This window comes from Cyclopterus lumpus, chromosome 15 (genome assembly GCF_009769545.1).
Source record: "Cyclopterus lumpus isolate fCycLum1 chromosome 15, fCycLum1.pri, whole genome shotgun sequence".
Taxonomy (NCBI): domain Eukaryota; kingdom Metazoa; phylum Chordata; class Actinopteri; order Perciformes; family Cyclopteridae; genus Cyclopterus; species Cyclopterus lumpus.
The window spans coordinates 23,131,439-23,196,208 of NC_046980.1; the positions used below are offsets into that span (position 1 = coordinate 23,131,439).

The 64,770-nt window shown below is 41.7% G+C and overlaps 3 protein-coding genes and 1 long non-coding RNA gene across 12 annotated transcripts in view; 2 read left to right on the forward strand and 2 right to left on the reverse strand.

The window, feature by feature from the left end:
* Window positions 1-3,749, reverse strand: part of LOC117744071 (cytosolic phospholipase A2 zeta-like) — a 29,498-nt gene extending 25,749 nt beyond the window's left edge. For 3 of the 8 annotated variants that reach the window (XM_034552164.1, XM_034552172.1, XM_034552171.1), the window contains exon 1: window positions 234-964. In XM_034552164.1, the coding sequence (XP_034408055.1) occupies window positions 234-362 (129 nt within the window). In that variant the 5' untranslated portion in view covers window positions 363-964. Of the gene's footprint in view, window positions 1-233; window positions 965-1,845 lie in introns of those variants that run through there. The other 5 variants (XM_034552167.1, XM_034552166.1, XM_034552165.1 and 2 more) reach the window with 5 other exon arrangements.
* Window positions 3,750-16,652: 12,903 nt separating this feature from the next.
* Window positions 16,653-22,014, forward strand: vax1 (ventral anterior homeobox 1). The gene is made up of 3 exons (XM_034551232.1): window positions 16,653-16,866; window positions 18,336-18,523; window positions 21,472-22,014. Exons 1-3 carry the CDS (start codon window positions 16,653-16,655, stop codon window positions 22,012-22,014), a joined length of 945 nt encoding a protein of 314 aa, XP_034407123.1.
* A 3,368-nt stretch (window positions 22,015-25,382) lies between these two features.
* On the reverse strand, window positions 25,383-31,345 carry LOC117743744. Of its 2 annotated transcripts, none has more exons than XR_004611122.1 (3): window positions 31,242-31,345; window positions 29,959-30,098; window positions 25,383-29,519 (listed from the first exon to the last, which is right to left on the reverse strand). It is a non-coding gene; the product is annotated as an uncharacterized LOC117743744 (long non-coding RNA). The 2 variants fall into 2 exon arrangements; XR_004611123.1 differs by having other exon boundaries at window positions 25,383-28,973; window positions 29,355-29,519; window positions 29,959-31,302.
* On the forward strand, window positions 31,277-59,351 carry atp6v1ba (ATPase, H+ transporting, lysosomal, V1 subunit B, member a). The gene is made up of 14 exons (XM_034551534.1): window positions 31,277-31,514; window positions 43,668-43,723; window positions 43,971-44,069; window positions 45,965-46,058; window positions 46,629-46,706; window positions 47,317-47,456; window positions 50,765-50,866; window positions 52,028-52,125; window positions 52,321-52,444; window positions 54,261-54,411; window positions 54,963-55,045; window positions 56,223-56,327; window positions 56,453-56,582; window positions 58,315-59,351. The coding sequence occupies exons 1-14, from the start codon at window positions 31,406-31,408 to the stop codon at window positions 58,455-58,457; spliced, it is 1,512 nt and encodes a 503-aa protein (XP_034407425.1). The 5' UTR covers window positions 31,277-31,405; the 3' UTR covers window positions 58,458-59,351.
* The last annotated feature ends 5,419 nt before the right edge of the window (window positions 59,352-64,770 follow it).

The window sequence follows — 64,770 nt, forward strand, 5'->3', positions numbered from 1 at the left end:
TTATTCCCTTTATCTCATAATGCTAACAAATGCACAATTGTTACAATAACCAAAATAGTCACAGTAAAAAATACTTCTGTGGCTAAATTAATATATTGCCTTGAAATGATACAGAAACATATAGTAGAAATTAAAAGAAAAATACAATAACAGCACCACAAACTAATTGTTAAATATTAAGCAAACAATACAACCTTACAGGAGTATCATGATGATTTTTATGTTGTACTCACCACTGCCATTATGAAAGTCAGACAGTTTCCCAGAGTGTTGCAAGAAAGCAGCTGTACTGGAGTCTCGATAAGTAGGCTACTATCTGGACGAAAGACAGAAGTTACAACATCCTGAGCAGAACCTTTCATGCATTCAGAATACTTTCTTTATATTCAGTTAGAAATGGCATCTACACTGGATCCTCTTCTGGTTGGCTGAAAGTCTCTCTCTCCTCTTGTGTGTAGCTCCATTTTTGTCCAATAGTCTGAGGAAGAAAACGCTTTCCACATTCCAACAAGTCCAAACAAGCCAGACTGGTGTATGCAGCCTGTTAGATAAGCCCCTCACACAGGGCTAGCTATTTTACCAGCTCTCTGTTTAAAGCGTCCGGATCTCCGTTGATTGTAGGAGATCTGTTTAAGCTGGTGTTGAGGAAACTCGCCTGGCTGTCACACGGCCGTCCGTCCTGACGTCTACCCCGCTTCCTCTGACTTCTCCCCTCTTGGCCAAGAGGAGCTATCAGTCGTGTCAATTAATCGTAGCGTTCCTCTAATGGACCTTGGCTCTTGATAAGTTGCCAGGATGGGTTTAAATAGCTAAGAATAAGGGTCTGTTTAGTGGACTTAGTTTAATGTTTACAACTTAAACATGTACTCATAAAGAATTAGAAAAAGAGGAACTTCTTCTATTTCCCTCTTGGTGCAACCCGTCCCTTCCTGAGCTGAGCGTGTGTGGAAACCTCTTACCGGTTTCCTTCTGATCAATCAAAATCATCAGTACATATTATTCCTTGGTTATTAAATATCACAATATCACAATACCCAATGCAAAAATCAAACTTCTCGGTTATACTCATTTGTTCTCATACTTTGCGTTCCTTGATGGGATCTTATAGTCCAGTACCCTATGCCTTTCGTTCTGGGAAGCTTCTCTTGGATCTCAACTCCACTTAACATAGGAACACTATCCAAACCTTTTGTTTTTACCAAATACCTACTTGTTGAGACACAATGGTGCAATTCTTAATGTTTGCCATTATTCAAGTTTCATTTCAGTTCCTCATAAGACTTTGGCTAAAAGACTGCAAATCACTTAATGCACCACCAGCAGGCCAGTGCAGGCTGCTAATTACTGTAAGTTGGAACACCTGCAAATGGAAAGTCTCTCAGCAAATCTCTCAGGAAACATTTCAGCAGAGACGGAGAAGGCAAGCAAGGATCCAACTTATGGTCCAACCAAAGAAGCCACTGGTACTATAACAAGAGTTTTGTTGTGATGTGCTTTCTTCTTTGAATTCATTTGTTGGATTGAAATTGTTTAAAGTTTATTTGTTTTGTGTTTTGAAGGTTTTCAACCAACCAGTCAATAAACAAATAAGGACAAAATAAATATTGAGCTGTGTTGGAAAGAGTTGTCCCGTGCGTCCTTTGGGGTTCATGTACCAGGCCATTTCAAGTTGGGCAAGAGTTGAAGAAAACACGTAGGAACTTGACACTCATCAGGTACTGACATACCAGGCCATGTCCTACAGCAAAGTATAGTGCATTATTATGTTGCTGTTTACCTACACTGCAGGACATAACCACAATCACCAAACACATATTTACCTTTACCTACCTAACAGACACTTACTTGGGGGTGACTGTGACTCGGTGGTAGAGCAGGGTCGTCCTTCAATCAAAGGATTGGCAGTTCGAGCCCTAGCTCTGCTAGTCCATATCGATGTATCCTTGGGCAGGAAATTTAACCCCAATTCCCCCCAGGCTGTTCCTGCAGTGTATGAATGAGTATAAATGATTAGTTTGTCCTGGGCAGACGGCACCTAGCATTGTATGAATGGGTGTGAATGGGTGAATGATGATATGGAGTGTTCTGAAGACTAGAAAAGGGAAGTACAGTGTAGGAGCGCAGGGATTAACAAAGTCGACAAGCGTCTCTATCTGGCTGCACACCTTCTGTGGACGTTTATTCACACACACACACACACATATTTCTCTCGAAACACTGACATCCCTTCACCTTTAACCCCCAAATGCCATTGCGTTACCATGGTTACATTACTGCTCTTAAAGGGACACTGTCACTCATATCCTAAGTCATCATAGTAATATGATTACTTCCCACTACACCACTAGTCCTGCTGAATTATGTCAAGCAGAGTCCACTACAACAGTCCATTTACCTACAGAACAGACACTTACCTTTGCCTACAGAACAGACACTTACCTTTACCTACAGAACAGACACTTACCTTTACCTTCAGAACTGACACTTACCTTTACCTACAGAATAGACACTTACCTTTACCTACAGAACAGACACTTACTTTTACCTACAGAACAGACACTTACCTTTACCTTCAGAACTGACACTTACCTTTACCTACAGAATAGACACTTACCTTTACCTACAGAACAGACACTTACCTTTACCTACAGAACAGACACTTACCTTTACCTTCAGAACTGACACTTACCTTTACCTACAGAATAGACACTTACCTTTACCTACAGAACAGACACTTACTTTTACCTACAGACACTTGCCTTTACCTACAGAATAGACACGTACCTTTACCTACAGAACTGACACTTACCTTTACCTACAGAACAGACACTTACCTTTACCTACAGAACAGACACTTACCTTTACCTACAGAACTGACACTTACCTTTACCTACAGACACTTACCTTTACCTACAGAATAGACACTTACCTTTACCTACAGAACTGACACTTACTTGTACCTACATAATAGACACTTACCTTTACCTACAGAACTGACACTTACTTTTACCTACAGACACTTACCTTTACCTACAGAACTGACACTTACTTTTACCTACAGACACTTACCTTTACCTACAGAATAGACACTTACCTTTACCTACAGAACTGACACTTACTTGTACCTACATAATAGACACTTACCTTTACCTACAGAACTGCCACTTACTTTTACCTACAGACACTTACCTTTACCTACAGAACTGACACTTACTTTTACCTACAGACACTTACCTTTACCTACAGAACAGACACTTACCTTTACCTACAGACACTTACCTTTACCTACAGAACAGACACTTACCTTTACCTACAGACACGTACCTTTACCTACAGAACAGACACTTACCTTTACCTACAGAACTGACACTTACCTTTACCTACAGAACAGACACTTACCTTTACCTACAGAACTGACACTTACCTTTACCTACAGAACTGACACTTACTTTTACCTACAGACACTTACCTTTACCTACAGAACAGACACTTACCTTTACCTTCAGAACTGACACTTACCTTTACCTACAGAACTGACACTTACTTTTACCTACAGACACTTACCTTTACCTACAGAACTGACACTTACTTTTACCTACAGACACTTACCTTTACCTACAGAACATACACTTACCTTTACCTACAGACACTTACCTTTACCTACAGAACTGACACTTACCTTTACCTACAGACACTTACCTTTACCTACAGAACTGACACTTACCTTTACCTACAGAACTGACACTTACCTTTACACAATGAGTTGTCCCGTGCGTCCTTTGGGGTTTATGTACCAGGCCATTTCAAGTTGGGCAAGAGTTGAAGAAAATTACAAATACCTTTTGTATTTGTAATTTTCTATTCCTCTTTTATGTTCATTGCTTATATGGCATTGTCTCCTTTGCCTCATGTATGTTCTGAAATATTTACTTGTATAGACGTTATGTTTTGCCTTTCTTCTATGTAGAGCACTTTGTAAACCCTGTTTTTAAAGGTGCTATATAGTTATTATTTACCTACCTAACACATACTTACCTTTTCCTACCTAATACATCTTACCGTTACCTACCTAACACATACCTACTGTGATGGATAACATGTTTTAAATCTCCCCCTGAAGATTAGTTCCAAGAACGCCAGACGTAGACAGACACAGCGGGAAGCTCAGACCAAATAACGATAAGAGAGTGACGGGGGGGAGAGATGTCAGCAAGAACCTCCACGTTTCTTAGAGGAACCGGCTTGAACTGGGGCAGGAATTAAACTGAGGGACGAGAAATGATACGTAATGAGGGAATGGACGGGGGATGCACCTGCTTTGAGTGCGATGTTATAATATGTCAATGTGTTTGTTCGGGAGTTGGGAAAGACGGATGTGGAGCGAGGTTGTTGTCTTTAATACCAAACTCTCTGTGTTCTGTGGGTGTCTGATGACTGAGGTCCAGTGTGTGAGTATCCTGTGGCGTCTTACCGGCAGTCAGATAGGAGAGAGAAACAAGTTTATACAGCATCAGGTCAAGAGATTAGTCAGCATCGACCAAGGAGGAAGAAATCCACTTTGAATGAGAAACCACATGCAAGTCTGCCTGTTTTCTTAGGTTATTGAGATGTGAAGTGCCAAACACCATATGAATGACTTTGACACCAATGTTTACCCAGTAATTTTGGGGAGGATTAATATGTTTCATGTAGTAGTTGTATTAATTAATTTCTTTATATTGTTTTATACTGTTGATGTAATTTTGTTGAAAGATTTCATTAACAATATATCTGATAAAGTTAATCTGGTTTTGATCAATTTTCCATATTATATACAAGTTGATAAGGTTACAAAGTTACACGTTTTTTTATTTGTCATTGTACAGCAAGGTTATGCAACGAAATGCAGATTGTTGTCCCATTTAGCTATACAAGAAAAACACCAAAAACATACATGTGGAGGTTGACTTCAGAACTCTCAGCCAGAGGGAAGTAGCTGTTGTGTGTCTGTTGTGTGTCCACCACAGGTCTTGGTAATCAACACTCGAGTGGAGGAGGTGTGGCTGTCAATCCAAACCGCCTGAGGGCTGTTTGTGAGAAAGGCCTCGTTGAGCCGGCGGTAATCCCTGCATGGAGAAAGCTTGATGAAGACCTCACGCCCAGAGTGCTCAGTATTAAGAACGGGTGGAATAGAGTCCAGGAAACCACAATAGTACTTTACAAAGTTTGCATTACAACTTCAGAGGTAAAAAACAGATATGCACCACTAACGTTACCAAACTGAATGTTCACGCTTCCTGATTCTTTCTACGAAATACACAAACAGCATTGATGACAATGGACAACTTTGTTGAAGAAACCAGTGGAAATTGTAATTCATGAAACTGCCAGTCAAAGATGTTCTACAGCAGTGGTTCCCAAAGTGGGGGTCGCGACCCCTAGGTGGGGAGCGATGGTACTACAGGGGGGTCGCGGCTTCCATCACCAACCCACACACACAGACGCACACATACACCGGTAAAACAATATAAAATAACCGACGTGACATGCGCTGTGTTCCAACCACGCCACCAGAGCGGCTCATGTCACAGACCGACTGTGGCAAAACCAGCGAGAGAGAGAGAGAGAGAGAGAGACACACACACACACACACACACACACACACACACACACACACACACACAGCGACAGAGATAAAGATAAAGATAAGAGAAGGAAGTATGTACAAAGATGGACAGATTTGTGACTGGTCTAAAGCGCAAATCCGATGGAACTTCTGTTACAGCCGCAACAGGCGACGCGACCACCTCGACAACGCCTCAAACTAAGGTAAAGGCAAGGAAATATAGCGAGGCATATCTGTCTCTGGGCTTCACAAGCACTGTTGTCGGTCAGGATGAGAGACCCCAGTGGGTTTTGTGTCTTAAAATACTGGCGGCAGAGAGCATGAAGCCCACTAAATTAAAAAGACACCTGAAAACCCACCACCCCGAACATATTAACAAGCACCTTGAGTTTTCTATTTTTTTTCCCAGTTAAACAAACTGAAGAATAAACTGTGAAGTGATATGTACTTATTTTAGAACTTATTTATACAGTTCATGCATTATAATGCAATTCATTAAAAACCAAGAAAAATTTGGGGTTGGGTTGCGGGGGGGTGGGGGGGGGGGGGTCGTCCAATGTTCCTATATCATCAAAGGGGATCTTGACAGAAAAAGTTTGGTAACCACTGCATATGAACTTATGGGGAAATAACTTGTAGTCTCTGTAAAAAGTCAGTCAGAAAGCTGCAGCTCGAGTCCTCACTAAGACCAGGAAAGTGGATCACATCACTCCAGTTCTGAGGTCTTTGCACTGACTTCCTGTCCAACAAAGAACTGGTTTCTAAAGCACCGAATGGTTTAGGGTCTAAATACATGTGTGATCTGCTGCTACCTTATGAACCATCCCGACCCCTCAGGTGGTCTGGGACGGGTCTACTTCCTGGTCCAAGAGTCAGAACTAAACATGGAGAAGCAGCGTTCAGGTCTTCTGCTCCACATATCTGGAACAAAGTCCCTGAAAGCTGCAGGTCTACTGAGACCCTCAGAGACCCTCAGAGACCATCAGCTCCTTTAAATCCAGCTTGAAGACTTTTCTGTTTGCTGCCTTTAATTGAACAGATTCAAGGATATCAACCAATCTCACTACTGTATTTTATTTCTTTAACTGCAACTTTTATTCTATTTTTTTTAGCTTTCTAATGTTTTACTGACTTTCTAATGTGTAAATCAATGTTCTCAATTGTTTTTAAATGGTCTTTTCTTTGGCGTTATGTTTTAATGGTTTTAAGTGAAACTCTACAAATAAACTTGCCTTGTGATGTAAATGAAAAATAGAGTTCACCCTCTAAAGTGATCATAGTTAATCGTGGTAAACTTGACAAGTTGTTTGATGTTTATAGTCTGTAAGTGACAGTTAAAGTTAAAGTTAAAGACAGGATGTGTTTTTATAAACCTCAAAACAAGAACTGTGTAATACAAAAGCACCCGGTAGAACGATGCAAAGGAAAATTAGGGTATGCAAATTAAAACTTATATTCCTGCAAGTACATTGTAAAATAGAACTTTTCATTTTTTTCCTGACAGTGTGCAGAAATTCAACTTTTTCTGTAGCCTAGACCTAACAACTAATATTGCGCCTGTTGTTCCACATCCATCCTGACCAGTACAACACATCAGCCTGTGACTAGCCTGGTGAGTGTTACCTTCAGAGGCCACATGATGGCCTCAGAGGCTCAATAGTTGAACATCTCACTGACGAATGTGAAACAACTGTCTGGCGATCTGATTCTGTGTCCCACAACCTTCTATTTATTGGGGCTTGGCCTATATGCACATCTATGACTGACAATGTTTCCCAACATCATAATTTATAGTGGGAAATTGGCCTTTTGATTATGGACTAACAAATTAATCGAACCTGTTTGCTCATCCATTGCAAATATGGAAAAGTAGATGAATTAACAAAGTCCCAGGTTTTGGTTCCCGGTGAGTAAATATTATAACGTGTTAATGTTGTGATCAGGAAGACAAGGTAGTGTCCAAGTGTCTGAGACGCCTTGTTGACACATCGGAGGTCTGTCCGGATCAGGGCCGTAACCAAACTCATAACGCATTTTATATTATTTAGTTTCCGGAGTATTTGTGGATTTTAACGACCTCAGGAGGTCTGATTCAGAGGGTTTTCTTGAAATAGATTATTAACTTAAATAAATATATAATGTGATGATAACATAAAATGTAATAGTTACATGGAAAAGGTTGATTAAAAAAAAATATGGAATTGTGACAGAGCGCAAAGATGTGTACACAGAGAGAGCGGTGGTTAGGGTTAGTTAAGCCAGATAACCAAAAGATAACTTGTGCTATGTTGAACTTGTTTCAATACTGATTCAATATAAAGTCCCCAAAAGCCCACAACTGTGTGTGTGTGTGTGCTTCATCAGCAGTACCTAATGGCTCTCCTGAAGCAGGACTCTAAACCTAACTGTGAAGTGAACTCTGCCTCGTTAAATGAAATCCTATCATGTGGACGTGAACGTAATATGTACATCTGTACATACGGAGACAACTGAATGTGCTGCATCTCTTCTTGTGTGCTGCCATATTGTCAAAGTTTAGATGTTCATTATGCTTTGCTTTCTTTAGCTATGAACGACATATACTGCAGATACGGTGAATTTAAATTTAAAATTTGAACCTATTGTTTGGGAATTAGGGCTACAATTTGATATAATAATGTATTCATTAAAAAAAAAGAAACTTTAGCCTATAAAATATCATTGGTGACCTGCTGTCTGACCAATAATTCCAAACCCCAAAAATATTCTGTTTTCAGTGAATCAGCTTCCTGTTAGAGAGGTTACATTACCTGTCCATCAACGAATGGATTAATTGACACATCTTCTTGGTTGTTTTCTTCAACTTTCAAAGCACAATGTATGAGTAAACTGTATATGCGGAATATTTACTGGCCTTTATTAAACATGAATTTAAACCAGTTATATCTAACGGGCCTTAGGCCTTGGACAATCTCCTCATCTGCAAAAAAACTGATTTCCCGTCTTAAATACTAAAAGTTGATGAAGCGCCAAGGACGTCTTTTAAGTGACTTCAAAAGGATGTTTTGATTAGTCACGTTTATACCGAGTCCCTTTTCTTTTCTTCAGGATGTATGAGAATGTGTGAACACGTTTTGGTAAATGATGTATAAAAGTATAAAAGTGATGTATATTTTAGTTGTAACTGCCTGTGAATGCTTACGCCTGTTCTTCAAGTGTGACTCCTTTCTTCTCTCTCTGAGACTGTTACTCGGCTTCGACCTGAGAAACCTGACATACAAATTGTTCGGAATGATAAAAAACCATCAAGCCAAACACTGTGCGTTTGGAAAAACAATACAAAAACAGCAGAATAATGGGCTAATTTCTTCTCATAGCTCATTTGCTCATCTTGGTATTCATTGGCGCTTCGCGACTGCTCTGTTTTGTTTCACCGCGTCTTGCTGCACGTCGTTATCGACCCTCCTTCTTCAAGACGCCTCTGATCCGGGTCCTGGTCCACCAGTCTGCTCCATCTTTTCTCTCATCGTGTGTGTGTGTGTGTGTGTGTGTGTGTGTGTGTGTGTGTGTGTGTGTGTGTGTGTGTGCAACGTTCTCTTACATTTCTCCGACACTTTCGTGACATTTTCTTAACCATCCAAATCTGAGCCCATTTGATTGGAAGCGAGTGGCTGATTGTTAATTCTTAGCATCAAAGAGCAGCATTATGATGTTTTATAGTGTGAATTGAGATCAATGGGCCAACAATATTTATGTATCAATCCAATCACAATAATTAAACATGTAATCTAAATTTGATTATATGACATTCATTAATTTTTTTTAATGTTCCTCAAAATTTAAAACGTATGTTTCCTTCCGTTCGATAAATTATTTATGGCCTGTAAATTTGCCACTTTGAGAACAATTTGTGATTTATAGCTACATAAAAAGTGACGTGACGTCTGCAACCACAGGAGGTCCTCAGCTCCTGGGCAACCGTGGCTGCTCAACCTTTTTAGGTTCAGGCCTTTGAAAAGATATTAATGGATTTGGTTGATTTGGTGTTAATACTGTGCTGATAGCTGATCACTGGAAGCAATAAGTAATGACCTCTTGTTGTAAACACATTTCATTTGACAGTAGTGGCTCATATTATAATTTTAAGAAACATAAAAAGACACATCAGCGGTTCCTTTTTTCCCAGCGTGCAGTTAGTATGTCTAATAGTCAAGACGGTCTTATTTCTAACACCATTACAATAATATATTACAACCTCAGACGAGGACTAGGACCTGAAAAATTCACTATTTCCTCCTGTTTGAGTAACATTAAAAACCACAGAAAAATGAAAGAATATATTCATAACAGGTTTTTATCAATTAATGCCAGAAGGAACACACAGGCTGAGAGTTGTTGACAATACACAAATAAATACCACCTATCTTATTTTTTAATGCACATGTCTTTCTCAGGGCCTCCGTACTCAGAGTACTCACATTAACAGGTAAGTACAGGTCATTTTGCCCATTTTGTTCTGTATGTTGTACCATTTTGTGAGGTTGTGGAACTAGATGGAAAGAGAGCGCCCATATGTAGGTCCTCACCTGTTAAACAGCTGTATGCAACTTAATGGCTTCAGCTCCCAGCAGGAATGATCTGCTGTAATTCTTTACCCCCAATACAGTGAAGATGAGGTTAAACAGTGAGCAGCGCTGCTTCGCAGTCAAGCCCGCCGTGTTTCCAAACACTCCCAAAAGATTTGCTCTGATAAAGAAGAAAAAAGAAAAAAATCCATCTGCGTGCTGACAAATGGTGGGCTGAGTGGCCAGAGAGGAGAAGAAAAACATGATTTATTTTCAAAGCTTTTATGATGCTTTCCATTGTCCCCCTCACGTTTTAGTCTCGATGCACACTATGACTGCCAATGGGGATGTAACTGTTGCAGAGACAACAAAGGAACTGCTCAAATGACACCGGCGACAATTACTCCAGCAAGGCGCTGTCTGCGGGACAAAAGAGTGTCATCTAAAACTACTCACGGAGAAAGTACAGAAAAAAACCGATTACTGCGAAGGCTTTGTTGCAGGTTTCAGGCCGTCCGGTATGTCACACATATATACGTAATATTGTATTGCCAACAGCAAAGGATTATTTTCTGTCTTTAAAATGTAAAATGACCATAAATACAAATGACCTCTGAGCTACATTCTCCACATTCAATATACATCCAGAGTCTATTTTCCATAGACTATTATATATATCGCAATAACAGAAGACATTCGGCTTTGATGAAATCCAGAGATCCCGTTTAAACGCCCCAAACTAAAACTCTTTTCGTAACAAAGTTAAAGCTGGAGAACATTTAGCAGCTTTCAGAGAGCTGGATGATGTCCTCCAGAAGCGTTTTCACACACGTCAAACAAAGGGAACGAGGACAACGCGGAGGGAAGTGGGTCAGGTCATGGAAATAATATCAGGCTTTGGGTACACACACAATACTTGTTCCCAGGATGCATTCCTTGTTGGTTTTGGTCTTTCCTTGGGATTTACTCACAAATTAATAAATGGATAAAAAAACAGCTTAAACAATTAAGGCCTGTCACATGCACATCTTTTGATCTTGTTCAACATAGACGTATTAATACATGTCCAAACTCTCCTGCTGTCATTAAGGAAGTGAAACAGCCCTCTCCTCGTCTGCAGCGCATTAGCTGAGCAGATTATCTGGAAGCCCTCAGTGTCCATTAACAATAGAGTTGTCACTGGCCTGAGAACATACGCTTCTCACACCAGAAACCAACACACGTAGCAATTAATCCCAATTATTAGCTCAGTTGTCAGAACTGCTCAGACTTAATAATGTGTGAACTTTCAACAGCTGTGATGAAGGTTAATTGGCAGTAAAGTTTGTTTTCACAACACCGTCAGTAACTACAAGCGCACCATATTCATAAGGCACCAAGGATTTCAAACGCAAAGGGAAGAAAGCAGGATACAAATTCCTCGCTCGCGGTGAAAACCATCAGTTCTTTTTAGCTCAGCTGCCAGTGAGGCCCTCAGCTCTTTATCTACAGGGTTCAAGAACAGCTTGCTCTCTTACTGTGGAACATAATCAGCACATTTGTAAACGTAAAGCAGGGCTTTGAATGTAACCATTCATCTTGAGTTACCATGTTGTCGTTCACACATCAAGGCTCTCCAAGGCCTGCGCTCGACTCAGCAGCCCACCTCGTATAAGAGAACCTAAAAGGCTTTGCCACAAAGTGCCAAGTAGCTCTGGGTCCTAATAACGGGACCACAAAGAGCCAACTTATGGAAGCCATTAATAGCGTGTTAGGGCATTTCTCCAGCTTGCTTTGACTGTGTTAACTGATTGTGTTTATGTGAGCCACGGTCGTAGCAGAAGAGAAGGCATTTTAAATAAACATGCCGACATCTCAGCAGGTCCTGTAAAAAAAGAAAAAAGTAACCATTTCCTCCCTTGAAATAACTTGAGATTTCACCTCATTCCGTTCGGCTGGCTTTAACAGTTTAAGGGTGTGATTTGTTGTCCGGGGACACATTTTTTTTTTTTTTCTAACCACACATTAAATGTGTTCAGACAACAACTCGAATTTCCGCTGTTGAAATAATGAAAACTGGTCGGAACGCGGTCACATTACAGCACAGCACATCGTTCAGCATTGTGTGGAGTGTCAGTGAAGGCGTGTTGTGTTAAAATGATGCCAGTAATAGTGATGATAATGCTGGTGATTGTACCACTGTGTGTGTGTGTGTGTGTGTGTGTGTGTGTTTGTTTGTTTGTGTGGGAGGACACTTGCCTTCCACTATAAATACACATGAAGGAATATATATTCATAGATTCACCTTTTGCATTTCTTCTCAGTCTTTGTGGTGTGATTGAAGGCCAGTTGAAGACACCCTTTTGTCCAATCGTATTGGATGAAATGCAAAGCTGTACATCAGCCGTGTCATATGAGGTATAATTTTGTAATCACACGATGGACGGTTCTTTGCAGCGCCAATGTTCTAAACTATTATAATAAAAATGCTCGGACGAGTCGTAATTATCTTTTTTTAAGTGGATGCAACAACATCTGAAGCAATACTTTGGACTCCAGTCTGCAGCATGAAAGGTTGTTTGGTTGGGGAATAAAGAAATGCTATACAGTCAGTGGTTCATGTTTTCATTTATTGTGAACTGATTTTTGTTATGACTGCTATGCTGTAATTGGTGATGGGAATATAATTCGCAACAGAAAGTAATGAACATGCAGTTGGGGTGATAGGTCTTCATTAAAAAAAGAAACATTTCATATTACTGACCATGGTTTACTATACTTGATAATCTAGTAATGTGTTGCATGAAAAGTGTTAAACACTCCTGGTAAAGTAGCTCAGTTAAAAATGGCTACAGGTATGTTTAATTAAATAACTTGAATCTAAAATATTACTTCTGAAGTTCCCCAAGGCACTGTCTTAGACACATGCTTGTATTTTATGTATCCCGTTTAGAGCGAGAAAAGCCTCTTTTCTCTTCTTTCAATGTAGAAATACTCGAATGCTCCTGCAGCATCTACGCTCCCTCTTCAGGAGCCGCCATTGTTGTTGAGTCGCCTCTCTCTGTTGTCTCACACACACCTAAGCCACGCCCCTGCCCCCAGATTTTTATTTCATTCATTGAGAGCATGTACATTATTTTAAACCAAACATTCCATAGACATTTGCAATAATAAAACTTCATTATACACTGCTTACATATAGTTCCATACATTATTTACTGTGTGAACGTATTGAGGAGAGATATATAAAACAAATATAAATACAATTCTCATTTTACAAAACTGTATCATCCTCATATAGGGAGTTTCTGATGGGGGTCTCGACTCCTCTGGTTGTATAGAAGTCTATGCTTCATGTGTTAAAGCTGCATTCTCTCTCCTGACCACCAGGGGGCGACTCCTCTGGTTGTATAGAAGTCTATGCTTCATGTGTTAAAGCTGCATTCTCTCTCCTGACCACCAGGGGGCGACTCCTCTAGTTGTATAGAAGTCTATGCTTCATGTGTTAAAGCTGCATTTGGGGTTAGCGAGGTAACTTCAGGGTTAACTCTGGGTTTTCAGTTTCATGATGGCTTCAGGATCCATCCCTCGTCACCGGGATAGATCACCATGGTTACTTATGCTGAACACATAACCTGCTCCGGAGCATGTTGGTTATGTTGGAGAGGAGAGATCAAATTGTATGAAAGTACCGCCTACTGACCAATCACAGCTCAGCTCTTGAATCGTTAGATAATATAATATGGAGTAGTTAAAGTCATAATCCAGACTCCAGACTAGCAATAGCAAATGATCATAAATTAATGTAGCTTTTTGAGCCGTGAGTTGCAGTTGGGTTGTTGGAGTCACAGACCGGATGCAGTCTTACTTTGCTCCGGTTATTTTTTTTTTATTTGCTGCGGGTGATTATAAGTTATGGAAGGAAACTTTCTTACTGCTTTGAATTATGTTTCATACTGCCGGAGTTGCAGCTGAAAGAATAAGAATACATCGAATAAGCACATTAACTTAATGGAATACACACACATAATTACAGTCAGTTCTATCTGAATGAAGCAGTGATATTGTAAATCTTTAAATTGACGCATTTACACAGTCTATGATTTTTTTTGCCAGCTGTCCTTCCTGACTTTTTTAATTTGAGACTGAATTATGTGTCTAACTTATCCGTATTTCTCCGATATTATAGTTTTCTCTTAGATTGTCTGGTTATGAGTTACCGAGTTGATGAACTGCATCGTCGGGACCACGATTGTTGGGGTCCGTTGAACCAGATAGCCTTAAGATACCCGGGTATGGCGCAGCACAGGCCCCTGGTCTATGTTTTCTGAAGTCTCTGACCAAAGACCGCTCGTAAACACAAGGAACACGCTCACTCTTCCCAGGTGTGAAGGTGAAGCTGTGGGCTTCACTCCAGTCCAAAGACATCACTGGCAAACACTCCTCTCCCATCAGAGCCCTCAAGCCTGCTCAGCAGAATGGCTGCTCAGGGTGGTTTCCCCCAGGAAAGCTGCATCTGTACAGAATCACACGGCTGAAGCCTGGAATAGAACGTCGGTGCTTGTTTCCGGTGTTTCATGTACTTTTCACATTTGCCTTGGCACAATGCGTCAGTGTGTATCATATTTAGGAATGTGCTCTTCAAATTTTTTTTTATCAATTGAAATTCCATACCGTAATTTAGCAATGTGTGTGTACAGTACACTACAGTACACACACAGTATTCCTCACACATTGCAGTATTGAGTGTGTTATATTTTTGGGCATGTGGAAACCAAGCACATCAGTCTTTTCTCCTCTTCAGTCATTGTGTGGAGCTGAGAGGCCAAGACGCAGTGTCCTCAATTGATTTCCCAGGCTGAGGCTCTGCACCACAGCTTGAGAAGCCCAGGTCCCCTTTAGTCGCTCCCTTCTTTGCCTCCTTTTTACCTTTCTCAGACAATGGCTCCTGCCCCTCTTCAAGCAGCAGCCCCCCAAACACTCAGTGAATAAAGTTAGTCCAACATGTGGCCCTTAAACCCACCCCGAGACTGCTGCCGGGCAGCCACACTCGCAGAATTGTTTGTTAATAGTCCAATTAGATAATTGCCATCTTTCACTCCTTTTCCTCCCTGTTTCCCATAAAGGCATGAATGGCACTCAGGGAGGGGGGCAGATTTAAGAGGGCTTCTGGCCAGCTAAGGTGACAAGAAGGGCCAGAGAATGCTCCTTGCACTAGGCCACGGGTTTGAATTGAATCATTGTGGCCTAATCAATGGTCTTATTGGATTACTGGCCACTGCTGTGTTCAGAGATATTGTTGCATTGACAATGAAAATAGCTCAGAGTTGGTGGTTGGGTGGGTGTGTAGTGGGCTGGAAGGCGAGTGGTAGAGAGGAAGGGGCCATTCCAGAGGTATGCGTGTGTGAGAGTGTAGGCAGCCTAAACACTAATGACAAGCTTTGTTCCCCTCTTTTTGTCGTTTTTTTTCTTCAAATGTGCAGGTTAAGAATATGAGAGGTGAAGGTGGCTTCTGGGTTGCAATCATTTGAATACTGAAGGATGTGGCGTTGGCGGCCGGGACCATCGCCGGGTTGCTCTGCGTAGCTCTCTGAATAAACACAGGAAACGTGTGTTTCGCCATCCCCCGTGAAGTAGAGCCCGGCGGTTTCACGGTGCTCAAACTGGCTGGTTCCTCATTGCCTTGAGGATTCGTTCGGTATCCTTTTCACCCGTCTCTCTCCCGGTGCCTCTCGCCCTACAATCGCATAGTGGCGAGGTCCGCACATTGCAGAATTCCGTTGATTGGTGAGAGAGTCAAAAGGAGAAAAAAAGCAGGATCAAAGTTCGCTGGCATGCTGCGGCAATCAGGTGCGCTGTGAAAAGTCGGGGGGGGGGGGGAATTGTCTGGCTGTGGTCTGCGGACGGAAGGACGAAGAACCCCGGGAATTTTTTTTAGGTCTCGAAGAGTCGTACCTCTGTGATTGTGTGCGTTCATGTGGGGTTCACGGAGGCACGGTCGCGAGGCAAGACCAATCATTTGGCTTGATTCTCTGGGCTGAGAGCAGGCAAACCGAAGGGGACGGGATGAGCAAACCCCTCTATCAAGACCTGATCCATTCCCCCAAACAATTCAGTGTATTCATGAGGTTACGCAAATGTGGAGGCAACAAAATTACCGTAATCAATTGAAACAGCGAGTGAGCATCCATGGCTCTGATTATCTGGAGATCATCTATCAGCCTGATGTCTATGTAACGAGGAGAGGGGGGCATTGAATTACTGTTGAGTTCCACTGAGAAGTCCATGATCATTGGGCAAGGGAGTTTGGTCAGTGATAATAGGGCTCCTCGGTCGGCGGACGGAAGGATTTCACCACACATTAGATAGCTGACTCTGCTGAAAGGTGCTGTTTTGAAACTAAACCCCACACCGTCCAGACGATCGGCGGCACCGCGCTCTCTGTAATCTCCTTGTTTTTAAACCTGACAAAGGGAAGAAAAAAAGAGGCGGACGAGCCACAGGTCCAGGAGGATAAACTGAGCATGGAGGTCAGGTACAACCAAGAGACGGAAGGGATGGGGCTGAGGAATGGACTAAAGAAGGGGAAAGATGACAAGGACTCCCAGGGTAGCTTGTCCAAAAGCTTCCTCAAGGAGCAGCCGGACTCCTTTTCCCCCTCTGGGACCGTGGACAACTGCGAGAAGACCAGGGGGAGCACGGCAGACCCAGACTACTGTCGGAGAATACTAGTCCGAGGTAAGGCTCGTGGGCTTTCTCTTTTTTCTTGCAGCGTCGTACTTCCGAGATCTTACAGTTCTCGTACATAATCTTGAGGGAACATTGTCTAAACTGCAGTTAGTTAACGTGCATTTTACATTCGAGAGTAGCTTTAAGAACAGAGCTGAGGTGAAGCTTTAGTAATATTAGAGCAGTTGTAGATAAATGAAGAGAAAGTTCACAATTTGTAGGATTTCACTTAACGAGTTAATTGCAATAATATCCCATCAAACAAAAAATCTCTTAAAATATATATATATAATTACAGGATTATAGAAATGTTAGAGAACTTATTAATTTGTCATGAAATAGAGCTAATTGCTATTAAATATATGCATCTTAAATTCTAGATCAACTTCAATAATTTTGTCTCTGGACTTTTTTTTAATACACTATGACGGGCAACATTTTGGGAGGAATTTCATACCTAAATAATACCTAATGTTAAATTATAAAGAGAAATGTTTAATGTTAATTATCAAATTGAACAATTCACTGGGTTCATTTAAATTCCACTCTCAGGCTGATAAATATTAAGATTACAAATATGAAAACACAGAGAAAAGAGAGTTTGTTTTTACAGATATTTAAAGTCAACAAATGATATCGTAAAATGGTGTGTGTGAGTGTCAGTTGCCCAGAGAGTGATTCGTGTAATGTCCTTCATGCAGTGTTGGCCCAACACAGAGAGTATGAACACAAACTATGAACAAACAATGGATTAGTTACGCAAGATGTCAAGAGAAAGCCTCACTCCAGGAAATATAGAGAAACATTCTCCATTAAAATATTCTATTGGACATCACCCCATTAATATTTGTTTTTAATAATATTAATTAATGCGTTGCATCATTATATGGAATTGTAGTCAGTTTAATAAAATATGTAATAAATAAGCATTGTTTTTGGCCTACACCCATTGTTGTAATCTGTCTTTGTGGAACACGACATGTGTCAACTGAAATGGAATCACAACATTTTTCTGTTATTCACATTAGAAATATTACTACTTATTATGTGCACACATTTGTAAACATGTTGTAATTACATAAATGTAACTTTTCAAAGTAATCTCATCTTTTCATAGCAAATAACAGACATTTTGAGTAAGATTTAATTCGGACTGATAGTCCCCCAAAATAATTACAAACTATTCAATGTAATGCATTTTTCTAAAGCACATAATCTTACATTTACTCCACATACACTGATATGAAGCACACACGTTACACACTTTATCCTGCCTTCAAATTAGTAAATAAAATCTGAATTTGACTCGGTATTATATATTCTCATAACCTTCACTACTGTGCTATGATCATAATAATAATAATAATAATAATAATAATGAATAATGTAAAAAGCTAGGGATATATTTCTTATGTATCTGTTGTAACTGTTCTTTGCCCTCAGTGTTTGTTGATTCAAAGTTAATGTAATTGTTCCAGATGCTAAAGGCTCCATCCGAGAGATCATCCTGCCGAAGGGCTTGGATCTGGACCGGCCCAAGAGGACCCGCACCTCCTTCACCGCAGAGCAGCTGTACCGGCTAGAGATGGAGTTCCAGAGGTGCCAGTATGTGGTCGGGAGGGAACGGACAGAACTGGCCCGTCAGCTCAACCTGTCTGAGACTCAGGTATGTCTGCATTGTTCTGGTCCCATACGAGGTTTATAATGTGCATCTACTCAAGCTGGACAATCTAACGTGCAGAGGACGTAACGGGTGCTTTTATTGTAACTGAAATAGCAATAATATATAGTGTGGGTTTCATGTAATTTCCTTTTTGTGTCAGCAAATACAGCCATCTTTAAGGACCACTTGCACAAGAGGAAGATAAAATTACCCATATAATACAATTCATTTCCAATTCATTTGTGAGCCTCGGCAAATAAATAATCAAGTCTATTTCTGACAAAACAGTTTCAATATTTTAAAGACGCAATCAATTTTGCGACTCGCAACACGAGGTGTACTCGCATGCATGACCACAGTTTGAGAAATGGAAAAGCGCCTGTTTTATGTTGTAAACAAGTCTTTAAATGGCACCGATAATCATCATAAAGCTGTCGTTGTTGTCCAGTGTCGCTCTTCACGCAGCTCGGAGCTTCCAGCTCAGTTTTGAATAAAGGGGTGACCCTTTGTTGGATTGTCTCTTTAAGGATCCCCCTCAGAAATATGCTTCTGTTTCAAGTGAGTGAGTTGGCCTTCTTCATAAATCTAATGCAGTGTCAACATTGCTTATGGAGTGTGTTTTCCATTATTACCTGAAGCTGCTGTAATGAAAGCTGCCATTAGAAGAGGAGCGCAGGCTCGTGAGGTCGGCCGAGGGTCACGCGCTGTGGGGGAACAGCAATCTGCAGCCTGTGTTTGACCCCAGTTGACCGGTCACATGTGGGACCCGGACGGTTTCTTCAAAGCTTTGGTGTGTTTGCAGCTCCGGTCTCACAGTTGTGATTTTTATTAACGTGCAAAGCGACCAACGGGCTACCTCGGCCGTTGGTGCTAATGCGTCGGGGCTTTCAGGAGGTCGCCCTAGAGTGGAGGTCTGCGAGAGGTCAACCTTTTTTTTTTGACAGAATGCCATCATAACCGACTACTTGAATCTGTTTGTTGAAGTGCGACACACTCGCAGTTCTCTTTATCAACAGACATTTTACAAGTTTTTCTATGCTTTTCGTTTTTTTTTAACATTTGAAATATTTTCTTTTTTTTTTTTAATTGCTGCTTTTTTTTTTTTTTTCCCCGACAATGAAATACAAGTTACTAAAAGTGTCTGAAGATGTTATTTCGCTCACACAAAAGGTGACAGAGACAATAGCCTTTACTCCCGACTCAGGCAGGACAAAGGCAGTGGCTGATGAAATGCCTTTTAATGACAACATGGGGAAATTAACATTTCGTTCCCCGGTACTCGCGGCTTCTTACATTAAGGAACAATTAAAGAACAGCCATTTGCTGTGTGCACATCCATCATCTTTGTTAGAGCTCCACCGGATCTCTTTGCACTGAGAGTGCAACCTCCAAAATGAACAAGGTGTTCCTTCTGAGCCGGCAAACAGAAGTTATTGGACGGCTTCTCGACGTGAAATGGCTGTTAACAGCTGGTGAAGAAAAATCAAATGTGATTGGACGAGCAGGAGGATTGAGATGGTGGATTGCTGCTTGTTCCATATACAAGCAGGTGGGATTACAGTAGACTCACAGGTACAAATCATAGAAAACTCAATAACGATGACCCGAGTCATGTGGGTGACCTGATTATTAAATTATCACTCGAAGCGCATTCTTTTTCATCCTTAGGTATGGCAATATATACATGTGAGTGTTTCTCCATTAACGGCTGAATATGTAATGGACATACTTCCCACACAAACTCAAAATAGTGTAAAACATTTGCAACATTTCTGAAACCAATTGAGGAGATGAACTTTGCAATCAGAAATAATCAATTCAATGTTATCAGACGATATCAGCCTTTTCTTAGATTGTCATCAAAGAATTTTACAATTTCTCCTTTTCAGTCTGAGATTGTATATAATTCTCCGTGTTCAGGGCGAGGAAATCCCACGGTGCTAATTAAAGAAGGTACACGGTGGCCATTTTGAATTGGGAGGTTGGAAAGAAAAGAACTTGAGAGGAATGTGTTGTCCGTGCCTTCAACACGTGTAGTGTGGAACAGCTACTGGAAACACGTGAAGGGTGCAACTGGATGAGATTTCTAATGGATTGATTAGTCTATCAAAAAAAAAACTCTACTAAGATATTCAATTTACTATAATCCAAAACAGAAAAAAAAATAATCCTCACAAGTTTATGCTTCAGCTTAATAAAAAATAAATATATATAATTAATATAATATAGCACACTTTTTTTTTTTCAACATGATGACGACCAGACGACCACAAAAAAAAAAATAAAAAAAAATAATTGTAATGTTTTTTTCTATGTAGGGTTCAAAGACAATATGACACACGGGAGTTGACTGTTGAGTTCAGGAACCTTTGGAAGTGTCGACGTCTCTCAGTGTTTGACATATAAAAGGCCTCGGAGCCGGTCTTCATTGAATAGCCTGCTGCCTGCTCAGTAAACCTTCTGCTCCACGACTCCACTGAGTCACGGAAGCGTTCGATCAATGGCGACCTGGTGAGGGAGCGTCCCTACATACAGCTGCGGTGCATGAGTGAGTGATAGTGCACGTTAACGAGGAGGGGATGGACAGGTGCTTTGCTACCTTTTGATGTGTGAACACTAGCAATGGGTAGAAGCAATGGAGTTAATCTGTGGAGACAGTCGTATAGCTCGTGGTGCACTTATCTCCATTTGCTGAGATTATCAGATGTATTATGATCACTGGTGCTTTTGTTTTGGACCCTTTTTTTCGGGCATCTTTATTGGCCAGTCGACAGTGAATGGGGAGAGAGACGGGGGTATGGCGTGCAACAAAGGTTACGTATCATGCGCTGCAACAACCGATTACCTATCAGCGAATATTAATTCTTGCTATTTTCTGATTGCTATTTTATAAATATATCTCTCTCTCTCTCTCTCTAAAGGCCCTTTCTCTCATTTGTGTTGCTCTCCAGGTGAAGGTCTGGTTCCAGAACCGGCGCACTAAGCAGAAGAAGGACCAGGGGAAGGACTCTGAGCTGCGTTCAGTGGTTTCAGAAACAGCAGCGACCTGCAGTGTCCTCAGACTACTGGAGCAGGGACGGCTGCTGACGCCTCCGGGCCTGCCGGGCCTGCCGGGCCTCCTGTCCCACTGTGGCAGTGGCACGCTGGGCTCCACCCTGCGCCCTCCCTCCATGGCCATGGCCAGCAATGGCAGCAGCAGCAGCGGCGGCAGCACCGGCACGGCGGGGGGCAGCCCTCCACTACCCGCCGTCACCAGCTCAGGGACAGTGGCGGGCCTGCAGAGCTCACCGGCGGCTCACGGCCTCTTCGGCTTCCCCATGCCCTCCTTACTCAGCGGCGTCGCCACCCGCATCTCCTCCAACCCTCTGTCCATGGCCGGCTCGCTGGCCGGCAACCTGCAGGAACTTTCCGCCCGCTACTTGAGCTCCTCAGCTTTTGAGCCTTACACGCGGACCAATGGCAAAGAATCCATGGACAAGAAAATTGTGGAATGACGCTTTGTTTTCACGTAAATGGATTCCTGGTTGTTTTCCCGGCTCCTGTTGTCTTCGTTTGGTTTCGCTCATTCTCTTTTCATCTGTCCGTGTCATGTTCCGTAGCAGTTCACGTATTCCAGTTGCACATCTGGCGCCTCGTACAAGGAAGTAAACGAAAGACAGGCTCGTCTAACAAAGGCGGAGGAAAGATTTTGCACACGATGTTCATATCGGACTTTGTTACAGAGACTTCGAAAGACTCTGTCACTTAATGAGATTAATGAGGGATCTTTCAGGTTTCTGTTCAATCAAGTTTAGTCCGTTCTGTGAATCCCAAATTACAATATACACAACACCAAGGGGCCCGGAGAACATGGTTGCTTCTTACCACCTGGAACGTAATGTATAGCAAGGAGTACAGGGTAGTGACAGAGAGGGCAACGTGATGGTACCTTCCTGAATTGTGTTTTATTATTCGATGGTGTCGGGTAGATGTAGAGAAAGAAAGCGAGCTGTCAAACACCTGAACGGCGGTTTGGGAGATCCAATTAGCAAATCAAAAATAATGTACATTTAAAAATGCAGCATTATGAATGAACAAGCAAGGCCAATTTCCCAACACAGAATTGGGGGAGATAAAAAAAAAAAAAATGCTACTCTGTCTGAAGGTCACTGCAAGGCCGCCGCTAGCACCAAACCCAATGCATCTGAATGCAATTTGCTTACACGGATGCCTCGAGACAATTCAGTGTACAAAAAGATCTTTTGTATATCTGTTTGTATTGAGTTTGGACCAAACCAAAACATAATCCAGAGAAGGTGTTGTCATACAGTACAGTTGTTCAATTGTTCAGTGTTGTTTTCTCTATGGTTTGGTGAGGACTTGACACAAGTCTTCACTTTGTGGCATCTTCGTCTTCGAGGTGCAGTACCTGACTCTTTTTTTGGTCTGTGATTTTAATACCACTGTGAGTTCTCAGAGTATTTGGTGTACAATTTCTATTCCATGTACGAGCTAAGCAAAGGAATGAGTTATTGAAGAAAATCTTTTCAGCATTAGTAAGCGGCTTGCTTTGTTGAACACTACAAGGTAACCGTTTCTCAACCATCGAGACGATACAATAACCTTTTCCTCCCTGTGTGAACATGTCAAAGACTCATGCATATGGAGACTAGATGGAATTATTGTAGTATGAAAGTACCGGAATTTCAAAATTGTTATTTTATTGTAAATTATTCACTTGTGTATCTAATAGATTATTAGTATATCTGGAAAATAATGAATGAATGAATGTATTAGCCGGTTGAGGAATCAATCAAAAGCTCTTTGGTGCTGTTGTTGTGAAATATCTTGAAATTTGTGAAACGTGTGGTACAAATGTGCATATATATGATGTATGGCTACAGACAAAGACAAGTGTGTTTTTCATTTTTCTTTCATTGTTGCTGTGAATCAAGTTATGATAAATGTCATGACTGTTATACCTCACACACCACTTGCCTCATGTGTATGCTCACGACGGTTTCCACAATATTTGGTACTTCCGATGTCATCGGCACTAATCTTTGACCGGATCTTTGGAGTGGAACGATAACAGAACTTCTGGTTACAAGTCACACTCGTAATTACGCCGTTGTTACAAATATGAATGAGAGGTTACAGGAGCACTAGCAGTCATGACACCGTCTCATTTTTAATAGATTCAGTAATATTGTCATTATCGTGGGCTTGATAACATTTCAGAAGACTGTGAAAAAGACGACGTCTTCAAATGTCTTGCTTTGGCCAAAACCCAAAATATATCAAATTTACAAAGAAACAGAAAAGCAGCAAACCCCCACATTGAATATGTATTTGTTGCTACAAATAACCTAAATGATGAATCAACGATCAAAATAGTTCCCAATCCTTTTGTTGATCAAATAATGAATTAATGGGTTATTTGCCTGTGTGCTCCACATTTGCCTGAAATGGGTTCGCCACTTTGTGACTAATGGAGGATAAATATGATGTATGAGAATGAAAAGGTATAATTCCAATGGGAACGGGAACACCCACTTACACTTTTGAAAAATATTAATTTTGCCTCCCCATATTTACATAGTTTGGGTTTAATTTACCAACTCAAATCTCTCTGTTGTTATCCCGATGACCTAAATGAGGATGTGCTCGTCTGGCTTGCCTTCAATAATTACTGTGAGCTCACAACAAGAAGCTGTGTGACCTTTCAGGCTGCTCAGTTCGGTGGAGCCCCGTCAGCGACATTCAGGACTTCAAAGCTCCTTAATGTTGCTTATTTCTAGGGTGAAAAGAAATCATATAATGCTCATTTTCATTTAGAGTTAATAACACGTCATTTTTTACGAAAAAAAACCCAATTTCGTCTTAATGTGTCATTTAATTAGATCGATATGAATGTATTTAAAATGCAATAAAACGGCATTAATAAATCAAAAGTAGCTTTTCCAGAGCGTCCAACCATCTCGTGGTTTTATTCACGTTCGCTGATGACGACTGAGAGATGGAGGGAAGAAACAGATATGTTTCTGTCAATGAAACTAAAGCACGGTTTGCAAGGTGAACGTTCATGTTGTCATCCAGCGGCCGTTTGCTGAGCACACTTATTCACGGCTTTGGACTGAGCTGAACCGGAGAGCGGCGCCGGGTGAGTCTTTACTGGTTCCACCAGGACCACCACACCATGAAAAGACCCAGGTCGTTTCTACGACGCATAAAAGACTTCTGAAAGCAGCTCACTACAAAAACTGAGTCGAGTAATTTAACCATTCAAGTAGTGCATCGGTGAAGGTGTACCCTCGTGAATTATGGTGTGGAAGAACTAAAGTTAAGCATGAATTTCAGCTACTTCACATATTACAATGTACATACATATCAATATTCGTATATTAATACGTTTACACTTTTTATATCTCTAACAACTCTCAGAGAATGGTACTTAATTTTCAGATCAAGGTTTTTAACATAAAATATCATCAGTTAGATGCATACTAGACCTGTAGTAGATCTACACTTTCAGGGAATACTTTAGTATGTTCACTGCAGTAGAAGTTGTAAAGGTACAGTGCAACTTGTACTCAAGTAAACGATCTCAGTACTTTGTCCACCGATGGAAAAAACTAGACTTCAATTTTGGAACAGTTTAAGCTTTTCTATAAAGTTCAGACAACTTTTTCTTCCGTTTCAAGTTCAGCTGCCCTGCTTCTGGCACAGAGCAACACAGAAAACTGAGGCTCTTTTGTGAGCAGCCCCAAAGGAACCAATCCTCCCCACTGTGTCTTGGGAATCTCCCCGGAGGAAAAAGAAAGGTCACATTTACGCCTCCCACCCCCCTCCACCCCCCACCCCCCTCCCTCCCATTCTCTCTCTTCACCCCAAATCCAATTAGAAGGAAGGTCACGGAGGTTTTTGTAAGTGGGGGGTTTCGGGGGACTGTGTGTGTATGCATGCGCGGGCAGGGCTGTTGTAGCTGCGGACCACCAACACATTTCCACCCGTCACATGGTCCGGCCTTTAAGCTCAGGTCTTAGGAGGTGAAAGAAAGGCTACATCCTGTCCTTGCTTTCCGTTACTGTTTTCGGCCTTGTCCTTTTTGTGCCATACGGTGAATCTGGGGATTAACATGCAAAAGTCTTTCTGGAGAAGCGAACCCTCTTGGAGCACACTGATCCAGCAACGTAAAGCTCCGCGGTGCTAAGCGGAGCTACAGGTTGTACAAACATGCACAGTTTAGTCGCTCTGCTTCTTCAAAGAATAATTAATCCCATTAAGTAATCAAAGAGTGAGGGGAGCGGAACCCCTCTCCAAAGCAAGGGTTCCACTTGTGTGTTCTGTGAAACACTTAGCACAAAGCCGTGAAATAACCGTAATTACCAAACGCGTCGAAACACTACAATGTTTAATTACATCTGCAGCGCTACTGTGTCGCATCGGCACCGAGTTTGCAGTTTCAAACACCACGATGTACGAGCTAAGGCCATCACTGGCTACTTGGAAGGAGCACAACATCCTTAGACGTAGTAAAACAAGCTATAATGTTATTTTATAAGTATAAAATGAGCAAAGCTAAAGACATTTAGCAGTGTCGCTATTCTGTGGCCGATTCTGTCTGTCTAAGAAGTTGACAGCAAGGCTCTAAAGAAAAGAAATGTTTGTATTGTAACCGCAAGAAAGGATGTGATACGACTGCAATCATTAATAGTGAAACAGAAAATAATAAAACAGAAATAACAAGGAGATTCTAACAATGGGCTATGACACAAATACAGTAAGTTAGTTATAAAGATCAGGTGGTGGGCCACACACACACAACAAATTGTTTTAGATATATAAATGTAAACAAAATCCCACCTATACAAAGTTAAATGAATGTAATAGAAATGTATGCATTTAAAATGACATTTACATTAAAAACATTGATGTACAAGCTGTTGAACATTGCCCAGCAGGATGCCCGGTTTACAGTTAATTGCCCCCACCCGTCACTGAAAGCAACCAGGCCCTTGATTATGCCTAATCAGCCATTTCACCCCCCATACAGTGGTGATGAACAGGGACATCATCATCGAGACTCAACAGGTTTCTCGTACCAGGATGTATGTACAGGCATGCTTAGTTCTGCTGTTCACTTGGGCATTTTATGATCGACTTGCTTCTGGAGCCAGCCTCAAGTGGCCATTTGATGAACTGCAGTTTCTGGCACTTCAGAGTTGTGTTCATGTCATAGCACCGGAGGTTGCTTACTTGTTCCATTTAGGGAATTATTTGTAGCCAATCAGAGGTCTCCTCCTCCATCACATGACCGCACCATCACAAGGGTGTACATTTACATCATGCTGGAGAGACAGCAAGTGGCACTGCAGTGACAAGCGTCGTATTAATAATACATCAAACTTATACAAGCTCATCATGTCTTCTCTGATAAAATAGCGAGCTGAGCAAAGTGCTTTAAGGTTTTACCGTCATTGTTTGCGCCCGGGAAGCGAGTGGGACTACAAGCTGCACCTCGCTGTTGAACCCTGTTGAGAGGCTCACCGAAGAAAGAAAGACACATAACGTAGCTTTGAACATGCCTCCATGCCCGAGACGTGTCATCAGTACGGAGAAACACATTCGTTGAGCTTCGCTCAGCAAGAACACTGACGCCAGATTCAATTAAATATAAAACCTGGCTACATCTGCTAAAACCCTTTTGGGTTCATGTATCAGTAGGACATTTAAATGAGCAAACACTTTGTTCAGCTTGGAGTTCAAGTTTAAACTATAAGAGGAGAGTACTACTAACCACTTTGCCATCGTGTTGGCATGGAGCCCCAACAGGATGATTTACTTAATCAGGGAACAGGACAATCCACTACATGACAGATGATCTTATGGTCTTTCCAGGACTTCCTCAAAACAACCTCGAACTATGTTATTAGCATTTGATAATACCATAAATTACCCTTTCTCCAGACAATACATTGATATTGAATAATTCAGCTAACCACTGATTGTATTCAGCGACAATGACATTCTTAACATTCAATGTAAAAAATAAAGGGATAGTTCGGATTATTGTTTGGTTGTACTTATCTATAGTCATTGAATATACAGTAGATGGTGGTCGGCACGTCCTGCTAGTACACATACTGATACACAACTGATATTTCTTTTTGGTGGACCCTTCTTAGGTGTCTGAAATATGTTTGGCTGCTGCAGAACCGTGCTGGTCTGTTTCTTCAAACTGGGGGTGTGCCAACTGTCATTTACTTCAGGTAATGCACTGACTAGCGGGTACGTACTCATAGAACCCTACTTCAAATCACCCACACTATCACTTTAAGAAATACTGAGCCCCAAATGTGATCCTCCACCCTCTTCTCTGGCGCCTCGCAACAGTGGTGGAGAGAGACAAGGCTCTGGCCACCGAGGTGGTTTCTCCACTACCTCGCAGGGGCACAGCCTTTTTTCTCCAATAACTTGCAGCAAGACTTTTCTGATCTTGTTAGCCACTAGCGAGCTTGTGCCATATGCCAGACCATGAGCCACACCTGAGCCAACCCCAGTTTCATGCTGTCCATGTAGGATGTTTGCTGCTCCCACGCTTCTTCAGCCAGGTCGAGGGTTCCCCAGGGTCGTTGTTTGCAGCTTGTATTGGGAGAATCCTGTAGAGCTCTGGAGGACTTTGCAGACAGCCCAAAGGACATGAGGCAACAACTGATTCCAATTTCTACAAACAATTGTATTAACTATCGAAATATGCACCTCAGGGTCTTGTTGAACCACTCCACCAAGCCATCCGTTGGAGAGGGGGTAGACTGAGTGGTGTGCACAGGTAGTGCATGACCTTTGACATGAGGGTGGTTCCCTGGTCCATTAAGATTTATTTTGCTGTGCCAACTCTAGAAAACAACAAGAGAACCTCTTACAATGACCTTTGTTGAGGTAGTGCATAGATGGACCACTTTAGGAAACTGGATGGCGTCGTGGACCATGACCAAGATGAAGCGGCGCCCTCAGGGGATCTACGGCAGGGGTTCCACAAAGTCCAGGCCACACGCTGGAATGGTAGGAAGTGGGACAAGCTGGCTACTGATGGTCTTTTTAGAGACGGTAAACTGACACTCCACCTGGAAGAAGAAGTCCTTGACGTGCAAGCGGGGCAGTCCCTTCTTAGCAGTCCCTTCTTATCAGCATTGAGGCTGTTTCTAGGAGGCCGACAATGCCTCGACAGAAAGGTTGGCCAGAGGTAAGGTCAAGCAGGACTGTCAGCTTACGCTCCTTGTGTTCCTCCCTCGCTCCTCGGTTTTCCTTCTACCCTCTGAAGGCTCCTGTTCTCCTTCTTATGCAGCAGTCACTCCTTGCTTATGCTCCTCATCTGGGTTCCGTCCAGGTTTGGGTGAGCCGGCAGGGTAGGTAATCCTGAAAGATAACCCTTACCAACTGGTGCCGGCTCCGCCCTGTTTTTCGTCCCCCTCTTTTAGGCGGTGGAGAGAGACCCCACCGTTTTTGAATGATGGGAATGTTGACATGTAAAACACTTTGAGTGGTTGGAAGACTAGAAAAACACTATATAAATACAGTTCATAACAATGTACATGACCATTGCATTTCCATGAATTTAATCTTATGCATCAACTTCCTTGATAATGTAAAAACGTTTTTACGCTCACTTGAGGTGAGGTGACCAAAAGAATTACTTGGTCATTCAATCATTGCATTAATTTGCTTCCTCTCCAGACGGCATGAAAAATGGCCAATACAAGCTGGCATACAAGAACCATTAAAACCAATTGCAAGAAAATATTGAGGCATGCCCTCTATTTTTCTATAGAATTGTACTTGGGTTAGATGTTACCTTGCATGGCAGCTGGATTCACGTGATGTCGCGATGATCACGTAGTCCGCCTGTAGCAGGACACCGATTGGTCCATGCACCGACAAGATGGATCTTTGGGCGATATGTGATGTCTTGGCAGTGCGGGAATCATGCTGCCATGCAAGGTAAGTGATCTCCAGTCTCCTGCATGAAGTTCAGATGTACATTTCAACATTCAAAACTCAAGACACAAAATCTAGACATATATGGAAGGCTGTGGAATCACAGCCTTCTCGTGTGAATGTCGTTCATAGAGGGCTGAATTTAACATACAGTTTATATTTCAGGACACTGTGTGAACCCTTTAACAACAGCAGCAGCCACAGACATACAACATAAACGCATTAATATTATGATACATATTTGCCTTGATGGGTTAATCTGAGGAGTTTGAGGGAAATCATATCCCTTTGAACTCATCAAAAAAGACTCTGGGAAAAAAATGATATTTCAAAAATGAGGGCACTGCTCCTGTAGGCAGAAGCCCTTCACTTGCATTAATTAGCTATTTTTTGCATGCGGCCTGAAACATTTGGATGAGCTCTCTAGGGGTTTCCGTCAGCCTCACCATGGCGGTGCTTACCACTTCAGTCTGTAGTGCTTTTCCACCATCACAGAGAGAGCTGTGCCTTTCTGTATGGGATGCCAGTGTGTTGGTGGTGCAGGGGCCATGGTTCACAATCATCTTCAAACAGACGCTTACAAGCTATTGTGCAGAACATGCTGCGTCAAATGAGAATGCATCAGAGTTTCAAAAATGAGAAAAAAACAGCAAACTAAGACTTTTTAAAGGGGGAAAATGTGAGCAATCATGTCATTTCACCTGTCACTCACCAATACATTGTGTTGGTTGTGTGTTAGAGAGAGAGAGAGAGAGAGAGAGAGAGAGAGAGAGAGAGAGAGAGAGAGAGATAGAGAGAGACACACACACACAGAGAAAGCACCAATACAGCAGAGATATCCACGTCTGCCAGCTGCAATTATCTTAGCATATCAGTCAGATTTTAAATTATTATCAACAAAGTAATTCCCGTAACATCTCAAAAAGTTTGTTTCGAATCTGCAGATTGCCATGTAGTTCCTGTTTCCATTTTATACGTATATTTTGTCATATTCTAGTGAGAAGATTTCATTTTTGATTAATGGAACCACGTGCACGTCCGCGTGACCAGTACACGTCTGCAGCTGGCTGCGGATGCAGCAAGTGGAAAGTACGTCCAGCTGTTTAGCATCATGCACATTTTCACATCATGGCTTCCATAGGAAAAACAACAAAGTAATTAGATACTGACTGCTCTGCTGGTCAGAGTTTCTCCTTGAGCAGAAACAGCATTCACATGAATTATTTCCTAAAAGTTGACCTTCTTTCTCTCTGTGCTGAAACTGCACGTGGAATTAATGTTGAGCGAGCTTGGATTTTCTCACAACGGCGATTACAGTATAGGCATGTTTGATGCCAGGTTCTGTGGTAAGGTCAGTTACCATGACACTTTGTGGAAACATGTAGCTACAGGTATTAAATAAGGGTAACAACATCCAGTGCTTGAATTCCATATCCTCTGGGCTATATTTTTCATTCAGCACCAACTAGTCATTAATTATGAGAAAAATATACAAGCTGGGATGCTGACGACCAAAGCTCTCAATTGCACATCATGAAAAGAAACTTTGAAATAAACAAAATATGAATAACTTCTCTTATTTCCTTGAAAGCCCACCTCTCAAGAATCTCTGACTTTTTAATGCAGCATAGCTGGTCGATGGATCTAATGACTGCTTATGAAAGTGATTATATTTGTATTATATTGTCCTTGTTATACTTACACACACTTAAAAGGTCAAACCTAAAGCTCTAGCGTTACTCACCTGTTTTGCTCATGTGCGCGCGCAGCTCCATCCGCTCTCCACAAACATCCGGTTCCTCAGTGTCACATGACCAGCGCTCTGCTGTCATTTATGCTATTCGGAACCAGCTAGAAAAGCACATCGAGCAACATTAGCTTCCTCGGGTTCCTGTTCTTCATCAGACGATGGCAACATTGGTAGCAAACAGGGCGATGGACATCAACGGCTTGGCAGCAGCTGCGAGGACACACACCCAGGCTGTGACCCGAAATTACATCTCTCAACCTCGGCTAAGTATGTGACGTTAGCAGCCTGCTGGAGGTAGCTGCAAGTGTAGCTAGTGGCTAACAAGGTTGTTGTGCCGCATTCAATGACAAGCAAACTGTGAGGATGACATTATACTCTTGTTAGAATACTCCCATACCTCATACTATTCTTGTTACGCTTCAGTTTGACGTTTTATTATCGGGCATCCAGGACAGTAATGCATCGTATTAAATATGTAACGTTAGCACCGTCTAGGACCAGAGAGATGAGGAATATTCCCGTACTTCTCTTGTAACCGTATGTTAAATTGTGCTAGGTGTGACAATGTTCGTGAAATAAAATACAAATGGTCAGCCATGGCTTTTAATCCAGTGCTTTACCCAGGGACAAGTGAATACAGCACACGTCAAGCTAGCATGCTAACATTGCCAGTCACGACTCTAAACCAGCTGACGTTGGCCGCTGTTGCGCTGGAAATTAAATCCGCGTTAAGGTTACAGATTAGTAGTACAACTGCTATTATCTTTAGCTTTTCACGCTGACTTTATAAACCTAGCTAACCTATATGTTAAACGAATACCACTAACGTAGCGCCGCACAGCAAGTCACCTAAGCTAGCATGCTAGCTGCAGCTAACGGCATCGTTAATCGTTGTAGCTCAGGTGACACAACCTTAACTGCATGCATTAGTTTTACGATGCGTAGTCATGTACGTTTGGGGACACATGCACTATTGTCACTATGGCAACGACTGCGTACAAGAGCAGCGTTACGACAGTCCTACACGGTTAGCGAAACGCCACTAGCGCAGTGGATTAGCCGACATTGATGAGTCAGCTGACCTGTTAGCCACACGAATGAATGAGCGTTATTATTTAATGTGGAGCATGTAAGGCCAGCTTCACTGTCTGCACAACACACGGCTGTAGCGTTACGGTATGGATTCACTCCAAATGTTGGTAGCTTCAGCTTAAGGAAGAAGAAGAAGAAGAGACTGGCGACAGATGGATGCTTGCTCATGTGATGTGTCACATGAGAGGCAGGTCACATGAGAGGGGAAGTCTGCAGGCTGTTGATGAGGCCAGCAAACCTGCTGGTTTCTCCTTTTGGTTTACCTAAACCCACAATTATTGAAATCCTGTTATTTAAATATTTGAATACAGGTCGTATGCTATAAGAGTTTTGCTTCTAATGTTTATGTTGATGGTAATAGCTATTCGGAAATGTGTTTTTGCCCTAAAAGTTGGGATATTTCGCAATGCATACTGTTGCATATATTTATTTATATATATATATATATATATATATATATATATATATAATTTTTCTTTTTTTAGAAATCATTCCTTACATACTTTGAAGACACCAATGCAATGCTTTTGCAATCAAATATTTGTTCAGGTATTATATTTATTAGATTGTGGGGGATAAAGGGGTTGAAGGTGATTTGAAGTTATTTGCCGTTAGTCATTATTGTTTTGTAGGGAAATTTGACAATTATTCAATTTGTCGTTTGGTATATCAAATCTCTTATTTCCTCAGACCAACTGTCTCAAACCTTAATATATTGTTCCGATGTTGAAGAATCAGAAATTATACAAAAAATAATATTTGTGTTGAAAGCAATTTAAATTTTTTAATCATCAAAAGTGAGCAAAACTTGAGGGAAAGGTGTTTCCATAAATTGAGAATAGCTGGTCCAGGTTAAAGGTGAGCCCACTCCGAGAGCCTAACCCCTTCCTTCTCATCAGCAGTGTACACGCACCGCTACGTTTACAACACACTCTCTCGATCGCACACTCGCTAACGTTACACACACAACCTTCGCAGCCATTCCTTTTAAGGAGTTTGCCACATGTATAAGTCATTTTAGTTGAAATAATTGTTGTACGCCATGAATTGTCTGAATGCTGATTTCTTACCACCAGCCTGATAATGTAAGTATTTCATATTGAGGGGATCCCATTGGTTTTGAGGATGTCACTGTTTTAGATGATTGTCCTGCTTAGGGAAGGGTTATTAGGCTACGACATATTCTATAAAGACACATGGCATCATTTATGAAGCGTAATCTACTGTGCTGACCACTGTGATGAGTGGTGTTCATGCGCTGGTCTTATGGATAATTTAATGGACATGTTGATTCAGTTATTTCAGTCGGCACATTGAGGTTCACACATGTTGGTGGTGTTTGGCACTTTGCTGAGTGGACCTGGTGTTGAGTCTTTATCGTGACTTTAATTATGCTTTTGACACAGCTTGAAGCCTTGAAGCTAGCAAGGTAATGTGTTTTTTTTTTTACTTAAGTATCAGAGAGGCAAGCATGGACTGAAAGCCTCTTAGCAAAGTAGAAGGAAATGACTTCATGGAGCCATCAGGAAGGTAAGCATAGAGCACGCAACATAGGATAAAACCCTCGTCCTTAAAACATCTAATCATCCTACTTCTGAAATTCCCCTTATTTGCTGAATGGCTCTGCTTTTTTCGCTCATCAAACACATTACTAAGCAGCAGCAGTCCATTCTGATGTTGTGGTGGCAATTCAGAGCCAACAGATTATCTCAAGTAACTGTTAAGAAACCTTTTATATGTGCTCCTCAAATACGGCATGTGCTGCATTCACAATATGTTTTGCATGTTCTAGGACCCTGCTGGTGGCTCGAGATTGTGATCCCTCAATGAGTCTTCTCCTGCTTTATTGTAAAAGAGGTCTTCATAGAGGCCCAGGTCTGCAGGTGTACTTGAGTGCAAAACTATAGGATTTGAACAGAAGCGCACGATATTACATGAGTGCCAATGCAAACGGGTTTTCTCCAGAGCCGAGTGACAAGACCACATAAGCCCTGCTCAGCAGAAGGGTTGAGAAGCTGCGTCAGTTGAGATGATGCACATTGATTATTTTTCAGATAGAAAGCCAACCAATAAGAACTGCACAGGGTACGCATCCAGAATCTGTTACAGTACTCTTTCAGTTGACAGTGAATTATGACTTATTATTATTCCGCAGTGTTGTAATTCATTTTGCTGAGCAGAGTAAGGGGGTCTCGTTCCTGTTTTAGTAGTTACTTCCTCTTTTGTAAGGTATGTCACAAAAAGTGACCAAAACACAGAAAATATTTGTAAAGATACCATACCCTGTTAGATAAAACTTAGTGTGAACATATAGAGGTCTGGTGAGAACTTTATATTGGGGATGAATTGCTGTACTTTCACGTCTCAGCCCGTCCCAGAGGAGATGCGATAGAAAGATGTGAGCACTGAGGAACGTACATCCTGGCTCACTCATGCAACTACTCATGATGCATAACAAGGTGGTGGACCCTCATTCCCCCTATGAGTCAGCTCTGGTTCTCTGAGGGGGAGCGTAGAGAGGAACATCATGCTAACGTGGATCTCCTTAGCGTCCACCATTCATTTGATTGTCATACAGTGTAGTGCTGTATGACCACAAATCTGTATCGCAGTATTTTTCTTTTTTTTAATATCTGATATCAAATAATAATTTTTGCATGACTTGGCCTTTTTGTATTGGTTTACGGTAAATGCACAACAATACTCACCTTGTATGTATTGAAGGGTTAAATTACTATCTGGTTTGCTTGGCCCCACAAAATTAATGAAACCGTTGCAGCGTAACAAATATAAATTCATATTTACATGAATAATTTTCATGTTCACCGTTTCTGGATGGATATACGTGTGGCGCTGACTAGGACCGCCCCCTCCTAGTCAATTAGTAGACTAAGAACACTGTTCCTGAGGTGTGTGTGAATGGTCAGTTAGTACAGGTGGCAGCCACGTGTGTGAATGGATGTGAATGATGACGCTTAGTGTTAAAGCACTTTGAGTGGTCGGATATATATTATTCGGTTGTGGGTTTATGGTTGGTGTCGATTGTGTCTCATCGACTTGGGAGACGCCAGACAAACAAACCAAACTTATGAATAAGTGTATGAGGATTATTCAGAATGAAATTGAGGGCCATGCGAATTAAAGGACTAGACTGTGAGCAACTGTATATAAGTGTACGTAGTCGTCGTGATGTGACCCTTTGTGGACTGATGTTTTGAAGCTTGGCGATTGGATCGGCATCTCAGATTACGGCCTTCAACACGTTTTGTTTTTTGCAACCGTTGAACAGAAGTTACCATATTTGGAATGCAAAGGAGTGACGTAGATGAGCAGTATACAGGTCTGGTAGTGACCCAAAGCATCCCCTGCTTTATGGTCCATTTGACTCTAAATGGATCATAATTTACTAAATGAACATCACGCTGTATTGAAGAAGACTTGAGACTTCTATACAACCAGAGGAGTCAACCCCTGCTGGTCATTAGATAGAATGCAGCTTTTGAAGACTGTAAGATGGCCTTGAAATATGGGAAACACCCGAGTGTTGGCAGCTAGAAGGCCTCAGAATGAAGACCTGACGGCTAGACTCAGCCTGCACCTGTCAGGTTAAAGCAAACTGCTATCGGTGTGTAGTGGAGGATATCCCAGACTGGTTCAGACCGTTCAGTGTACACATTTGCTAGGCATCCAACAGTCCATAAGATCACAGTGTTGAGATGGTCCCCCCCACCCCCCCCTTTATTGACTTGACAGAGCTCTATGAGAGGCAGCCATTGAAAGCCGCTGTGAGACAGAGCATGGAAATAAACAAATAAAGAGATTTCTCATCAGACCAAGTCTTTTCTTTTTAGAGGCCTTTGTCTCTCTCATGTCAAATGCGACAGAAGCTATTAGCCCACGAAATGGCTGGTCTTTGTTTTAGTAGTGCATTCTGTCATTTAGCGCTATGAAAAGACATAGAGCAAGGCGCTATACTTCTTTGTGAGGATTTAATTAATGGTAATAATGTAGTCACGATAAACAAATGTCTCATCTGTCACCATGAAAGTAATTTCTATAAAATCAATGTTATTTTTGTAACGGTTCTATAATCCACATTCTAATTAGGCTTAAGCAGCTAGCTTGTCAGTAGAAAAGACTCCGTGGGCGTTTGCCATTCTCTTCATGAAAGAACATTCAAATGTAGGCTAAGGATTTGACACCATTTCTGTCTGTCGCACGAGCAGAAACCAATCCACAAGAACGACACTTGTTTTGCTGACCGCTCATCAGTCATTTCCTGACACTTCATCTTAAGAAAGGTTGGGTCATTTAGAGAAGTGCCTATTGTCTGAAAAAAAAACCAAATCCCCATGTAGCAGTCGGGTAATTTCCATAGCAGCATTAATGATTCAATCTGTGTTCACAGGACACACTGCTATACAATGTTCCTCAAGCCACAGCTTCACATGAGAACTATTTATGATATACTATTTATTTACTACAGTTCTACTCATTAAAAAGCGTTTGGTTTCTGGTTTTGGTTCATAGTAGTAGAGTGAGATCTTCTTTCTACACGTTCACATCTCTCCACCTCGTCACACGGCTGCTTTTAAAAGGTTGAATCCTTACAGAGGAAAGTGCGAGCCGAACTGTAAGCTATATTGTTGAGTTCCCTCTTAGTGAAACGCTTTGAGTGAATTTAAGCTCCCGCTCGTGAACACAGATTGTGAAAGGTAAGAACGGGACAGAGTGAAGCGGTAACGCCTTTTTGAAAAGGTGGGATTTAATAAAGAGTTTGCAGTCTTGGGTCAGCCTGAGGAGCCTCAGTGTTATTGTATACCTTCATAAGTATCGGCTCGTCTCTTAACCCTGTGCTACCGTACTTCACCGGCACATTTAGTCTGCTTTGACGACGAGCCGTGTGTCGGCAAGAGCACTTGTATTAGCAGAGTGCATATGAGATTTAAAAAGACTGTGGGCTCCGCCTCAATGGAAGCGGAGTGCAGCACATAGACACAGGTCTTATTAGTACCCAGAAAATGAACTGCAGGGTATTGTGACACCTTTTTTAAAGTATTTGTATACCATGCAACACTACTCCAGCTGTGGCAGTGACAGAATGACTGGACATATTGTGACGGAGAAGGCCAAATTATGCAGAGTTATTTCCATGGTGCTGAAGTTTAGGTAACCTTTGCTATAGGCTGCCCCGAATAAAAGTAATGCGGAGCAAATGCTGAGATCATTCATGAGTGTTTAGGTTGTACCTCCTCAAGTTGCCCATCTGTGCTCTTAGAGGGCCCTTTCAGGCTCTCTGTACTGCATCTCTTGGTCCAGGCTTCAGAGTGAACCTAGAGCCAGTACCAAAGGATATGCGGTTTTATGTGATTACAGCACTGTGCCGTAATTTGTGGTGATATTGTCTAAATCTATAATTGTATGCGATTTTGAAATGGAAAACTTGTGTGAACTGTGTGTGATTGGGGTATAACAAGCTTTGATGCGAACCGGTTACCCAGAGAGCCAAAATGTGTCTCAACCACAGCGACGGTCTACAAACTGTTGCTCTGTCAAAGCCCATGCTTCTAGCGATTGTTACCATAGCACCCCACCACCGCTGTAATAAAGCTGTTTTTTTTAACCGGCTGCTTTTCTGTATATACAGCTTTGTTCCTCTACTATACTACCCAGCAGCAAAAAGGCCCTGCAGACAACAGGCCCTACTCTGCTTGCAAATTTCCTGATTACATGTCCTCCCAATCAGTGCAGTGAGGTAGGGAGTCCTCTTCATGGGGTACCTGCGTAGCTACGCCGGTGTCGTTTTTATATAATATAAGACCTTGACGTATTGAAGTGGCAGCCTTGATACGAGCCGTTTAATTTCTCTTAATACTAAGGAAAGGTGCTGCAATGCTTCCTTTCCTCATCTCCTTTAGAATAGGATACACTGAACCATCCTTTAACAATGGAAAGGAGATAATCAATCCAACTATATTGGTATAGCACCTTTTCATACAGGTGTCACAAAAAGCAATTAAATAAAACTCTGTAAAGGCAAGGTCGAACTGACATTCGCCTCCTGTTGACTTCCCCTCTATGCAAGTGATGGGGTGAACACATTTTTCTTCCATTTTGCATCCCAGCATTCTCGCGGAGTTCAACTTTGAACTTTTAGGTTGAATATCGCCTCGGCAGCGATGGTCGCTTGTAGGTAGGTAGGTAGGTGTACTCATTCCATTGCTTTTGTTTCCCTCTTCATGCTAACGTGACTTTGATTGTTTGGCAGCTTTCTTTCTTGAGCCGGTTAGGAAATATGAATCCTAAAGGACAGTTGAGATGTGTCCAGACATCTGTTAATATCCTGCTCGTGCCTTGTGGGCTGTGAGAGCTAGTTGTAGGTTTGAGGCAATTAGCATTCCCATGTCCAATGGGGCTGTGGGAATCCCTTGAAGTAGAGTCCAAGACGTGATTGTGAGGCTGCACATCCCAGCAGCGACTGCTTTGTAGCGCTCATTTATTGTCATGATGCACCCCATCTCCATCCCAGCTCTGTCCCCCTCCCCCCCCGCCCCTCTTTCAGCTGGGAAATTGAATTGTGTTGGAATGCTCTGTGCCTCTTTTCTCTGGCACTTGAATGGGCTCTTTAGTATTTCACACCAAGGTGTCCTTCAGGGTGCGAGGTCAGGCTACCAAAACAGCTTCTAGTGGCGGATTAGGACCAATTAACATCTTTGTACACAAAGGGCTCTGGCAGCTGAACGGGCTGCAGGGTGACCCATACTGCTGTTGCATGCCAAGCCAGGGGACCGCTGCACTTGAGCTGAAGTAGCAAAAGAGGGGTGGAGAAAGTTTTCCAAACCTAATGGGAAATGTTGCTACTTCACACCTAATGGCCATATAGCCCATTGAGCAGTCGTTATCTTGTGAAATGAGAGCGCAAACCACTTCTTCTTTTTTTAACATCACAGTTATACGCCAGAGGGTACTATGAAGATTTTTTTTTTCTTTCTTTCATATACCGATGGGCTACTCTATATGGCCGGGGTAAGACCTTTAATCCCTCTAGAACTACCCATTCAATTATTATACACACTTATGCCACCAAATAGCTGATACATTTTACACAAGAATCAACCTTAAAAACAATACACACTATTAAGAAGTAGCAACTGATGATCTACTGCATGCTGTATTTGAGGTTTCCTCATTTCTTTCGGAGGTTGGGCACATTTTTCCCAAGATCCTGACAATTATGGGAATTTTGAAGGCCAATACCGTAATGTCAGTTTTTGGGAGTTTAAAAGATCCAGTAACTATATATATATATATATATATATATATATATATATATATATATATATATATATATATATATATATATATATATATATATATATATATATATATATATATATATATATATATATATATATATTCAGATTTTGTTTTCCACATTTTACAGTAGAATAATACATTTGTCTGTGCCCTCCCGTGGACAAAGTCTTTGGCATTTCTATACTGCGATGTCTTGTTACTTGACCAAAATAAACACAGAAATCTGCAATAAGTTATGGGTTGACCTAATTCTGCTATGACAAAAGCATGGTTTTCACCGTTTGGCCTCAACCTCATCCAACACATGAGTTCATGCACAACATAGTTTGATATTTCCTTTAATTGTGTTTCTATTTCCAAGGAGTGAACTGTGAATGGTCTCTATCTATCTATCTATCTTTGCTGTATAATTGTCTCTGACATGATGTGGTTCCCATACAACAAAATGCACCGTGAATTATATTTTGATGGATAACGTTTTTTACACAAATGAGTCCATTGAAGTCCGAGTAGGGAAGAGGTCAGTTGTGGTAGATGGGCCACAAAACGTGTTTTTAAAAAGATGTTTACCTCCCTTTCCTGTTGCTAAACATCCATTAAACCATTAAGATGCAGTAGGCAAGGACAAGTGGATGGCCATAAAAGCACATTTGTTTTTTAATTCCTTTTCTGTATGGGGAGCTGTCTTGAGCTTTGAGTATAACGTTGTCAATCATTGACTGATTGTTGGAGCAGTTGTGCGTCATGGTCTGATCTTCAAGGGAAAGACACTCAGGAGGTGATTTGTGTTTTAGTAAACTTTACTCACTTAACAAGGTTCCACCTGGCTGGCTCTATGGGGAGGATCATTGTTTCAGCATTGGTCTGGCTTATGCAGATGAAATCCTCTATTGTGATTTTAATTTTTATATCGCAATATTTATGATGTCTTAGAAAAATGACATTTTGTAGTTCTTCTAAAAAAACACCACATTCGTGAGGTTGTCTAGCTTGATGGATGCTTGACTTCTGAGGCTGATATTCAGTTATCTGTGATGAGCTCATTTTACACTGGTATTATGTCAAATTATATCTAATACAATAGAAATATTGTCTTTTTTTATATATAAAATAAAAAATCTGTATGAATATACATATTATATTTTTGAAATTATTTTTTTCATTTATTTTATTTGGGTAAAGCGGTAGTACACAACATTAATATGACACAATATCAGTTCAAATTATGAATCCATGTTCCCATTCAGCAGCTTGCCCCCCGCTGCAGAGCAAGAGCAAGGTCTTGTAAGGCAAACAAATGTGTGAGCACGCTCTGGGGCTGGAACTCCCAGAAAGGAAGGCTGTTTAGAGAAACTCATTTTATTTTGGAGAGGAGAATGTTTTTTTAATATTTGTGATGCCCTTGGTTTTTATCATCACACTTGAGCCATCTTTTCTCTTGCTCTCTCAATAGTCTCTGCCCCTCCACCCCCAACACACGCATACACTGGCTGTCTGGCTAATAGAGGGTGAAATGCAGGTGTGTGTGTGTGTGTGTTTGTGTGTGTGTGTGTGTGGGAAATGGCTGCAACACATTGACAGATTATTTTGTTGGCCTCTGCCTAATTAGTGGCATAGTGGATGCACCCCGCTAAGCTTTAGTGCTTTATGGTCGTACCAGTCTGCTCTAATTTCCTCGTGCCTTTGATATCGGTGCCGAGATTGACGGTTCGCACATAAAGAGGAACACCCGCCCATGATGGAAAAGCCAGTGGAAACAATGCCGGTCTGCAGATGTGCACGGGGAACACCCCCCTAACCCGGCAATGGATTTCTTGCAAACTCTTAACTTAAATTGGCTTCCATGTCAGCGGAGTAGGGATGCTAATTTACTCTTTTTTTTTTTTTTCCCTGACCGACAGCTGACCCTCATTAACCGATCGTTAACCGTGTGTCAGTCCCCTGCATGCATGTGGTTAACGTGCCTAACAAGCTGCACCGATAACCTGAAGCATAACCTGGCCATCATTCATCCCCAGTGTATGAGCGGAACGGGTCCACTTCAGGTGTGCTGACCTTTTTCTTTTTTTTTAAGGCACACTGTTCTCATTGTGGTCACGAGTTTTGCTCGGCTTTCCTTCTCATTTTTGTTTTGTTAGTTAGGCAGCGTTATTTTGACGTTTAACTGATGGCATTTAGCGTGGTTTAGAGACATTGTTAACATTACTACAGCAGAACGGGTGTTTCCACCTTCTGATGGTCCGTTATCACTCCTCTTGTCTTTTGTTGTCCAGTGAACCTGAAAGTGGACTCGTTGGACTTGTTGAAACAAATATCCGTCTGCGTTTGGTTGTTTCATTGTGGATATTTAGGATTAGCTGCTGAAGGATATCAGTTCCAATCAACAGCAGTATAGACGGGCTTGATCTCAACAGACTCAACGTGATTCAAGATGTGCCAAATAATTAGTCTCGTATGATATTCTGAGTTTGGACTCATGGTTTAATGCACTTATTGTAAGTCACTTTGGATAAAAGCGTCAGCTAAATGACATGTAATGTAATAATGTAATATTCTGGGAAAAAGTCAATAACAAATAAATGGCGTGGATTAAGAAGGGAATATATGAATCCTGATATTTGAAAGTGACATCATTTCAGATAAGATTGGCTGACATTCGTTTTGTTTTACATTTTTAACCTAACGCAATGTAAACGTTTTTAATCAAAATTCTCTATCCATTTAATCTGATCATTAAAGCATAATGACAAAGATATGTACTGAGCAGGAATAAACCTTTACTGTCAAATATAAAAACCTTCTACGCCTTTACATTGTTGTAGTCGATATTGTGATTATTTGCATTTAAAAACTCAATTCGAAAGTATCTAGAAAATAAAAATACTTATTTTCATAGATGCAATATATAACTATATGAAGCTGGTCTTTGAGAATAGCCCGTCCCTGACGCACTCTATGACGCTTCAATCACTTTTTTTAGGCCTAAAAAAATAAAACTAAACATTATGTCTTTACATGCAGTTGGCTCGCGTTGCCAGTTGAAGACACGTAACCAAGGTCAGACCAGGAAGTGATGTCATCACGGCTCGTGTAGGACTAGCGGTATAGCTCGCATGCCTGCTGTGTGGTAGTGGATCATACTTTGTAGCTGTTCCTGTAAATATGAATACAAGCTATAATAATTATCCAACTAGTGTTTTGCTTTCTACCCTAACCTGCACCACCACTTTCACTGCAAGTCAAATCTCTATGCATCCTTTTGAATGTCATTCAAAGAGGGGGTTTGTTGTGCATTGATAATAGCTGGTTCTGTATGAAGAATTGTCGCATCACATTTGTGTCTCCATTAAGTATGTGCAACCTATTGAAGCTCAACTTCAAATCGAACGTTGATAGAAATGCTGCCAAACTTCTTCACAATGACTCAATCACCGAACGGTATGCATTTGTCAAGAAGGGAGGAAATGAGAGGAGCTCTGGGCTCAAATGGAGAAGCAAATCGCCGCTTCATCTCATTGATGATTAAAGAGAAACCGCTCCAGTTCAGGGAAATGGCTTTTCTTCCTCACATATTTGATGCGTTGTGTCCATGGAGTTCTAGTATGCTCTTTCAGGCTACTATGCTGCATTTATTAGGATTTGGTAAGGCCACAGGCTATTTTCACTAACCTTCATCAATGATGACCCTTCAATTAGTGCTCAGAAATAACCACATGCCTGTGTAATTGTACGCACTATACAAGTGAATTTCATGCGTTTTCCCCTGACATTTGCCTTCCTCTTGACATTTGGGTCCGGAAATCCATGAAAGCTGTTTAAATCTCTCCATGAAAGGTCAGCTTGTGATTATGAACAGTGTTGGTTTTAAAGGATGTCAATTTATTCTCGTGTGGATTGATGGCGTTCAGCCGCTGGATGAACCGGGTATATTGTCCCTATTGCCTGCGATATGTCTTTGGGCCGGTTGGAATAAACAAAATGAATGACCTCTGGTACTCTTCTGCCTTTCAGCCTACTCTACTGTGTCTGGTGTAAATGGGCCCCTGGTGATCCTGGATAATGTGAAGGTGAGGCGGTCCTATCTTTATTAAACGTTCTATCTCATATTATTACTTCTATACTGCCTGTTGTGAAAATCCATTTAGAGAATTGGTTGGGATTGGCAACATAACCACCCACCAACTTGTAAAAGTGCATTCAGAAGCCAATACAAATGAACACTGTTATTACGATATAGAGCTGCTCTTGTATTAATTGTATAATTGTAGTTTTCAGGCAGCTGTAGTGAACCTGTGTTGCATCTCTTTGAACCAGTTCCCCAGATATGCTGAGATTGTTCACCTGACCCTGCCGGATGGCACCAAGAGGAGTGGCCAGGTCCTGGAGGTCATCGGGAGCAAGGCAGTTGTCCAGGTGAGGAACGGAATCCAAAGTTGCTGACCGACTGGCATCTTGCGCCTCCTCCTCAGCTGAAAGTAATCCTACCTGGCGATCGACTGCAGACACCCAGCACTTACTGTTGAATGAGGGGGAAATTATATAGTTTGTCGTAACTACCTTTCACTAACATCAATGTCATTTCCTACTGGAATTAAAACAGGAAGTCAATGGCACCTCTTGCTGGATTTGATGGGTTGCCTTGGTCCATTGTGACATTGATGAATGGTGCAACTCTCCGTTGAACTGTTGAGAATATTTGAACTTGTCTGCACAGCGCCAGAGAGGTGCGCATGAGAAGCATGATGTTGCAGGCAACAGGTTTCTAGCGATGCATCAACTCTTTCCTCCTCCATTAAAATAACTAAAAATACAAACTTTATATGAATATGTAAATATCCAAAAGTTGAACTGGTGGATGCAGGAGGTCTCCTCCGGCACTGAAAAGTCTCACCTGCTCACAGTATGTGTGCAGAAGGTTTCAAGTGACCCTCCACGTTGCATACTGATTTGTGGCTTCAATGGGAACCAATGGGCTTGGAGCTGAGACGGTGAAGGGAAGTCAGAAAGCAGAGAGGGGTTAAAACATCGTGGGCTCTGGTCTTTGTGTGGGATGTGTTGTTGATCTGGACCAATCCTGAGTGGTTCTCTATTTGACGGGAATGGCAAAGGGAAGCTTGCTGCCGACCCGACTAATGTTGTTAGGATGTGTTTGTTTTGGGGAATTTCTCTCAAACAACTTGGAATGCTGAATTCCCTTCCCACTGTTGGCCTTGGGAGGGATGCAAACAGACAACGGCAAACAGATGCAGGAAGCTGACGGCTCGACGGTAAAGGTTGCCATTATGAGACTTTGGCAACCAATTCTTGATCTTTTGTTGCCATCAGTGTTTAACACAAACGAATGGGGATGGGAAACTGCAAAAGCGGCACCCCCAAAATGACAATTTCTTGCATTAGTGATATTTCTGTTGCAGTCGTAACTAGAAGCGGCCGACGCTGCGTGAGACGGGTCACTCGCCTGCACACAGGCGTCTCTTCTGGAGACCATGTTGACGCAAATGAAGTGTGACTGGGGCATTTAACCCCCCCCAGCTGCTCGGTTTCACACTTATCTGGCTCATTCACATGAACGGCAGAACAGACATAACTGGACTCTGCTGTTAGTGAGTTTACGACTCTTAATGATGTAAAATAACTACAATGTTCATACTTGGACATTTCCCCAACGTAAGTCTGTGGAGGAATGGTCATTTTGGGCCCCATGGCATCACGTGGTGGACCCTGAAGTCTGTAGTTCCACCACGGTTGGGCCTCTACGAGGAGCAGCTTCAATGCCCAACGCTCCTCCTGGGGGGGGGGGGATTCAAGGTAGCACATCCTACAGAACCACGGGGGCTCGACGAGCACTGAAGCTTGAAGCAACAAGAGTGGGCAACATAATGACATGAAGGATGCAAGAGGTGCGACGTCTATTGATGATGAACACCACCATTCCCAAGAGTTCATTATTAGGTTGATAACTGGTTGCCAGCCTAGCAACATCTTTTAAAAGTTGTGCTGAGCCCTGGATACCTTTGTGCCCAGAGCATACCTTCAATTACCTCTGGTGGTTCCGACTTCTCCTCTAGCCGAGGACCTCCAGCAGGTTGACATTTGTGAGTAAAATGCTGCAGCGTCTATTTGAAGGTTTGCACATTTCCAACAGATGTTCAAGGTCCTTAGAGGATACTCTATAATGACTTTACTTCTCACTTCAGCAGCAGGTCAAAGTGAGTTTTAACGGTGCTGTATCTCCAATGATGTGGACTAAACCTGAGCCGAACCGTGGCAGTGAAATCCTAATGCTCGTTACGTCTCTGTTGGTTCAGGTGTTTGAGGGAACATCCGGCATTGATGCCAAGAAGACGGCGTGCGAGTTCACTGGCGATATCCTGCGGACCCCCGTGTCGGAGGACATGCTTGGTATGATGACCTGATTTTCAAAATTGCATATGTAAACCCAAATGAAGTCAATATTCCTCCGATTAGCCCACAGTTCAGGTTAATTTACAGCCACACAGTTCATCCTTCTATGTTTGTAAAACATTGCATTTCCCTTCAACATGCTTATTTTATCTTCTCCGTAAATGGGGAAAAGCAAAACGGCACTGAATCAAACCTTTTCTTTCTCTCAATATTCTTGAATGTTTCAATCAGTGTGATTATCTAAGCACAGCACAAGGTTGCATGTATTTCAATAGCAGCAGAAAGTAAATCTGCTTTTGTTTTTCAAGTGTCATTAATCATGTCCATGAATTTATAATTACTTGTTACTTGTAGACTCGACAAGAGCCATCAGAGCGAATCTTATGTTTAGAGTCTGATACAAAACAGAACGGATCAGATGCGGTTGCAAGCGTCATCTAATGAATTTCCTTTGATCTGTGTTTCTTAGTAATTATCTTTTGAAATCAACTTCAAAGCAAATAGTTGTATTTATCAGATGGAGGACGGTATCCACGTGGCTCAAAGGACAACTTCTTCTTCTTTCAGGGCGCGTGTTCAACGGCTCGGGCAAACCCATCGACCGCGGGCCCAATGTTCTGGCTGAGGACTACCTGGACATCATGGGTATGAACTCAGTGACCTGCGGACTTCCTGTCTTTTAGGATATGTTCTGAACCAAATGGAAGCCTCTAGATATTAAAATGACACCATTTCATCAGCGTGTTTGGTTTCTTCCACTTGTATTGTGCAGGGAACAAAAGATCATCCGTTAACACCCCCACATTTGTAATGGGAGAATTATGATTTTGCTAAAGCAATAGAATATTACATTTGGGCAACTTCTTTCATGCACATTACATTTCATGTCATTTAGCTGACGCTTTTATTTCAAAGCGACTTACAATAAGTGCATTAAACCATGAGTCCAAACTCAGAACAACAAGAATCAAGCAAGTACAATTTCTTCAATAAAGTTAAACTACAAAGTGCTATCAGTAAGTGAGCACATAGCTCAATCATGTACATAAGGTGTGCATTACAGTCAGTCATACAGGTGCAGGTGCAGCTATTGACTTCAGGCCAACACAAATAAAGCGGTTAAAGTTGTTAACGGTGTTTCTGGCGAAAAGAAGGAATCGATTTGATCTTGGTGTCATTCAAAATGTGTATTTAAAGTGGAATGCCTTAATAACACACAGGATGTGTCTAATGTAGCCGTTTCTTTGTGTTTCAGGTCAGCCCATCAATCCTCAGTGTCGTATCTACCCCGAGGAGATGATCCAGACCGGCATCTCAGCCATCGATGGCATGAACAGCATTGCCAGAGGACAGAAGATCCCCATTTTTTCCGCTGCTGGGCTGCCCCACAACGAGGTGAGACCACCAAACCATTTTATTTAATCAGCGACGGGAAAGATTCCTCTGATGTCTGATTACCAGCATCCTGGGGATATTTTCTGAATGGAAGTAAATTGAAGAGATTTTAAAATAAGAAATCTGGAGGTGTGAGAAATGAGTGTGCTTCCAGGACTCCTCATCTCTGCTTGTTGGGCTCCTCCTCCTCTATATACCAGTCTATCTGCGTCTCACTGTTTTCAAAACTCAGAACAACAACAACAACAACAACCTCATCGCTATCGTCGGCCAGTGGATTTCCAATCCATTCCACTTGAAAAATAACATTCTGTAAGGAGTCACCTCCAGGCCACCAATGATTAATAATATTAATGGTAATAATTAACATTAAATATGGGCCAAATTAAATGATAGTTTTCAGCTGTTTGAGAGTGTACACAGAACTGCATCGCTCATATGTTTGGGCAGGCTGTTGCATCATTTTGGAGCATGGAGGGGGGAGAAGGTCCAAACCCATAAAGATAACATAATAAAAGAACCTCAGACTGGATTATTGCAATGATCTTTTTGCTGATTCTCCAAAAACAATCCATTTGCAATAAAAGCATGGATACTTTATTCAGCATCTTTGATTGAAGGATACCATCTGAATGTAAATGTGGAATAAATTAGGTTTGTCTTTGTTATCATTAAAAGTCCAATCGCATAGTCGTTCTACGTCTTTTGATGTTTTACGTGACATTTTAGTTTAGTTTTCCATTTTAATGCCAAGGCGGTTCTCACGAGGAAAAGTTCCCCCCCCCCCCCCGACCCAAGACGACTGATTGGTTTAAAGATTATTGTTCTCAACCAATCACAAGCCAGACCTTTCTCCAGAGCTGACATGTTAAATGTCATTGTGCGGTCGTATTCCTTCATGTACGTGGTCGGAGAGCTCGAGTTACAAGACTGATGGCAGCAGAAATTGCAGTAGATTGTCTCAAAATAACTCGTCAACTATCTTGATGTATTAATTTGCTTAAATGTAAATGAAATGTAATCCTTCTATTTTTTTTTAAATGTGTTTTATTTGTTTCTGAAGCCAACTGGCAACACACTCAGCTACTTAACTTTACCTGAAACTAGGCAGCTATGAGTGTTCCCAAGGTCGAGCAAGAACCTCCAAACTGCAATGTCTTTCTAATGGATCCAAACGAGTGCCAAACAGACGATGTCGTGTTTATTTCTGTGGCCGCCTCACAATGGAAATGTTTAACGTTGACGACTCGGGTCATTCATGCGTGTCAGCTGTTTTTTTTCTCAGTGTCCCGTGACCACAATTTGACTTCTGCTTCTTTTTTTGAAGGGTTTTTCATACCTCACAATAGAATTGCATGACTCGGTTGTCCCACTTAAATTACAAGTGTGTTACATATTAGAATATCTCCCGTTGTATTAAGCCAAACATTTGACTGAGGCTAGTTTGTAAGTGCCGTAGTTATGGTTACTAAAATTAGCAAAAACAAACAAACGGGAAGAAAGAATTCCCCAGCAGGAAAAAATAAGTCTGTTGATGATCTACTGTTGGAGACCTTGTGTCTTTTTTATGGGGGTTAAATACGGGCGGGGCGGAGCTTAACCACACTGTCTGATCTGTGTTTCACTGGGGGCGGAGCTTAACCACACTGTCTGATCTGTGTTTCACTGGGGGCGGAGTTTAACCACACTGTCTGATCTGTTTCACTGGGGGCGGAGCTTAACCACACTGTCTGATCTGTGTTTCACTGGGGGCGGAGCTTAACCACACTGTCTGATCTGTGTTTCACTGGGGGCGGAGCTTAACCACACTGTCTGATCTGTGTTTCACTGGGGGCGGAGCCATCTTTTCCACCTTTTAGCTGCAAGCCGCCGTCTCCATGTTGAGAGCCCTGTGGAGGCAATCCCTCCCCTCCAAGTATCGTATTGACAACCGAAGGAGAGCGACGTGTTATTTAAAGATTATGTAAAAAGAACAATGCCCACAAAGACAACACTGTCCTCTGAAGCACTCTGAGGTTCCTTGTGTGGCGGAACTTTGTCTCTCCTCGATGCTCTTCAGCTTAAAAAAAGAAACCAATGGGGACCCCTTATTATTGTTTTCACTCATGTACACATCAGTGCTCAGGGACAAAATGTAATATTATGCTTTGCAATTGTCAGTCAGTAACTACATTGTATGGCAAATGTTTTGAAATCCACTAAAACCTTATTTTGAAGATGTTATGACCGCCGCACATAGAACCACCTTGACACAAGACTATGTTTAAACTTCCTTTTCATCTGCCAAGTGGAAATATGAAAAATCATATACATTTTTGTTTCTGTGGAAGTAGTTGAAAATATAAACTGATGGTTTATGAATAAATCAAATTAGCCTGTTTTTGACAAATCAACAGTCGTGCCGTAAATACTGTTAAACTCTTACTTTAAGCTAGTTTTTCTCTCCGTCATTCCAACCTGATTTAGAGTAAAATATTCTATGGCAATATTTAGAATAATTGTACCTGCTTTCTACACGTGCTCGTGAATAAAGTCAGATTATGGTTCACATCAAAGCGGATTGTAGTGTAAACCAGGGCCATCGGGATCGGTGTGAAAACTTGGCTCATTGTTTCATTAAGCAGAGGTCACCAAGGTCGCCCATGTGGAGGTCGCCTCTATGGGCCAGGTTCCTGAACTCGGGGGTCAGGCCGGATCAACACCGGGGCCGTGGCGTGAAATTCCTCTTCCATTCCAAAAATTCATGAAGTCTCACAGACTCTCTCTCCTCTACTTGTTGTCGTGGTTTCAGTCCAGGCAACGGTTTGTGGTCTGAGGTGTAAGAATGGAAGATGAGAAGTTATTTGTATTCATACACAAGTGGATTATGTCAACCAGAAACTGATGTTCTAAATCTGTGTCAATTTAGCTCCAAGCCAATTGATCACTAACTGGAACAAATGTGTAGGTCAAAGCTCAATTTTCCTTAAATTATATTAAAGTAAGTAATGGTCTGAAACGAGTACTTCCTGTCTTGCTCATCTGTTTTCAGGGCGGAGCTACAGGTTGCACCACTAACGGGTGTTTCTGCATTGTTTCACGCAACACATCTCCACTGAATCTGTGTTGAGCGGTTATTTGTTGTTAAAAGCTCAATCCAGTTGGATGTGATGAGGGATTCAAAAGGAGTTCTACAGACGGAAAGAGCCCGTTGCTGTTCACGTTCTCCCAGTTCCACACGATGACATTGGATATGTTATTATGGGCTGCGTGTCGGCCTTGAGAACCCGTCGCTGTCTAAATCCCACCGTGTGTTTCCTCGCTCTCAGATTGCTGCCCAGATCTGTCGCCAGGCCGGCCTCGTGAAGAAGTCCAAGGACGTGATGGACTACAGTTCTGATAACTTTGCCATTGTCTTCGCGGCCATGGGGGTAAGCGGCCCCCCCCCCCCCCCCCATCTGTGACTCTAATCCCCTTTTAACCCTGACGTGACACCCTGTCCCTGCTCCCCCGCCCTGCTGTCTGTCTTTTATTCACCAGGTGATTTAACCTTTAAGTCCCTCTTGTTACTTCTGCACCTCTGAGCATATCCCCGTTCACGTCGGCCGGTTACTAATTCAACACGGTCGGACCCGCAGTATCAAGTTCTCTCCTCCTCAGCTGCTCCTCCTGTTCCCCCGATTGTGACGGGTTGACCTGCACACACACACACACACACACACACACACACTTGCTTCACTTGCTAAATACTAATCCTACCAATTCACATCCCATTGTGGTCTGTCTAGCAGGAGAGTTAATAGGGATTTATGCGAGTCAACACTTGGATATGCATTATTTTTAAAGGACAAACTGAAGCACATTATGTTCACAATAACAGCAACGCATCCGTTTAGAAAAACACAACATTTATGTATTAAACTTCTATTCTTTGTCTCAAGAGCAAAAGTTGAATGTTTTTTTATATATATATTTTATTTTTGTCCGCTTTGAGACAACTTGATAAAAAAATCGAGACTAATCCAAAAGCGGTGAACTTTAGTCTAGTTAAAAAGATGTTTCATCTTTATTGTAATTGCCATGTACATGTAGTCTGGCAGTCTTAAACATGTAGGAGCACTGGGCCACCTGGAGCTCAGTGCCTCGACATGTGGACCGGAGGAACGACCCGCTGCACCCCTGAGCCACAAATTATTGGTGACCATTTTTAGTATTTCTTTCCATCAAAAATGTCAATTGGAGAGACTAATGACATTGACATCCGGCCATGTGAATATTGTTTCGAGACTCCTTAAAGGCTCCAACAGCAAGATAACTCACGGCTGCCGTAGCTTTACTGCCTCCCTTCAGCGGTCCCGTCAACAAGCCAAGCTCCGATAACTAGCTTCATGGGGCCTTCAGAGCAGCCGTGAGCCTCACCTTTCACCTCACGCCGGGTCTCTGCCTCTGTGTTTCTGCATCTGTTTGAATACCGTCGCTGTAACGGATGCATGAAGCCTGTTGTGCCACGTCTGAAAAGGGGCTTATGTTTAATTATTTGTTCAAATGGTTCACGGTGAGTGACCCCGGTGCCTCTGTGTCATTAACTTCAGGTCAACATGGAGACGGCTCGCTTCTTCAAGTCAGATTTTGAGGAGAACGGCTCCATGGACAACGTCTGCCTTTTCCTCAACCTGGCCAATGACCCCACGTAAGAATCAGATGGAGATGATCTGAGCAGTGAAAGCTGTCATTGTGCCACCCAATCCAGCCTGTTATGTTCAGCTTAGTTATTGACTCTTGATGGGGTTCTATACGCAGAATGTTATGTTTATGGGCTTCATGTTCTCTGTTGTAAAATGCATCAGAACTTTATGTTTGTTTGTTTTTTTCTGTGACCAATCAGCATCGAGCGCATCATCACCCCCCGCCTGGCGCTGACGGCAGCGGAGTACCTGGCCTACCAGTGTGAGAAGCACGTCCTGGTCATCCTGACTGACATGAGCTCCTACGCCGAGGCTCTGAGAGAGGTACCACCAGCTCCTCTGTCCTAGCCCGGTCACACGCCACATTCAGGAGGTTCACATGCGCGGGAAAGAAACTCATACTTCACTCCTGGTTGGCCCTGCTGGAAAGAAGGGTACCAGTAAACGGACACCGTTAAAGAAGTGCTTATTATGCGTGTTAATGAGTGACGGGCTCAGCAAATTACCAGAATATCATTTATTTTCTGTCCATTTGAAGGCGTTTACAGAAACACTCTGACGTACGGTATCAAGGTCTGAGCTGTGAGGTCCTCTCACTTTATCACTTTCTACTATTCACTTTCACCACGAAGGATTAAAGGAGGAGTCTGAAATAAATCTCATGAAAAGGCCCAAACCAACAATTTGTTGGTGATTCTTGCTTTGTCACTTGGCCCCAAAGCCCTTTGAGTCCTACTACACATTTAAACACTTTTTAAATCATTCACAATTAAATAATTAATTGTCTTTTTGTTTTTAGCAAATGTTACTCAAACTGGATCACGTGTTGGACTATTTTAATAACTTGATGGTCATCAGACGCGTGTCTGTGTGTAAAATGTCCACATGTACTGTACATGGACTCTCTTCAGGCAACACGCCGATGTGCGATGGACTCACTACAGTATTGTGCTCCTTGCTGAAAGGGAGGTTAATGTGTCCTTCATTCATACGGTAACTTCCTTCTAGTCTGATCGGCTTCAAAGGGAAGTGCCCCCCCCCCCCCCTCGAGGAGAGGAGTCGGGCCTCTTTGACTCACCTTTGCGTCTCTGTGATAATTCCTTTTATGCGGTCTCAATCTGCCGGCAGCACAATGCAGGTTTTTAAATGGTGCACATGTGTTATTCCTCCGTTTGCCGTCCATAACCTTGGCTCATGTTCGCTGCACCGAGAGTCGGCTCGGGCGGCTCGGTACAAAGAGCCGGAGGGCATTAACATTTAACTTGTGCTCCCATTCACGCGCAGGAAGGCTGAGCTCTGCGTTGAAAATATAGTTAAGTGTTTAGCCGGCCCATCAACCTTTTTGAATCCGTGGATAAATGGGATCCATCTTCTTTCCCTCTTGCTCTTAATTCTTTAGGAACAAGGATTTGCTTCTGGTCATCAGGGCCTGAAAACAGAACCTTTCCAACCAGCTGTTTGCCTCTTGTGAACGAGTCTGGAGGAGTTAGCGGCGCGCGACGCCAACTGTAAACATGTTTAGTAGATTTATTTATTTATTTATTTATGTTCTTGTGTGGCAATGAAAATGCAGCAAAATTAAGTATTTACTAAGATAAAAAAAATATATATCCATTTCTGTCTATTTACCACAGAGGAACTTCATCTCTATCTTTTATAAGAGACGGCTAGGTGAAATGTGGTGCATGTCGTGAATAAAAATGTCCATTCTAGCATAGCATGTTTACAGGGATGGTACTAGCATAGAGAATCATCGTGCATCCTTGATTTCAACTTCAACCAGCACCGATCGATTTCTATGTCTGAAACCACCGTCTCTTGCTGGTTTGTATTAGCACGAGCAAGCTAGTTTGGTCGGCCTGCACCAAGTGAATTAGCATACTGGAGCTAGCTAACGATAAGAGGCTAGCTGGTGAATGTCGTGGAGCATTTGGAAGCCAAAGAGCCAGATAGTCCTCTCAGGAGTTGACATGCACTCTGTCTGCTGTCAGCTTATTCTGCCGAGCCCAATAAGTTGCCAATGCAGCATTAACATGTTCTCAAAATGTAAATGCATGTTAACACCCTTGTTCCCTTTTAGCTTATGCTTCTCCCAGCCCTCATGTCGCCCTCCCACTCACCGCCCACTCCTCCCCCGTAGGTCTCCGCTGCCCGAGAGGAGGTGCCCGGCCGGAGAGGCTTCCCCGGCTACATGTACACCGATCTGGCCACCATCTACGAACGGGCCGGCCGAGTGGAGGGCAGAAACGGCTCCATCACCCAGATCCCCATCCTCACCATGCCCAATGACGGTGAGAGCGGCAGCTACAGCACCGGAGCTTTCTCCGCTTCAAGTTTAGACCCAAATGACATCTCCACATCCGTTATCCTCGTGGGACACAAAGTTATTAATTATGAACACGTGCATTCAAAGCAATGTCGATGGTTCTTATGTGCTCTGAAATCTCTCGGCAAGTCATTGTTTGTTTGAATGAGTCGGCATCTCAAACGGAGTGAGGAGACATTTTTCATGCCTGCAGTTACCATAGCAACACGTATGAAGAGCCTCCCCCCCCCCCCCCCCCCCCCCCCCCCCCCATTACAGCGTCACAGGGAGGTGGTTGTGTCGGCTTTTACTAAACGCTGCTGGCGTTCCCGAGAGCTCTTGATTTAGAGTAAAGGTCTTTCTAAAACATGAATTATGTTTCTGCCCAATGTGTCACATTCTTTAGTGGGTTGAATCGAGTCTCAACTGTAGCTTTTCTTCACTATGAATGTAACCTCAATGGTTTATGTGGTGTTTAAAGCCCACTTATCTGTGGGTTAAGTTGTGCTTGAAGACATCTTTGTTCCTTTTTAACAGACATCACCCATCCCATCCCTGATCTGACTGGATACATCACAGAGGGTCAGGTCTACGTGGAGAGACAGCTGCACAACAGACAGGTATCCGCCCGTCTGCATCACCTGTTAATTTGTTAAAGCAACGTTCATCCAACTTTGGGATTCAATCTGGGGTTCAAAATGCCTAATGTTCAATGTGCATTTACATATATACAATATAAAATGCTAACCCCCATAATTGGAACGATGTATTCAAACGTGGGCTTTATTTATCCAAAGTTTGGTCACTGAATATCACATTCATATTATATTCAGTTAGGTTCACCAATAAGCAAAGAATTCTCCTTAATTGCATAATTTGCTTGGTGTCTCCTAATGTATTATTACAAACGTCTCCCATCAGTGGACTCATCCTATTGGTCGAGACGTTGTGATGTTGCATCATTATTACCTATTAAACACATTGGTGTTCACTGATGGAGACCTTTGGTGGTTGGAACTTCATTTATGTCCCTGTGAAATAAAAGCAGTGTCATATTTTTGATTTGGTTCCTACTCGTCAGTTTCTCTTCATCGGCGACACAAAGAAGGACTAGTTCCATCTCCAGCCAGAATATTTACATCTCCACTATGTCAGTAGACTCTGTAGAGCTCCTGTTGTCACTGGATTACTGAAGAAGACCCTTGACCAGTGTTCAGTTGGGAGTTTCTTTCTATGATTTCTCAGTGGATTTTTAGCAATGGACATAAAAAACAATATGATATCCTCAGGAAGTGTAATCTAAAATAATTCAGAATTGATTTGAGTCAGAAGTGGCCAAAATATCCTAATCCCATCTAGTCAAGTTTGTTTGAAAGTCAATGTAAATGGCATTTAACAGCATACTAATTATACTACGTCATCCTGGATGGAATGCACGTTGAGTCACTTTTATCCACTCTTAAGAGCTGGCGTACCTTCAGTACTCCACACGACATCGTGCAGCAGAGAGGTCGCTCGCCCTCCGATAACTAGAGGAAATGAACCGATCTGAAACTAATCAGTACAGCGCTGGATGAACAGAATGTGAGGAAGTAATATTTTCCACAAGGCACAGGCGTTCATGACAGAAGAGAAGATGACCCTTGTATTAGTCTTGCAGCGGGGAAATGTACACTACAAGTTAACATCTAATCTAATGCAATACTCATGAATGAATGTGTGGACCGGGGAGAGGAGCCCAAAGGCAATGCCCCTTAGGAGAATAACAATGCATGCACTCTCATGGTTGTCTTTCAGATCTACCCTCCGATCAATGTGTTGCCCTCCCTGTCCCGTCTGATGAAGTCAGCCATCGGCGAGGGGATGACCAGGAAGGACCACGCTGACGTCTCAAACCAGCTGGTAAACAATCTGACCTCCTCTACCTCATAATACATTTGTCGTGTTGCCCTCTGAAGAGGAATAGAAGTTAACGATGATGGTATGAGAGGAAAGGGACAACGTCATCCTTCTGAATGTGTCTCCAGTACGCCTGCTACGCCATCGGTAAGGACGTCCAGGCTATGAAGGCCGTGGTGGGAGAAGAGGCCCTGACCTCTGACGACCTGCTCTACCTGGAGTTCCTCCAGAAGTTTGAGAAGAACTTCATTGCTCAGGGTAAGAAGAGGCAACCATTCGTTATCTCCATGTATTAGTTACAGAGGTGGTGTTGTCTCCATCCATGGTTGCGTTGGCTGATTGACGGAACATTAATCAACCAACCATTTTTATCATCAACATGTCATGTGTTGGCCAGACATGGCTCTCCATTTTGAAAGGAGGTAGCACCCTTCTCCATGAACGTAGGACGGAGAATCATTTGATTGATTCATTGTAAAAAAAAAAAAAAAGTTAACTCCAATGGTGCGTTCACCTCATGCAGATGTAGAGTCACTGTACCACATATAGACCTCTTGAACAGATTGGACTGCTATCACACAGTAAGCAGTGAAATCGTCATTTTAAATGGTCACAAAAAATGTTTCAGCATGCAGCGATGAATGAATAAGACCCCATACAAAAACATAACTTCATAGTGGGAATGGGGCCAAAAGGAACACCACTAGACCTTTACGTCTGTATTCAATAGATATTTATACATACAGAGCTGTATCTCTCCTTTTGAACACACATGGATTCCACAGGACAATAGTTATCATCGCAAGTACAGAGTTGGAGTTAGTATATGATTAGCTTAGCATAAAGACTGGAAACAGCTAACTTGGGGTGTCATTTGCATGGCTTGGCGTAAAGACGTAGTTTAGTGAATTAGCATGCTAATTTGAGATGATTCACCAAAACACAAAGTACCGAGTGTTAACTCTTTGCAGGTTTCTCGTCGTAAGCCAAAGTGTTGTACAAATGTCAACCTCACGGTGGCGCTAGAGGAAGAGCCCAAAGTCTGCCTCAAATCAAACTGGGCTTTCGATTCAAACCGGTGTCTTCAACCGTAGAGGAATTCTTGCTCGCCAGACCTGACAAACATGACAAAAGAGAGACTGTCACAATAAAAGCTCTTGGTGTGTTGCCCTTGAAACGGTCACAGAATTGATTGTACAATACAGTCTTATACGCCTCGGTATTTAACAAATGGCAGCACAGCTGCAGTGTGAAGACATGTTTCTATTTTCTTTCTGATTTTATCAGCAAGAGAAAAAGGTTGCCTCTTATTAGACGGTACTCTTAAAAGATGCACCGGTAACTTTTAATTAACAAAGCTTTAAAGTACTCTATAATGTTAGAGTGGTCACTTAATGGGAACCCACAAATGATTATTACCAACTCGGCACTGCTCCTCTGCTTTAAGGAGCGTTTCGCCTATTTTAGCTCATTGTTTTGGTCTTGCAGCCCACACTCTGCTCATTAACCTCACTGTACAGAGGCGGTTCTGTGGTGAACATGGTGGAGCGTCTGGCAGCTAAAGAGCCGGAGGCGTTGCTCAGGAGTTGGTGGGGACCAGACCAGAGCTACAAGTGGTGACTGGTGGACCCAGAAATGACCGATAACGTGTCTGTCTCACAAGTCCAAGTTTAAGTCCCTTGTGGCGGTAATGAGCGTCTTATTATCTGAAAGTGAATATGTCACATGAACATGCAGCGACAGTAGAGCACCACCGGGTTCTGAGCTCATGTGAAAGGAGATATTCATGTGTTCTTTCTGAACTTCACATTTATACTTTACTCAGGGTAACAGTAACGTGTTGCTGACATCATTAGCCATTCAATAATAACTGTAGCCTATTTTGTACTAGAGCGCAAAGTGTGTGTGTGTGTGTGTGTGTGTGTGTGTGTGTGTGTGTGTGTGTGTGTGTGTGTGTGTGTGTTTTAACCAGTGCCTCTCGTCTCCTTAGGCCCGTACGACAACAGGACGGTGTATGAAACCCTGGACATCGGCTGGCAGCTGCTGCGAATCTTCCCCAAGGAGATGCTCAAGAGGATTCCTCAGAGCACCCTGGCGGAGTTCTACCCCAGGGAGTCTGCCGCCCGTCACTGAGGCACACAAAGGGATGCCCCGAGCTCGTCCCATTCACCCTTTTCACCCACCATCCTCTTCTACCTCCTTTCTTTTCTCTTACCCAACAGCCCCTGCGGCTCCGTCGAGCCTTCGCCCTTCACCCGACCGCCCCTCCCTTCCCTGTTCTTATTACGCCTCGTTCCTCCCTGAATGGGAACAGGCTAATAATCTCCCCCTGCTGTAGATGTAGTGTAAATGTGTGTGGAAAGTGTCTGTGGTTGTAATGTCTACCCCTTGATTGCAACAACAACAAAAACATATCTTAAAAGTGATAAATGAGTCCTTATTTATTGGGGTGTGCTGCTGGATCCCCCCCTCCCCTCTTCTGTTTTTTTTCTTTTTAATAATAAATACTATGTAATATCCATCCCCCATTAAAAAAACAAACCAGATGTTTCCAACTGATGACCAATGTGTGCATATAAGAGGGTCAGATACAGTACAGGGTCAGTCAAGGGAAGCTCAAAGTTTACCATAGTATCGTCGCCATATTGGTATGAACCTCCCCTCCCTTTGTATCATTTAATAACAAGCAACTGTTGTTGTTGTTCTAGTTGGCTCTGACTCCGATGTGCTCGTGTCTCCGTATGCCGAGAGCTTCTCTAGAACCCGACCCAGCCGGGTTCAGGTGTTTGCTCCGGGTTGCCTGCAGTACTTTGACTCTTTTCTTCCCTCTTGCATCTTTACTCTACTCTGGAAACAAAATACTGAGTGTTTACATTATTTCTGTTGTGTTGTTTTCGATTTGTGTTGCAACAAGACGAGTATATTAAACATTCCCATCGGTCTGCAGAAACTAATTCTTTTGTTGTGCAACAATAATGTTTTTTGTGAGGTAATGTGTCAATGAATGAATAAATTAAATTATGAGTATGCTGTCTTATCTCTGGACACCACCTGCATATACATCAATGACACACATCAAGCTTATTAACATGCTCATATCTGTCCCTTCCAACCAGATGTACATGCCTACTTATTGTATATTATTAGTTAATCAATGTTTTTACTGTATTATCAACACTTTTTATATTTTGTGAAATAGATTTCTACAAGTGCACAGTTCCCTTGAAGCTTTGTTGTCACATATTTCCTCCACAATAAGTCACCCTCTTGCTCCCTGAAACGCAGAAGGACAACAGCTCGAATGCAGTCTCAGACGTCTGGCTCTGCTCCCGGGGAGCCGGACATGTCGAGCAAGGCCAGCTTCACCTTCTCGTGGAAGATGACGGATGAATTTTCAGAAAATAAATAACATCTTTTGCAAAATCTCTCCGATAGCCGGAACTAGTTCTGATGATTCTCGGATCGTTCTGTGTGATGAGAGCTTTCCATGAGTGGCTGTTCTCTAGGCTATTGTACACATTATGGAGATAACTGATTATTTACAACAGGCATACGTCGCAATATTATGTACAAGAGCCTCATTCTTGAGAAATGTCTCCTTTGTTATCCTCTCATTTGTTTCCTATTCGTCAGACTATTGTTTTACATTCATATAAGCATATATTGATTATTTTAAAAAACAATCACAGTATGTTATGGCATATCAATCAGAACAAAAACTTGGATACAGTCTACGTACTGTTCCTTGTATACAGTCTACGTACTGTGTTCCTTGTATACAGTCTATGTACTGTGTTCCTTGTATACAGTCTATGTACTGTACCTTGTATACAGTCTATGTACTGTGTTCCTTGTATACAGTCTATGTACTGTGTTCCTTGTATACAGTCTACGTACTGTGTTCCTTGTATACAGTCTATGTACTGTACCTTGTATACAGTCTATGTACTGTGTTCCTTGTATACAGTCTATGTACTGTACCTTGTATACAGTCTATGTACTGTGTTCCTTGTATACAGTCTATGTACTGTACCTTGTATTAAGTCTATGTACTGTGTTCCTTGTATACAGTCTATGTACTGTGTTCCTTGTATACAGTTTATGTACTGTTCCTTGTATACAGTCTATGTACTGTACCTTGTATACAGTCTATGTACTGTGTTCCTTGTATACAGTCTATGTACTGTGTTCCTTGTATACAGTCTATGTACTGTACCTTGTCTACAGTCTATGTACTGTGTTCCTTGTATACAGTCTATGTACTGTACCTTGTATACAGTCTATGTACTGTGTACCTTATATACAGTCTATGTACTGTACCTTGTATACAGCCTATGTACTGTGTTCCTTGTATACAGCATATGTACTGTACCTTGTATACAGTCTATGTAATGTTCCTTGTATACAGTCTATGTACTGTACCTTGTATACAGTCTATGTAGGCCTACTGTACCTTATATACAGTCTATGTACTGTACCTTGTATACAGCCTATGTAATGTTCCTTGTATACAGTATATGTACTGTGTTCCTTGTATACAGCCTATGTAATGTTCCTTGTATACAGTCTATGTACTGTGTTCCTTGTATACATTTTATGTACTGTTCCTTGTATACAGTCTATGTACTGTACCTTGTATACAGTCTATGTACTGTCTTCCTTGTATACAGTCTATGTACTGTGTTCCTTGTATACAGTCTATGTACTGTACCTTGTATACAGTCTATGTACTGTGTTCCTTGTATACAGTCTATGTACTGTGTACCTTGTATACAGTCTATGTACTGTGTTCCTTGTATACAGTCTATGTACTGTACCTTGTATACAGTATATGTACTGTCTTCCTTGTATACAGTCTATGTACTGTGTACCTTGTATACAGTCTATGTAGTCTATGTACTGTGTTCCTTGTATACAGTCTATGTACTGTGTTCCTTGTATACAATCTATGTACTGTGTTCCTTACATACAGTATATGTAATGTTCCTTGTATACAGTCTATGTACTGTGTTCCTTGTATACAGTCTATGTACTGTGTTCCTAGCATTCAGTCTATGTAATGTTCCTTGTATACAGTCTATGTACTGTGTTCCTTGTATACAGTCTATGTACTGTGTTCCTAGCATTCAGTCTATGTAATGTTCCTTGTATACAGTCTATGTACTGTGTTCCTTGCATACAGTCTATGTAATGTTCCTTGTATACAGTCTATGTACTGTACCTTGTATACAGTCTATGTACTGTGTTCCTTGTATACAGTCTATGTACTGTACCTTGTATACAGCCTATGTAATGTACCTTGTATACAGTCTATGTACTGTGTTCCTTGTATACAGTCTATGTACTGTGTTCCTTGCATACAGTCTATGTAATGTTCCTTGTATACAGTCTATGTACTGTACCTTGTATATAGTATATGTACTGTGTTCCTTGTATACAGTCTATGTACTGTACCTTGTATACAGTCTATGTAATGTTCCTTGTATACAGTCTATGTACTGTTCCTTATATACAGTATATGTACTGTGTTCCTTGTATACAGTCTATGTACTGTGTTCCTAGCATTCAGTCTATGTAATGTTCCTTGTATACAGTCTATGTACTGTGTTCCTTGTATACAGTCTATGTACTGTGTTCCTAGCATTCAGTCTATGTAATGTTCCTTGTATACAATCTATGTACTGTGTTCCTTGTATACAGTCTATGTACTGTGTTCCTTGCATACAGTCTATGTAATGTTCCTTGTATACAGTCTATGTACTGTACCTTGTATACAGTCTATGTACTGTGTTCCTTGTATACAGCCTATGTAATGTACCTTGTATACAGTCTATGTACTGTGTACCTTGTATACAGTCTATGTACTGTGTTCCTTGTATACAGTCTATGTACTGTGTTCCTTGCATACAGTCTATGTAATGTTCCTTGTATACAGTCTATGTACTGTACCTTGTATATAGTATATGTACTGTGTTCCTTGTATACAGTCTATGTACTGTACCTTGTATACAGTCTATGTAATGTTCCTTGTATACAGTCTATGTACTGTTCCTTATATACAGTATATGTACTGTGTTCCTTGTATACAGTCTATGTACTGTGTTCCTTGTTTACAGTCTATGTACTGTACCTTGTATACAGTCTATGTAATGTTCCTTGTATACAGTCTATGTACTGTTCCTTATATACAGTATATGTACTGTCTTCCTTGTATACAGTCTATGTACTGTGTACCTTGTATACAGTCTATGTAGTCTATGTACTGTGTACCTTGTATACAGTCTATGTACTGTGTTCCTTGTTTACAGTCTATGTACTGTACCTTGTATACAGTCTATGTACTGTACCTTGTATACAGTCTATGTACTGTGTTCCTTGTATACAGTCTATGTACTGTACCTTGTATACAGTATATGTACTGTCTTCCTTGTATACAGTCTATGTACTGTGTACCTTGTATACAGTCTATGTAGTCTATGTACTGTGTTCCTTGTATACAGTCTATGTACTGTGTTCCTTGTATACAGTTTATGTACTGTTCCTTGTATACAGTCTATGTACTGTACCTTGTATACAGTCTATGTACTGTCTTCCTTGTATACAGTCTATGTACTGTGTTCCTTGTATACAGTCTATGTACTGTACCTTGTATACAGTCTATGTACTGTGTTCCTTGTATACAGTCTATGTACTGTACCTTGTATACAGTCTATGTACTGTGTTCCTTGTATACAGTCTATGTACTGTGTACCTTGTATACAGTCTATGTACTGTGTTCATTGCATACAGTCTATGTAACGTTCCTTGTATACAGTCTATGTACTGTGTTCCTTGTATACAGTCTATGTACTGTGTTCCTAGCATTCAGTCTATGTAATGTTCCTTGTATACAGTCTATGTACTGTGTTCCTTGTATACAGTCTATGTACTGTGTTCCTAGCATTCAGTCTATGTAATGTTCCTTGTATACAGTCTATGTACTGTGTTCCTTGTATACAGTCTATGTACTGTGTTCCTAGCATTCAGTCTATGTAATGTTCCTTGTATACAGTCTATGTACTGTGTTCCTTGTATACAGTCTATGTACTGTGTTCCTTGCATACAGTCTATGTAATGTTCCTTGTATACAGTCTATGTACTGTACCTTGTATACAGTCTATGTACTGTGTTCCTTGTATACAGTCTATGTACTGTACCTTGTATACAGCCTATGTAATGTACCTTGTATACAGTCTATGTACTGTGTTCCTTGTATACAGTCTATGTACTGTGTTCCTTGCATACAGTCTATGTAATGTTCCTTGTATACAGTCTATGTACTGTACCTTGTATACAGTCTATGTACTGTTCCTTATATACAGTATATGTACTGTGTTCCTTGTATTCAGTCTATGTACTGTGTTCCTTGTTTACAGTCTATGTACTGTACCTTGTATACAGTCTATGTACTGTACCTTGTATACAGTCTATGTACTGTGCTCCTTGTATACAGTCTATGTACTGTACCTTGTATACAGTCTATGTACTGTCTTCCTTGTATACAGTCTATGTACTGTGTACCTTGTATACAGTCTATGTAGTCTATGTACTGTGTACCTTGTATACAGTCTATGTACTGTGTTCCTTGTTTACAGTCTATGTACTGTACCTTGTATACAGTCTATGTACTGTGTTCCTTGTATACAGTCTATGTACTGTACCTTGTATACAGTATATGTACTGTCTTCCTTGTATACAGTCTATGTACTGTGTACCTTGTATACAGTCTATGTAGTCTATGTACTGTGTACCTTGTATACAGTCTATGTACTGTGTTCCTTGTATACAGTCTATGTAATGTTCCTTGTATACAGTCTATGTACTGTGTTCCTTGTATACAGTCTATGTACTGTGTTCCTTGTTTACAGTCTATGTACTGTACCTTGTATACAGTCTATGTACTGTACCTTGTATACAGTCTATGTACTGTGTTCCTTGTATACAGTCTATGTACTGTGTTCCTTGTATACAGTCTATGTACTGTACCTTGTATACAGTCTATGTACTGTGTACCTTGTATACAGTCTATGTAGTCTATGTGCTGTGTACCTTGTATACAGTCTATGTACTGTGTTCCTTGTATACAGTCTATGTACTGTGTTCCTTGTATACAGTCTATGTAATGTTCCTTGTATACAGTCTATGTACTGTATTCCTTGTATACAGTATATGTACTGTGTTCCTTGTATACAGTCTATGTACTGTGTTCCTTGTATACAGTCTATGTAATGTTCCTTGTATACAGTCTATGTACTGTACCTTGTATACAGTCTATGTAGTCTATGTGCTGTGTACCTTGTATACAGTCTATGTACTGTGTTCCTTGTATACAGTCTATGTACTGTGTTCCTTGTATACAGTCTATGTAATGTTCCTTGTATACAGTCTATGTACTGTATTCCTTGTA

What these genes read in the sequence shown, in the direction of transcription:
- vax1 (XM_034551232.1), top strand. Translation starts at nt 16,653, where the DNA reads ATGGAGGTCAGGTACAACCAAGAGACGGAAGGGATGGGGCTGAGGAAT. An exon ending in TCGGAGAATACTAGTCCGAG is followed by an intron (nt 16,867 to 18,335) that starts GTAAGGCTCGTG and finishes TAATTGTTCCAG; the next exon opens with ATGCTAAAGGCTCCATCCGA. An exon ending in TCAACCTGTCTGAGACTCAG is followed by an intron (nt 18,524 to 21,471) that starts GTATGTCTGCAT and finishes GTTGCTCTCCAG; the next exon opens with GTGAAGGTCTGGTTCCAGAA.
- atp6v1ba (XM_034551534.1), top strand. Translation starts at nt 31,406, where the DNA reads ATGGCAACATTGGTAGCAAACAGGGCGATGGACATCAACGGCTTGGCA. An exon ending in GGAGCAAGGCAGTTGTCCAG is followed by an intron (nt 44,070 to 45,964) that starts GTGAGGAACGGA and finishes CTGTTGGTTCAG; the next exon opens with GTGTTTGAGGGAACATCCGG. An exon ending in AACCTGGCCAATGACCCCAC is followed by an intron (nt 52,126 to 52,320) that starts GTAAGAATCAGA and finishes GTGACCAATCAG; the next exon opens with CATCGAGCGCATCATCACCC.